Genomic DNA, 70,358 nt, shown 5'->3' with positions numbered 1-70,358 from the left:
GTTTTTTTTGTTTTTTTTTTTTCCTAAAGACTGATGGCATGTACACCACAGTAATGTTGTTTTACTTACGTGTGGTTACATCTGCAGGCTCAGAGTAGGAGAGACTGTTGCTGTGAGAGAAAAGATGAAATTAAATATTGTGTGCATTTAAATGTATATTTTTTCCACCAAGATCCATAGCATATAAGCTAGAGTCATGCTGTATTACTTAATATAGAATGAAATGGTGAAACTAAATATTATCTGCATTTTAACGGTATACTTGTTCTCTAAGACCTACAGCATTTCCTGTTTGTAGGAAATCAGGACTTAGATATAACAGTGATAGAGCCTATTTTTTCTGGGACACCTTGTAATTTAAGGGTTGTGGTTGGGTTTATTTTTCCCCATCCTTTAAATGCTGCCTGGTTCAGCCTCTCTCCCCAACCTTGCTTCTTCACTGACACAATGAGCTAGCAGTTGAATGATCTTGAATTTCATTAATTTACTTTAATCTTATCAGTGTAATCTGTTTTGAACAAACTCAAGCACTACTATTAGGTTTTATGGCATTGTGTCTGTATCTTACCTTCAGCCAGTGTGGAAAGGATTTCTGCCGCTGTGGTTGTCACATCTGCTTCAAGTGCAGCAGGCAACAAGTTGGGTTCTGAAGTGTTTGCAGAGGCTGTGAGGAAGAGAAAGAAATGTGGAAACAAGAGGGAAAGAGCCCTTTACTGTCTCTGGTGTAATTGGGATTTCTGATGTCCTGATCTCCTCTGTGGTGGTGGTGGAAAGGGAGGGAGGTTGAAAGGATGAGAAATTAAACGGCTGCAAGCAGCAATTAAAATCTTAAGAGTGATTTCAAGAGCTTGTGACTTGATTTAGGTCTCAGGTTTAATAAAAATACTGATCTAGTGGGTGGTGCCCCTGCCCATGGGAGAGGGTTGGATCCTGGTCATCTTTAGGGTCTCTTCCAACCCAAACCATTCCACGATTTCCAGTCTGCTAAATAACTGGAGAAGCTCACTCCCCAGCTGAGGGAAATTAGTGCAAATGCCAGTCTGTGGTCCTTAATGTTTCCAGAATTTGATTAATTTTATACACACAGAATTACAATGATCTGGACAGTTTTTCTTTGCAAATTTGTAAGGGTGTTCTTTAAAACTACAACTCAGAGGTATTAATCAGGAAGTGCATGTATCCCTGCCTGACAGACTGATGTTTTTCAAGTGAAGGTGTTGTAAGAGGATTGCTCCTTCACAAAAGAGAAACTAAGGACAACTATATTGTCTGCTATGAATATTTACAGATTTCCATGGCCACATCTTAATTTAGCTGAAAACCCCAAATTAACAGAGTGTTTGCTTTAAAAAGCACGTGTGAAATGGCTGTCCTTACCTTCATCAGCTGTGGCTGGGGTCTCAGGAACTAATGTGGTCATTTCCTCCGTGACAGTGGTGGGTGCAGAAGACACATCTGGGACTAGATGGGGAAATACAAAACAGAGAGAGATTGGCAGCAATTAGGAGTGAACATGTGAATGAAAGTCTTGATGAAGGTAAATAAATTTGGGCTTTGTGGGACAATGAGTCATTGCCCAGCCTTTTATTTTTGATGGCAAAAAAATTACTTTCACCTCATTTAATATTTATCAACAAAGGTGTTTTTGTTTTTCCTGACTGCATTGCTTCACTCCTAGAGGTGCAACAATCATTTGGAAAGGTGCAAAGGTGCCCTTGTGAGGGACAATAAGACATGAGATTTGTCTAGTGCTTTGGGAGTGTCTTCCAGCCCCCAAGTGTGCCTCACCTTCCCTGAGGGTTAGCGTGGTCTCTGGAGCAGCAGGAGTCTCAGTCTGTGCTGGGGCTGAGCTGGGAGCTGGGGAGGAACCTCCAGAGACATTGCAGGGATTTGGCTTTCATGGGAAAGAAAGATCCCTGCACTTTAACTTTTGGTCATGTGGCTCAGAACAGCATCTTCCAGTAGTTATTGTAAGTGAATTTGGGACACTTGTGCTCCTCCTGCCTGCTTTAAACAAATCCCACCTGTTGCTCAAAATTTCGACCCATGACAATTTGAAAATTGTTTTTTAACCTTGCCTTTGCCAGCAGAAGTCAGGGGTTCTGTGAAGTTGTCACAGTTGCTGCTTTGTTAAAACCTTAAGAATAAATGCTTTTGGGAACCAGCTTTTCATTTCCGTGTTACATATAATAAAACATATAATCATGATTCTGTGATTCTATGTGGTAGAAAACGCCTGCTCTCCTGTGACTGTGGATTATGAAGGGCATAATTAACTCCTAGAAATCCCAAGAAACATTGGTAGTATCTGTACTTTAAGGTTTCCAGGGTGTTATGATTATTTCAGCAAAAATTTGGAATCAGAAACTTAGACCTGGAGTTTAATGACTTGCCTCATGTTTTCATTAATTATTAGTAGGTAAGTGACAAATACAGTTTGTATTAGCAATGCAAAGAAATAATGAAAATATAAAGAAATAATGTTGCAGTGGGTGAATAAATAGTAGTTTGGAGCAATAACTTGTAATTCAGAGCATGCCTTTGTAGAAAACTGCCAAGGAGCTGTAACATGATTTTCTGAGTTAAAAATTAGACTCTGAGCACTGGGGAGACTCTTTACAGAGCTAATTTTGGGATTCCTGTCCCAAAAGCTCAGCCTTACCTGTTGGTGCAACCGTGGATTGTGTTGCATCTGTGAACAGCAAAAAAAGCAAGAATTTACTTTATTGGGCAGTTATTTATATTATATATTTATGAATTATTTTTGTTTCCACTCATACATGCCTGGTTCACGACTAGATGGCCACTATTTTCTCCTTACTCTTTGCCTTTGTTGTCTTGGGGGTTGGCTGTAAGGTGTTGACTAAAGTGGTCCTGAACAACCTGCTTTTCACTGTTTTCATACCCAGGGCTTGCTGTCCCATCTTGTTATTTTGTGCAAAGCATCCTTTTGCTCCTCAATCACTCAGACTCAAACAGAAGAAGCACCCCACCTCCACTTTTCAGCCCTGGCCTGATTTCCAAGCTCTACCCTGATATTTCTTGCATTTATGTTGAACAGCATAGTCCAAGGAGGTTTTTTTTCTTATTATTCATTATTATTTTTATCTTTACCTGAGCAGATGACACCAACATCCTCACTGGGTCCACAGTTGTGCTTGCCCCAGCCGGCATGCCGGCAGTCCCAAAGGTGGGATTCAGTTCCTCTACACTGCACATCATCCAACTGGATAACTTTTCCACTGAGGCCAAAGTAAGACAGTCCCAGGACAGAGACAGCTTGGCCACAGTGAAGTTGTCTGCACACAACGTTGGCACTGTTCATATTGAAATAATCATCACAGACTGTGCCCCATTTTCCATCATGATAAACTTCAACCCTCCCGGCGCATCGGTGCCCTCCAGATTCCAGTCTCAGCTGTGGTTGTGGTGGAACTAAAGCAAAAGTTGACAGGTAAATCTCAATTTGTTAATTTATAGCTAAACTTCTGATGTGTAAATCTGCATCCCCATGATCTACCCTGGTGGGGTATGGCTGGCTGTGCTGCTGAGGCACAGCTCACCCAGAGCTGGCTCAGGGAACTCTGCACATGTGCCAGGTGTGTTCACACTCAGGAGCACATCTCTTACCATTTTGCTCCAATTTTTCTTTAATCCACTCGGCAAATTTGTTCCATATTGATTTTAGGTCTGTATCTGCCTGGTTCCACCAAGCTCCACTTGCTGTGGCAGAGAAGGAAACTTATTAGCCCTGAAGTAACACATCATACTCTTGTTTTGTAAATATTTTTTTTTAAATAATTCAATACAGCCAGTCCTTAATCTCTCTGTGAAATTACCTCTTTTTGTAAGGGATTGGCAAGATTTTTTTTCATGGTGCCTATGGTGATAAATAAAGGTCAAATTATCTCATTCAAGATTATAAGTTTGAAGGAACATGCCATGCAGAGCATATTTCCACCTGGGTCTGGCAGACTGCTCTGTGTTTCTTTCCCCCTCTTTCTCTACATTTTAAAAAAGACAGCATAGAATAATTTTAATTAAAACTAGAATATTAGATAAAGAATATTTAGAAAACAGCTTCCACAAACTATTTTCCTCACGGAAAAGAAACAAAGGAATATTCTTCAGCCTTCTTCATAGGTTATATTTTGAAAAACAGTATATTAATATAATATTACATATATTATATGTATTGTATTATGTATTTTGAAATTCATACATTTTGAAATGCATACATTTTGAAATACATGTATTTTGAAACACAGCCTATGGATTTGGACTGAATCTTTGAAGCAGAAGACAAACCGTCAATTCTACGGTACAAAACTCATCAGCAATATTTGAGGAGAATCTTTGCCACCACTTCCCAGCAAGCCAGCCTGCATTAGTAAACAATTCTGTAACATTTCAGAAATAATTCAGTAACATTTCTGTGAAATCAAAAATATTTTCAAGGCTGTACCTGGTTCAGTCAGGAGCGTGGTGCTCAGCAGAAGCAGCCAGGTGAGACGCACGTGCAGGTCCATGGTTGTTGGGGGTGGTCTGCCCTAGCCCAGCACAGCTGCACAATTTATACCCAGTGGGTTCTGGTCTGCATCAAAGGCGGGTGCTGTGCAACCTGATCCCTCTCCCTGAGCTTCCAGATCGATGCCAAGGAAGTGATTTAGTGAGGATTTTCCTTTCACAGGGTACATCCAGACATCCGGATGGGGACATCCAGCGCAGGGAGCTGTTCTGGACTGGCCACCAAGATCTTCCCAAACACTCCCCGGGCACCTTTGTGGCCCTCTGTTGATGGTGTGGCTGTTCCAGGAAGCAGTGATTGATTTACTTTTGGAGATTAGGCTGTTTGGTAAGGATTCTCATGCCACCCATTAAGAGATTTTCCAATTTACAACCATATTAACGAGATTAATTGGTGTGAGGATTGTGCCAAAAGATTAGCATCCTAAAAGTGTCAGGCAAGCCCCAAACAAATTTTCTTTTTTTTTTTTTTTGCCAAAATTACTCATGTAAGAAGCAGTTTTTCCTATTTTTCTGACTTCTCTTCAGCATGGGAGAAGGTCCCTCCAGCCTGTTTCAGGTCTGCAGTTCTCTGTCTGACATGCAGCCCCCAGAGCAAGAAAGGAGCTTCCAGTCTTCTCCCTGGCATGAGGTGATGGTGTCACCACCATGGCCTCTGATGTCCTAAAGGATGCCTCCAGCTCTGCCTCATTTTGTCCTGTCAGGGAGAAGGGACTCAGCTACAGAGAGTAGAAAAACAAAGCTGAATTTTCTTTCCTGAATTAAAAATGAACATATTTTTTTTCTTTTCATGAATGCTTTTCTCATTTTCATGGCACAGTACAGCTCTGTTTGGAGCCCTGATATAGGGATAGAAGGTGACATGGAAGGAACATGGCTGAATGCAAAAAATCTTTAGTTAGTAAGAATCATCAAGATTTTCTTTTCCAGCATTCCTGATTCTCCTTTACGAAACAGGTAAGGACCCAAGGAGGTCATGCAGAGGGTAAATCCTGCGTGACAAGAACCAGCAGTGATGACAGTAGGGCTGACCTCTGTGGTCTTGGAAGGACAAAGCTGTTCCCCAGAACATCTTAAAGTAATCTATCAAAATCTGCTCCAAGGAAACAAACAGGGTGTGTAGTGAAACAGCTTTGGGCTGCAGAGGTTCAGCGTAAATCTTCCTTCACAGAGAGAAGTTTTGCTGCGCTGGCAGATCTCCCCCTCCCTGGAAATAACTTTATTTACAGTTATAATTTCTCTCAGTATCTGGGCCTAAAGGGGCTAAAAGCAGAGGAAAAATGAGGAGCTTTTCTGGTGGCTGCTGCCACTGGAGGGCAGCGGGGCCCCATCCTTGGGAAGAGAGCACGGGGCTGGAAAAGATGCTCCGACACCACAGAGCTGCTGTGGCATCCATAAAGACACTCCACCTGAGCAAATCCCTTTAAAAGTACGCATATTTGTAAGGAATTCCACTAAAGTGTTTTTGAAGTAATAGAATAGGGCTGAATGCCCTTCTCCTCTGTGTGTATTTATTTGTATTTCTCATTCCCCGGGGAAAAAGAAAAATCACTGATGTGTGTGAACTCACAGCTTTTTCCCATGCTACAGCAATGTATTTGTCATTTCTTTCAGCATCATTCTGCACTCCTGAAAAGTTTTCTTACGTGGTAAATCCTGGCTTTTGCTGAACCCACTGTATTCCCAACAATCTGGGGCAGGCCATGTCCAGTGTCTTACCACAGTGAAGTGTTCCCAGTGCCAAACTCAATTCTGTACCAGCCCCTTCCCCAGTTCTGTTCCCTTCCCTGGACACATTCCAGACCCTCAATGTCTTTGTTATCCCAAAGGTGATCCCAAGGTCTGAGGTGCCTTAGCAGTGCTGGCACAGGGGCTAGCCACTGCCCTGGTCCTGCTGGCCACACGAGTGCTGGAACAGGCCATGTTTTCTCTCTGACAGCCTTTCCACCAAAGTCCAATAAGTTCTGAAGTGAGAGGTGTTTTTCAGGAATGATTATAGAAAAGGCAAATCCCAGCTGAAGTAAATCACATCCTCAATAACATAGCCTGCAAAGTGATTGCCTGTATTTATGGTGAATTTATAGTAAAGTGAAAACTTTAGGTACGAAGCCACTGTGTTTGGACAAAACTGAGTATTGAGTGCTGGCTCCAGCTGCCCAGTCCCAGAGGAGAATTCCCTTGGGATAAGGATGTCACATCAGCCTCTGGAAGCCTCAGTGAGGGAAAATCTTTGTCAGGGGTGAAGGCTGTGCTGAAGTCGAGGGGTGCCAGCGACCTTGGCCCCACACATGGCAGGAGAGGTCATTCCATCCTGTTACCCACGAAGGCTCTCTGCCAACACACCCTGCTTGTCTTGGCACCTGCTGCATTCCTGCAGCTTTTCCTGCTTTCCACTGCCCTGTGGACAATGGTTTTAATGGAGAGCTTGCCTCAGCTTCCAGCAAATCCCTTTGACCTCAGCAGTGCCCGGGGCAGGGTCACATCGGTGCTGGTGACCTTCTCCAGCACCCGGGGAACATTTGTCATCACAAACACGGGAGTGGCCTTGGGGTGCCAGGGACTGAGCTGTCACTACTGTTTCCTTTTAAATTAATTTCAATTTTTAAAGTTTAATTATTAAATCAATGCAGTGAGGGACATGAAGTGTGCAGTGCAGCTCACTGCCCGTGCAGAGAGGAAGAAAGACTGTAGGCTGCCAAAGTTAAAGTGATTTATTCCCAGCTGAGTAGTGGTTATGAAATTAGTCATAATTAAATAAATTACCTGTGCTAGACAAATGAGGGTGGGTATTTATTGATATATTTACAATGAAGTATTTAAATTAATAGAGCAAAATCAAGGCTCAACTCCTTGAGACAAGGGTGACCAAGACATGAGGTTAATCAAGCCAAAGCAGCACAGTGTCACCATGACTTCCTTATAACTACATTTTCTTTTTTCCTTGCATTTTAATAGCACTCAAGGGCCTTTGAGTTTCATTAGGAAGTACAAAAAATTCTCTTAGGTTTTTTTTTCTTGTGTGAGTTATATCCAGATAACAGATAACATTGAAAATGCTGTTTTATGCAGCACCTTTCCTTTTTTAAGACTTGAAACCTTTAACAACCTGATCCAGTGAAGAGGTTCTTCACACTCAAAAAGTCACATCCTTTCAGTCCTGTGGCAAATCAGATTTATAGTTACATTTTATCTATTAAGTCTGCTTAAATATTAAAAATCTATGGTCAGCCTCATGAAAACTCATGTAAATCAGAATTACAACTTTCACTGTGGTCAAAATACACTGTATTTTAAATTTTTCCTCATGCATAAACTACTGAAGAAACTAAATAAGGTGCAAATCAGTAATAACTTAAAGAGCAAGTTTTTTATGGTAGGGAATTTTTTTTCAAGATAGAAATGGTTGAATAAATATGAAATTGAAAATGCCAGGTATTTCAGTTCTCCTAGAAACTGTCAGAGGAGGAAATAGACAAAATATACATTTTAGCAATTACAGTTTCTGTAGAATTAACTGTATTTTTCAAAGAGATTCTTCCCTCAGAGGGTGATTGGACACTGGAACAGCTCCTCTGGTTACAGCACAAAACCTTCCAGGGGTCAAGAAGTGCCTGGGCAACATTGTAAGTCAGGTGCTTTAATTGTAGGTAGCCCTTTTGAGGAGCAGGGTGCTGGATTCAGACATCATGGATTGTTCCCAAATCAAGATATTCTATCTATTCTATTTGTCACCTTTTTTTTTTTAAACCTGTTATGTTTCACAAAGCGTCCAACAACCGGATAATTAATTAAGAGCTGACTGTCCTTGCCAACAACTTGAAAAATCAGTGGAGAATGAGACTCTGAACTTTTTTTACCATCGGGCAGACATTTATAAAAGTTATCAAGGTTAAATTTGGGTAAGGACCAAGAAGGGCCAGAAGGTCACGGCATCACCTTCAGAGGGATGTGACACAGCTCTGCTTTCTGCCCCTAAGCTGCAAAGGAGTTGTGACTCTGAACCTTTGCATTTGGTTTATCCTGGTTATCTTGCTCAAATAAATGATCCTCAGGTGCTCAATAAAAGCTTTGTCAAGGTGAGATATGTGGGATTAGGACTTGAAGTTCAGGAAAAGTCTCCTGTGTGAAAGTTTGTTGGTTCTGTGAGGGCAGAATGTGCCTCGGGACTGATTTTGTTGCTCCTCCCAAGCCTTGGTAGAGAGCAAATAGAGTTGGTTAAAGGAGGTTACAGGTGACTAAGAAAGTGTGGTAGCTATGTAACAGGATGGACTCTGAGTGACACTGCTTAAAATGCTCTAAAAGATTTCGAATCTTAGTTGGATGGAAGCTTGCCATGTCAAATATGAGTTAAAAAATCAAGAAAAAAGAGGGAAACACTGCATAGGACAGAGATTTGGTGACAATGTGGGTATTAAGAGAGGCATTTCTGTGGAGAAATGTGTTTTATAGTTCAGAGGAGCACTTTTGCATTTGACAAAATTAAAAATTCACTGTGGCTCCTCTTGAGCAAGCAAAGGTATTGTACACAAGCAAATGGCACTGGCATCACAGTGGCTGTCACCCCTCTCTCCACACCACCCCTTGTGAGAACACTCCCACAGGTATTTCTCATTCCCCCTGCACTGCACATCATCCATGACAATTTTTCTTGGGCTGTGAGCAAAAATCACATCTCCTGAAGGTGATGCAGCATGTCCACAAACTTGCTGGCTGCGGACAGCTGCTGTATCACTTTAACCCCAAAAATCACCACTAATGCTCCCCCAGGCTCTTTTGCAGAATATTTCAGCCTGCCCTTAGCACTGGTTCCACCCACTCACCACCCTCACAGAGATTTATTTGAAAGACAAAAGAGAATTTCCCTGCACCTGGATGTTTCATGGAAGGACAGAATCAGAGATTTATGCAAGTTGGTTTATGCTGCTTGAAGCAGGCTCTTCTGGGTCGTGTCTGTAAGAGCATTGAATACCTCCAGTGTTCTGCTCTGTACAAATTCGGTTCTGAAACATCAGAGCATGATATTAAATGCAATTACACAAATGTAAGAAGTTTGCCTCTTCCTTCAGAGCCTGTGCCAGCTGTGAATGAAAAAAATCAGTCACTTCTAGGTGGAGTTTGAGTCACTGCAGTTACAACTACACCTAGCAAGGAAATGGGGTATTGCACGTGGTGCTGAAGACATTGTTGAAACAATAAGAAGCAGATTAATACACCCTGTTCCAGGACTACTACACAGGTCTACAACAGAAGTCAGACCAGTCTTGAAACGCTTTTTTTTATGATGATAGGGAAAAACATGAATTTTTAAAGTGTTGATAGTAAAAAGGTTGTATAAATCAAACAATGTGGTCACTAAAATTAAAATCCAAGGCAAACCAAAGTAAAACCAAAGGATTTGGTTTGATAGGGCTTGATACTACAGAGGAAATGTTGTGGAAGGCAAGAAACTGAGAGAGCAGCAATAGCCAATGTAATTTCATAGAGTGGAGATACTTTTAACTTCTAAAATGTTTCAGTAAATTTTTTTGCAGGAGTTCCTTTCTAGCTTCATTTTTTGAGTGCCTTAATAATTGTTGGAAGCCCCTCTCTTTTGTGGGAGCAGTGGTTAACCCCTCCCCTTGGACAGCCCATGGCAGCCACTGGCCCAAGAGGAGCCAGGGAGAAAACATTACCTGGGCAGTGGACTGCCTTATCAGCAGTAAACAAAATGCTATTTTTTTCCTGTTTTTTTCCCAAAATGCAAAGGGACCCATCAAGACTGTCCAAATTCTAGCTTGTGTTTCAAACAGTTAATTTCCAGCTTGATTTCTGTCACCCCAGCTGTGACACTGCTGCCTTTGGGCAGCACCTCCTGTGAGGCCGGATGAATCCTCGCGGTGCTGGCAGGGAGCAGCCCTCTTGTCTTCCCCAACAATGCATTCCTCGGCTAAATCCAGTCAACTTCTGGAACAAAGAGGGCTTGTCTCAGGCTGGCAAGCTCAGATCAAGTGTTTACTCTGCTTGCTCAGTGCTGCTCTCACACCACCGCTGCCCGGGACCTCCAAGGGAAACTGAAGCAGCAGGTTCTGCAGCTGGGGATACACTTTTGGATTTCTGAGCCTGAATTGGGGATATCAACATCCAGAATTTGGGATAGAAGGTTTGGCTTTGCCAAACAGAGTCATGGAATCGCTGAGGTTGGAAAAGACACACCTTTGCACGGAGGCACAGAGCCCTCACACGAACACAACTTGATTTTCATATCTCGTGCAACAAAGTCCTGCTTGAATCCAGGCTTAGCAATAGAAGGTGGTAATCAATGCCAAATTCTTCCAAAACATCTCAGCATCAGCAGTCAGTCACTGGGAGGAAATAGAGAATCTACCTCTCTGAAGTGGTGATGAGAAAAATACAGGGAAAAAAAAGTGACAGTCATTGAGACTTGGCAGGCTCTTTCGAACAGCAGCAGTGCAATTAATGTCTACATTACACCCTGTGACTAATCCACTTATTTCAGGAAAAAAAAAAAAGAGGGAAAATTTGGTTGGATGAGTACCAGGTGATTCAGGGCAAAAGAGGTGCTCCAAGTTTTATTCTAGGAAATGGAAACAACTCTCACTCCACACAGCCAGGTCACTGACGAGTTTCCTCAGTCAGGAGAGGTTTCATTAAAATGGACTTCTTGTGTCCTGAGTCTGAGAGAGAAGATCTAATATTCACAAGCTGCTGTGTGAATTTTAGTGTCTCCTTAGGTTTTGCCATCTAGATAAAAACAGCCAAAAAAATTAAAAATACCATAGGGAGATTCTAGTGCAATCTTGTTTGGAAAGCTTGGTTGTGACTTGGTGAGTCTGATTGAGTTAACTAAGAAAATAAAATAATCAGTGGAGTCAAATGATCTCTAGAGTATATTCCTTTAGTTATACAATTGGAATTTGGTGCAAGCAGTGGGGCTTGGGCATTAAAGGACTCCTGAGGCAGAACTGGGAGCAGAAGGTTGTGCTCAGCTGCTGAATTCAGCCTGATGTCAATGGATTCTGTGGGATTCCATGGGGAAGCATGGGGAGAAATTAAAGAAAACCAGAAAAATTGTGTTTCTTACCCATACCCTGCAAACCTTAATTAGCTTTTTGAAATCTCAATCTACATGAGGATTTGTTATTAATGACTGAAAAATTGAATCTGCTTGCTGGCTATGAGATGCAGAAACAAAACCATGTTTATTTATACCCAGTTATAAATATTTTTGTGGTGGGTTCCTGGGAAGGAGGACTACAGAGCTGAATGATCTGCTTCATCCTCCAAAATTAGAATAGAAGGATGAACAGGACAGGAAATCCAGCATGCAAACAAGCAAACAAGGACTTTGTTTCTGAGCTTTGCTTCAACCCCAGTTCTGGCCAAGTAGGTGGCTTGGTAGCACTGGGAGCAGCATGAAGTCAGGAACCCACAGATCTCATGTAATTATTTAATAAAAAATACGCATGTATTTTAAATCAAATTGCTTTTGATCCCTTCTCTTACCATTAAAGAAACCTTGATGAGAGTTTCTCAGGGATGTGCAGTTTTGTCAGAGTTCTGAGCACTTTCAGCTCTTTGCTCATTCCCTTCTCCCAGTGGGATGGGGGAGAGAGTTGGGGAAAAAATAAAATAAAATAAAATAAAATAAAATAAAATAAAATAAAATAAAATAATAAAATGTCTTGAGCCCCCCAGCCTCCTCACTGGCAGGGCAGCACGAGGAGCTGACAAATCCTTGACTGAGTGTGAGAATTGCTCAGAACCATCAGTGTGTTCTCAACAATATCCTCATCCTAAATCCAAACAGGGCACTGTACCAGCTGCTAGGAAGAAAATTAACTAGCCCAGCCAGAAGCAGTGCAGGGTCTGATTCAGTCATTGGGTTGACACTTCTAAGGGATTTTCTCATGGTGCTGCAAGCAAAATCTTTCTTTATTATTGGTGCTGAGATGATGAGTTGAGTCCTTCACGTGCTCCTGGTTCTTGACACCCTTGTGTTTGCAGGCTCCAGCCTTCACTGGGAGACTGGCATAACTGATCCCCTACAAACCAAACAAAAAACCAAAACAAAAGGCAGAATAAACAATTTTAGCTTACATTTTGGCTTTAATTCTTTGTATTTTTTAACTAGGACATGAAAGGCAAGAAATCCCAGGTCTTGCTTTTCATGTTTTCATGCATCAGTGATAAATGTTTATGTGGCAATTGGCTGTTTGCATTTCCAGCATATTTCAGTCTGATTTATAAATGTGCACAAGACATTCTTAGAGGCTGGGTAAGTCCTGAGAAGCCAAACTCCTCACAACTGCAAAGCACTCAACCACAGAGGGAAAAAAATAATTAAATAGTTTTGTGATCAGCAACCAAAAGTAATAAAAATTGAACAAAACTCTTCCTTCTGGAAAGCAGACATGAAATATCTTTTGCCTCTTGGCTGACATTTGGGTGAGAGATGAAAAGTCTCCTGGCTGAGACTCAATCTCTTGGATGACATTTGTGTTTTAGCCTGGTTTAGAATGTATGTTATGGGAAGGCTAAAAATTGATATAACAAACCTTTAGAATTGATATACAAGCCTTTAAGTTTCAGCCTTAAAGACTGCAAACAAAACATCTTTAACAGCTCAGCATATTTTGAATTTGGATTTTTTCAATCTAGAGAAGTTAAAACTTAATGGAAAAGATATTAATCAATGCTCAAAATAATTAGAATATTGTATAACCACAAATCCAGTTCCTGTAGTAAGATCAATTTTTACATTTCCTTTTCAGAGATGATCCATTCTCAGCAAATGAAATCTTCCTTCCTTTCAATAAACCTTGAAATATTTCTTGATGCCTCACTCACATTTTCACTCCAGCTCACAAAATTATGAGGCATTAGATAAATGGTTTTAGAATGATGTGAGAGGAGAATTAAAGAGGAGAAAAATGATAAAATAATTGTGCTAAACAACTTGTGGCATGAAAGTTGAAATTGTTTCTTAATCCTGTAAGAGATGTTAGGATTACAAAGCTGTTCTAAGGCATTGTAGAAGAATTTATTGTAGATTGCAGGATTGCAGATTTATTGTAGATAAAGAAATCACAGCTTCCCACAAATGGCACATGTGAGACTGTCATCAGTGAAGCATTTTGGTGGCTCATAATGTGTAAGGTTTGCCCTGCATTCATGCAGTGAGTGATGCTGACCTTTGCTCTGGCATTATCCCATGAGAAAGCAGCTCCTTCAGTGCCAGCCTTGCAGGAAAACCATCAAGAACAGAAACAACAACTGCCAGGAGGGTGACAGCACCAACCACCAGTGTGAGGGAATTGTCAGCAGCAGGGGGAAGATATGGAAATATTTATAATTATAATATTTATAATAGTACATTTACTATAATTACATATTTAATATAATTTATATAATATAATAGTTATAATTTTATTTTATAATATATTGAAATAATTTTTAGATTAAGATACCTAGAAGTCCCCTGTGTAGTGTTTCAGAAGCAGGGGCTCAGACCATCACTTGGAATTTTTAATCAAACCGACCACACTCTTCAAGACAGTAAAACATTTGTATTTTAAGCACAGAGACATTAATTTGAGAGACAGAATAGATTTATTGCTTTGTGAATATTCCTTCCTTTGATTATAAACTACACTGCTCACAGAACAGATTAATTTTAGCTTGGAAATCTCTGCATTTTATAAATAAGCACAGACCCATCATTGTTTCAATGAGAAATATAGCACTAAAAGCAATACTCAGAGGAATTAGAATATGGTATAGCCACAATTCTGGTTGCTGGAAGAGCCCAGCCCTATGAGTGAAAGGTTTTGGGGTTTGATCTCAGCTTATTGAAGGTCAAGGCACAAAGAGCTCCAGTGTTAAAGGATGGCTCCCAGATCAAAGTCAGAAATAAGCAAACTCACAGATTCATTGCTTTCAACTATTTGGACAGGCTTCATATTAGCAGGGATGACAACTCGGCTGAGTAAACTTCATAAGCAGAAAACAACTGAGAGAATTAAATATTTCTTAAGAGAGCTGGGAGTTTGCTCCCAGCTGGCTGTCACGGAATCAGGGGATCATTTAGGTCAGAAAAGACCTTTGAGGTTATCGAGTCCTACCATTAAACTAGCACAGATAAGTCCACCAATAAACCATATCCCCAAGTGCCTTCAAATCCACAATCAGACTGGAGCTAATTAGCACAATTCAAGGAGTCATAGCACTAAAAAGGGGGTTACAGGGAACTCTCCTTTGGGACAGCCAGGGAAGTTACACTTTTTAAAAATGCTAGTGAAAGCAGAAGCTTGCAAGCTGTGGATCTCTTCCTTTTTATAGCAAAGTTGGCAAAAGCAGATTTCAGTGAGAGGCGACAGAGCTGTGGCTTTTCTTGAATCCCGTTGGTCACCCTAGAGCAAATGTGAGAGAAATTTATTCGTCTTTCCCGGTGTTCCCACTCAGAGCATCCCCTCCTCGGAGCTGAAGGGGCCCAACCACCACATCCACTTTTTCCTCAGCAGAGCTGGTGTCTCTCTTGGCCCTGGAGCTGCAGCCCCGGTAGCAGTGGGAGGAGTAGTCCCCGAGCCTGCAGACCAGCATCTGGCACTTCAGGAACACCGACGGGTGCCGGCTCATGAACTCGAAGGCGTTAAACTTGAACCGAGCAAAGTGGCTGGAAGGGGAGTAGTACGTGGCATAGGAAGAATCTCTAGGACACCTAGAAAGGAGCAAAAGAAGGGAATTAGTCTTCACGGATGTGCACAAGTGCATTCCTGCAAAACTAAAATTCAAATGATTCGATTCATTATGATGAATTCCTGAAAAATTTGGATTAAAACTGAATTATATCATAGTCGGGTACTAGGAAAGCAGTGGGATAAAAAAGTAACCTTCATAGCATAGCATAGTATGGACTTTAAAAATAAGTACTGTGAAGCAGCTGGAGGGTTGGCAACTTTTCTTCTTTTTCCAAAAGAAGGACACTTTAAGTGACGAAGAGGGAATAACAGACTGTTATTAATGTCGGTGTTATACAAGGCACAAAAAATTAGTCTAATGCTTGACCTGGTTTTACTTAAATATTTAACTCCCAGGATGAAAATTCCTACTGCCAGTTTTCACTGGGCCATCTACTTTTCTCCCACTACTTCAAATTTTGTTCACAGAACAAAGATGGAGTAAGTGAAACGAAAGTAAGGTCTAAATATAATTTCTTATTTCTAAACTAATACTGCAGAAATAAAAAAATCAAAGACTACTTTTCACCATCTGTTGATGGCAAGTTCTAACCCCATTCCAACTGGAAAATAAATTTGGACAACAGGTGTGCTTCCAGCTTTGAAGAAAGCTCTTACCCATTCCTGACTAAGTAATAGGCCAGCGTGTTAAAATCGCGAGGGTCAGGTGATGCCACACACGTGTCCACAACCACCTTCAGGTTTGGGTCTGAGCTGTGAAGACAGGCTTGGAGGTAGAGGTTTTGGTTGAGGTCGATGTAGTAGGGAGAGCCGCGCACTTGGCGCCGGAACGCTGGGGAATCGTAGAAGGTGATGTTCATGTTGTATCTTCCAAACTGGTACTCGTCCACATCCACCGTGTCCTCAGCAGCATACACCACCTGCTGCCAGCTCTTCCTCAGCATTTTGCAGCTGACATGCAAGTTGATGTTCTTTTTCCTCTTGATTACATACCCGGAAGATGCGACCCTGATGGTGTTGGAGTAGTTGATTGTGTCGTTGTTCTCCTGTTTAAGGATGCAATTTAAAGATCAGGAACCGCGCTTTTGTCACGTTCCATCTAAGTCTTGCCAAGCTTAGATATGCAGTTGAGTGCCCAAACCAGGGAGTGTACCTCTTGCACTGTCCCACAGCCGCTGTAGGGGATGTTGAATACAACCTCCTGTGAGGTGACTGTCGGTCTGCAGCGGTTGTCGTTCAGCGTGACCCTCTGTGCTGAGTAGCCCTGGGACTGGAGGTAGTCTCTGCTGACCACTATGTGCATGTAGTCTGGCAAGCACTGAATGGCTGGTAGAACAGGAAGGTACAATATATGTGTGACTTTAGGAATTTGGTAATGATTAGAGGCAGTTTTTTTTCTGAATTTAGAAGTCAGGCAGTTCCCACCCTAACCCACTCTATTTCACGCATTCAATTTCCACAACAATCTTTACATTTACACAGATATTTATTCTGCAAAGAAAAGCAATAAATAGGCTTGTCTGTTGAGAAACACTGGCCAGGAACTTACTGGTGTTGTGACCTGCTGGAATGGAGGAGTAGTGAGCCTGAAACCCTCTGAAGGAGTATCTGGAATCACTGTGGAAGCGAACACTCATCATGTTTGAAGAGGACACGTATGTGGGAAAGGAACCAGAACAGAATCTCCCAAGAAGAGGGGAAGAGTGGAGAGGTCCATCATAGACTTCAATGTAGTCCTGCTGGCACGTTCCGCTTTGCATCCTGGTATAAAAATATCAGCACTTTGTCAAATCCATTTCAGAAACTCTGATTTCACTGCCTAACATGTGATAAAGTCTTTCAGCTTTTAAAGTTCTCTCAGCACAAATTTAATTTGGCTTTTATGCAGCTTTAGCAGAAAATTGTGAGTAAAAAATGCAACATCAATCCAGATTTTGACCTAGTCTTCCAACTGTGGACATTATTGGAAGTATCTTTAAAATTGGGAAGGTTGGTTGTTTCAGATAAGATCTCAAACTCCTCAAGTAAGTTTTGACTCATATTTGCCCAGGGAATCAATGTTTTACTTACACAATATCTCTAAATGTGAGCGTTACACGGAAATTGTTCTCCACTTGTATTTCCCACACGCAGTCAGCATTGTTTGGATAATTTCCAGGATAGTTGGGACTCTCCAGCACCCCAGAGGAATCTGAGACTGAGCCACCACAAAAATAAAGTGCTGCAGAAAGAAATGGGAAAGAATTTACTTACAGTAATCTCTGCAAAAGTGTACTTGAGCTGTATGTGCCTCATCCACAGCTATGAAAAGCAGGTTCCCTGCTGACTGCAGGTGGTAAACTATAGGACCTGAATCAAAACTAATATTTGTTTTTGCTTTAGGTTTGCTTTCATGTTGTATTTGGAATTCCCTCAGGGGTGGATTTCCATCCATGGTGTCAGACTACCCTCTTCAGGCTGCGCTGGTAACACCTGGATGATTTCTGTCCCTTTTAGAGTTGAGGTCAATTCTGGGAGGTGTCATGACAGTTGAAATGGAAACACCTTCCTCAACAGACAGCCTCTCACCAGTTACTCTGCTGCTTCTCTTTATTCCCCTAAGGTCTTTGGAGGTTGGAATTTTTCTAGAAAACTGCAATTTTCTGGTCTCAGAGTGAAATAAGCATTTCAAATATAGCTGCAAAAAAGCTTTAGTGTTCCTGCCAGCATGAATGACATAATTTTTGTCACAGGTAATTCTAAAAGCATCTTTGTAGGAAGGTGGGCACAACTTTTGAATAGAAATGCTGCAAGATGCGACATCTAAAGATGAAAATCCATTTTGTATTCTGCTTGAAAAAGATCACTCACACTTGCAGCAATACTGTCATAGAGACAAAAGACAAATTTACAGAAATGTGCAACAGGGAGACAGACAGACCACAAATTAGCAAGGTGAGAAGAGCCACAGCAGAGCATTACCTGGTGGAGGTGTTGAGGTGGCCACTGGAGCTGTGGGTGTGAAGGAAGAAGAGAGACATGTGAGAAATGCAGTTTATGAGAAAGGAGCTGGGGCCTGGACATGGCCTCACCTTGAGTGATAAAATGGGGATCACAGGGAGGCAGGGAGGTAGAAACAGCAAGTGAGGAACAGAGGGCCATGAGTTCCACAGGAGACCAAGTTGCCTCCACTACAAATGATCATATTCTCATTTCTTCTGATCAGGTGCCAAGCCCCAGAGTATGTCTAGGAAACAGCTCTGGTATGACCCATGCAGGAATTGAAGGGGTGAAGGCAGATTGATCCCTGGGCATGATGCTCCTGGTTGCAGTGAGAGGCAGTCCCTCTGCAAAGAGCTCCATTAAACAAGAGGAATTCCCAGACTCAAAGCTGCAGAATTCCCAGACTCAAAGCACAGCTGCCCCATTTGCCAGCTCTTCCCCATGCTCTCTTTGCATCCTCACTTTAGTTTTGGGTGGTCTAACTGGAGGGCCCAGGGCTGGGAGAATCCCTGCAGGACAATGAGCTCTGGTGAGGGATATCAGGAGCAGAGGGGAGATCGCAGCCATTCCTGCCGCCTGACAGCCGCATGCTGGGCCCTGGCACATGGAACAAGGCAGGGATTGGGGTCTCTCCAAGTCAAAATCCACAGTCCTCCCCACCTCCCCTACTGTTTTGGCGATTTGGTCACAGTGGCCATGGTCTGTAGTGGTGCAGACTACAAAGAGTAGGAGAGGACAGTGGCTGAGGAAAGACTCTGACAATGGAGATGGCACATGTGCCCTGTCTAGGCAGTTGCTTGCAAGTCAAAATCCACAGTCCTCCCCACCTCCCCTACTGTTTTGGTGATTTGGTCACAGTGGCCATAGTCTGTGGTGATGCAGACTCCAAAGAGTAGGAGAGGACAGCGGCTGAGGAACGACTGACTATGGAGATGGCACATGTGCCCTGTCCAGGCAGCTGCTTATGCCCACATGGGCCACTGCAACAGGGCTGCTGCAAGGCCAGACATGCGGCTGGGGGGCTGGAATTACCTGTGGAGTATGGCCTGGATGTGGTGGGTGCTGGAGCTGTGGATGCAAGGAAGAATTTGGTGTCAATGACAAAGGTTCCAAACAGATCAGCACAAGTCATGTAGATGAGTGGAGTGCATTTTCTAGGTGCCCCTGTCCTGTGATTCCTACAACATCCTGCAGAGTCCTTTCACTCATCTCAAATCACCGTCCTGACTGCTGTTTCACAGAGGACCCTCATGCACACAGAGACCTCTCCTGAATGTCAAAATACTTAAGTCAGCAGCTTTGTTTCCTCCACCCCCATCCCCAGTGCCAGAGCATGTCTAGGAAATAGTTCTGGTACTACCCATGCAGGACATGACGCAATTAAGGCAGAATGAATTTTTTTCTCCTGGTTCCAGTGGGAGGTAATCCCTCTGCAGAGTTTCATTAAACTATGAACAGCTACAAAGTTCAAGACTCAAAGCACAGCTGCCCCATTTGCCAGCTCTTCCCCATGCTCTCTTTGCATCCTCACTTTAGTTTTGGGTGGTCTGACTGGAGAGGCCCAGGGCTGGGAGACTCCCTGCAGGGCAACCAATTCTGGCAAGGACTATGAGTAGGAGAGGGTAGGGCAGTGAGTGAGAGAGGACAGGGTTACCTGGTGTGCTGCTCATTGCTGTGGTAGCTGTTGTGGTTGTGGTGGTCAGCAGTGCTGGGCTGGACTCCTCGGCTGTGGCAGGGGCTGGTGCTGTGGTGGTCATTTCCAGAGGGGTGGATGTCTCTGTAAGTTGGGAAGGTGATGAGTTCAATGGCAATGGCCATGAACAGCAGAGATGGAGGCCTAATGCCAGGAGAGTGGGTGGAGCTCTTTCCTTCCTTTCCCCCATCCTGGCACCAGCCGGCCCTCTCCCCAGTCCTGCCCCATCCTTGCTAAAGAACAATCCCTCAATCCACAGCTTTGCCCCATCAGTGGATGCCAGCAGTAGGAATTGTGGAGATCCGGCTGTTCCCTGTCTGTGCAAGAATGGGGATTTTGGATGGCATGGTCTTGTTTCCCAGGCAGCAGAAGACCCCAGTCCTCACCTCTGCCCTGGCCTGACCCAAAACCCTGTTAGAATGACATGTAAAAGAGCCAGAGTGCTCTGCTGGGCACGCACCTGCACAGATGACACTGGCATCCTCCACGTGCCTGCAGTTGTGCACGCCCCAGCCGTTGTGCCGGCACATCTGGAGGGAGGGCTCGTCCCCGCGGCACTGCACGTCGTCCAGGAAGATGCGGCCGGAGCCCGGGCCAAAGCGAGCATTTTGCGGGGCATCCACAGGCTGGCCACAGCCCAGCTGGTGGCACACCACCTGGGCATCCCGCAGGTCCCACTGGTCGTCACACACCGTGCCCCACGAGCTGCCGTCGTACAGCTCCACGCGGCCCTCGCAGCCGTTCCTGCCGCCCGACAGCCGCACGCTGGGCCCTGGCACACGGAAAAAGACAACAACATCAGGTTTCCTCCAGCTCTGCACCCATTCCCCCAAACTTCCCTACTGCTTGGCAGGTTTTGCTACAGTGATCATGTACTGGATTAGTGTAGACCCAAAAGGATTAGGGGGCTTTGTAACCGAGGATAGGCTCTAGGCATACAGACAGCAGTCTAGCCCTGCCCAGGGACCTATTGGTGTCCTGTTGGAGCTGCCTGGTTGCAGAAGTCATGGATTCGCTTAGCCATTTCCAGCAAAACTCTTTGCAACCTTTGGGAGCAAACCAACACCGAGGGGGACCCTTTAAGCCCCCTGGAGTTGTCATGGGCCAAGGGGATCAGCAGCCTTGGACTGAGCAGAATCAGCACTGTTGGACTCCCCTTTTCTTATCTTGTGCCTGGCTGGGCCTCACTTTGAAACTGGGTATAAGATGGGTGAGCAGGACCTACCTGTTGTGAGTGGCCATTGAGTAGGAGTGGTTGGATTGGCAGCTGAAAGAAGAAGAGGGAGTTAACAAAAACGTAATAAGGCTTGTGGCAATGTATGGACTTGAGTGTGAACATGGTCATGAACATGGACATGAAAGTTCAGGCTGTAGTACTAAAGAGTGAAGAGAGCTTGGGTCCTGCCTTTCCCCCCATCCATATATGAGCCAGACCTGTCCCCAGTCCAGCCAATCCTCACCAAAGAACAATTCCACCCTCCGGCTCTTTACCCCCTCATATAGCCTCTAAAGCAGGAAGTGTGGAAAACCCAGTGTGCCCTCTCTGTGTAAAAATGCACAGGATTCAGCCCCTGGTGGCAGAAGACCCCTGGTGACAGCCTCTGCCCCGGCCTTACCGAGGGAACTCAGCTTGGCTGTTCCCAGAAAACCCAGAACACACTTGGAGTGACATGCAAAAGGCCATGCACCTGCACAGATGACACTGGCATCCTCCACGTGCCTGCAGTTGTGCACGCCCCAGCCGTTGTGCCGGCACATCTGGAGGGAGGGCTCGTCCCCGCGGCACTGCACGTCGTCCAGGAAGATGCGGCCGGAGCCCGGGCCAAAGCGAGCATTTTGCGGGGCATCCACAGGCTGGCCACAGCCCAGCTGGTGGCACACCACCTGGGCATCCCGCAGGTCCCACTGGTCGTCACACACCGTGCCCCACGAGCTGCCGTCGTACAGCTCCACGCGGCCCTCGCAGCCGTTCCTGCCGCCCGACAGCCGCACGCTGGGCCCTGGCACATGGATTAAGGCACAATGTCAGGTTTCCAACACCCCAGAATCCACGGCCCACACCTCCCCTAATGTTTTGGAGATTTGGAGACTGACTTTGATTTTGAGGTGGTGCAAACCTAAAGAGACCAAGAAAGGGGAGTGAGAGAGCAAAGACCCCAGGCGCATGGAAGGCTGATGAGCAAGGATCTGCTGGGAAATCCCATGAGAAAAGCTGGGGGATCCTGGGAGCTGCTGGGGGCATTTGCCAAAAAGCCATTTTTACACACTATGATCATGTGATCTCCCCCCATACCACTCATACATCTTGCAGGCATTTGAGGCCATGGACCCTGGCAGGGTATCCACAAGGAACTGGCCACCTCTGCTTGATGGCTGAACAGGAACAGCCATGACCTGGCATCAGGACAGATATTTATGTTTTGGGCTAGGCTGGCAAGCACATGGGCTTGAGAGAAGGGATTGCCCCCGTCCTCTTGGTACTTGCTTCCCCACAGCCAGGAGCCATGGAGCGTCTGGCAGACCAGGGCTTGGACTCAGCACCACTGCAGCTGCCGTTCTGCTGAGGCTCAGATCCTCCCTGGCAGAAGCCCTCAAATGACAAGACTCTTTGCTAAGGCAGAAGGGACCAGCAGCATTGCAGTTAGCAGGCTCAGCCCAGCAGGCTCCTTCTCTTCTCCTCTTGTGCCAGGGTGGGGCTCACTATAAAATTGGAGATATGCTGGATGGGAAGGAATTACCTGTTGTGTACGGCCATTGAGCAGGAGGGGTTGGATTGGCAGCTGCAAGGAAAAAGAGGAAGCGTATGAAAGAGTCCTAAAGGCAGCAAACTTGTGGCAGAAGATGGACATGGACATGGACATGGACATGGACATGGACATGGACATAGACATGGCATGAATGTGGACATGGCATGGACGTGGACATGGACTTGGAAATGCTAGGCTCAAGGAATAAAGGGATGAAAGGGCATGGAACTCCTGCCATTGACCTATCCAGACACCAGCCTGACACGTCCCGGGTACAGCCCATGCCGTGATCCCACCAACCTACTCTTTGCCACCACATGGAGCACCTACACCTGTGAGACTGGAGAGCCTGTTCTGATCTCTCTGTGCAAAAATGGGGATTGTGCATGACACACATTTCAGCACCAGACAGCAGAAAACCCCAGGCTGTCCTCTCTTCCTTGACACTTTGCATGGCTGCTTCCCATGAAGGACACCAGAACCCATCTGGTGTGAGCTGCTGGAGAGCTGATGGGCTCTGCTGGGCACGCACCTGCACAGATGACACTGGCATCCTCCACGTGCCTGCAGTTGTGCACGCCCCAGCCGTTGTGCCGGCACATCTGGAGGGAGGGCTCATCCCCTCGGCACTGCACGTCGTCCAGGAAGATGCGGCCGGAGCCCAGGCCAAAGTGTGCAGTGTCCAGCGCAGCCAGGGGCTGGCCACAGCCCAGCTGATGACACACCACCTGGGCATCCTGCAGATCCCACTGGTCGTCACACACCGTGCCCCACGAGCTGCCGTCGTACAGCTCCACGCGGCCCTCGCAGCCGTTCCTGCCGCCCGACAGCCGCACGCTGGGCCCTGGCACACGGAAAAAAGCACAAGGACAAGCTCACGCCAGCCCAGCACTCTGCTCTGCCCACATGGGCCACTGCAACAGGGCTGCTGCATGCGGCTGGGGAGCTGAAATTACCTGTGGAGTATGGCCTGGATGTGGTGGGTGCTGGAGCTGTGGATGCAAGGAAGAATTTGGTGTCAATGACAAAGGTTCCAAACAGATCAGCACAAGTCATGTAGATGAGTGGAGTGCATTTTCTAGGTGCCCCTGTCCTGTGTTCCTACAACATCCTGCAGAGCTCTTTGACTCATCTCAAATCACCATCCTGACTCTGCTGTTTCGCACACTGAACAGTGAGTGAGAGTGGTCAAGGTTACCTGGTGGACTCCCTTCCCCTCTTGCAGTCCATGCTGAAGTGGTCGTCTCTTCTGAAGTGGTTGTCTCTGCTGAGGTGGTTGTCTCTGCTGAGGTGGTTGTCTCTACTGAGGTGGGTAGCTCTTCTGAGGTGGGTGGCCCTTCTGAGGTGGGTGTGACTGCTGAGGTTGTGGTCATCTCTGCTAAGGTGGTTGTCTCTACTGAGGTGGTTGTCGTCTCTCCTGAGGTGGTTGTGTCTGCTGAGGTGGTCATCTCTGCTATGAGGGCTGTTTCCTCTATCTTCTGCTCTATCATGGGCATCCCTGCTAGGGAGGTAATTCTTACAGCAGCCATAGCATTTGGTATGATAGGCAAGGATGTATGATTAATGGTGGTAGAGAGGGTGAAACTCTATCTAGTCATTTCCCATAGAGACACCAGCTCAAAGTGCCCTGAATCGTTCCCCAGCCTCCCAGCTCTGTCCCCCCTCTGTCCTGCTCCTTGCCACCTCTCTGAAACCCTATTCCTGCAGGCCAGGAGAGTCTGCTGTGCTCTCTTTGTGCAAACAGGGCTTTTTCTTGGCACATGTTCAGCTCACCAAGCAACAGAAAGCACCAAGGTTGCTGCTTTGCCCCACATCTTCCAAGAGAGGTCAGCACGTCTACTTCCAAGGGAGGGCACCAAAATCCACCAACGGGACATGTGTCAGGGGTTAGGGTCACTCAGGAAAGAGGTCAGGAGCATTAAGGAGACCAATGAGTGAGAGATGACAGGGTTACCTGGTGTGCTCTCCTCTTCTCTCATAGCTGTCTCTGAGGTGCTCAACAATGGTGAGGTTATCATCCTTGTGAATGTGGTCGTCTCCGGTGAGGTGGTCATCTCTGCTGAGGTGGACATCACTGCTGAGCTGGACATCACTGCTGAGCTGGACATCACTGCTGAGCTGGACATCTCTGGTGTGGCACTGGATCCCGCTGTGGTGGTCATCTCTGCTGAGGTGGACATCTCTGGTGTGCTGGTGGGTAGTGCTGCGCTGGTCGGAGATGTTGGGCTGGGCATTCCTGCTAAAGAGGTCATTAGTGCAATGTCAGTGGACATGGGAATGGGCATGAAAAGCAGAGCTGGACAAATAATGGGAGAAGGGAGCACAGAAATCTCTCCTGTCATTTTGGGAGTGTCCCTGCAGTGCAGTCAGGCCTGGGAAGGAAGACCAGGGGCACTAAAGACAACAGTGAGTGACAGTGGGCAGGGTTACCTGTTGTGCTTTCCTCCACTGTGGTGTCCAATCTCACTGTGGTGATCATGTCAGGCAGTGAGTGCAACAGCGGTAGGGCAGAGGTCTCTGGTAGAGCAGACATCTCTTCTGGGGAGGTCTTTCGCCATGAGTTGGGTGTGACCTCTAGGGTTGTCATTGGCACTGTGGTGGCCATCTCCCCAGGGAACATTGTCTCCTCTGTGAAGACTGTTGATGCTGACATTGATGTCTCTCCTGGAGACGTCATTGGTTCTATGGGTGTTGTCCCTTCTGTGGATGTTGTCTCCAGCGCTGAATATGTTGTATATGTTGATGTTGGCTCTGCTTGTTTTGAATCAGACTCTTCTGTGAAAAAAAAAGAAGAAAACCACCCCACACATGAGCACTGTGCAATGGATATGTCTGTGTAGTAGCTACAAGCACAAATCCTCAAGGATGAAGTGAAATCAAGAGCAATTACTCTGATGGGATATTCCTTCTTATCTGGGGTCAATGGAGAGACTAGAGGTGGGTAACGGACAATTTAAAATTTATCTTGGAAGTGGTATTTCCAAATGGTAAGCAGGGTAAGGTTCAGGGGTGACATCTACTCCCAGCCCCAGGACTCCACTACCCAGGCACAGCCTGAGACTCCACAGGCTCCTAGGGAGGGGGGAGCTGTGGGGCTGCTGGCAGCAGCAGGGCTTGGACCTGTCCCCATTGTGAATGCCCTTCTGCAGAGGATCAGGACATCCCCAGGAGCAGTTTGGGCAGTGGTCTTGGGATGATGCTTGGTGCAAGGGCAGGAGTGGGCCAGGCTGAATCATCTGTTGGATACATCCAGCTCGTAGAAGGCACTGGAGCTATGAATGCAGGCAAGAAATAAATGGCATTTTAAAAGGCTCTGAACACACCACACATAGATTAATACAGGTCTGGTAGCAATTTTTATTCTTTTCTTCTAAGTGAAAAACACTGGTGTAGTTAGCACTTCTTTCCAGCATGGATTCAGCTCTCCAGGCTCTTACTCCCTAAGGAAACATGGAAAACTGCAATACAGATACAAAACACCTGAATAGTCTGATGTCATCAGCCATGTCTCAGTTCATGATGATCAGTTGTTAATACATGCGAAAATAAGATATAAACAACTCACATTCTCCTAAAAATAATATGAAAGTAAAATGAACACAGCAAAGTGAAAGAGTAGTCCAAATGAATGGATATTTGCAAAGGAAAAAGGCATTAAGGAAGGAAGACTTGAAAAATGTGGAAACAATCCAAAGTGAATTGTGAGCTATGACAATCTGAGCTGTGATTGTGAAATTATTGTTGCCCATAACAAATCCATTAAGAATTCACCTAACCCCCTTCCTCCCTGATAAACTTTGCCTATCAGATACAGCTTTGCTTCTAATTTTGAACTGTTTCCTTATTGCCACTGCCAGGTGATTAGATGGAATAATTGTCCTGCATATCAGCAATGCATATCTGATCCTTGGGGTTTTTAATTGCTTTGCATGGATGAGCAAGCACAGTTTTTACATAATGAGAAAAACACGAGTTTTGCAGGATCAGTGGAGTGAAAGAACAAGACTAGGGGGAGGAAAAAATGTGGGAGTACCTGAACAGACAGCAGAAGCATCTTCATAGTGGGCACAGTTGTGGATCCTCCACCCAGTGTGATTGCAGCGCAGCAAGGACACCTCATTTCCACTGCACCTCACGTTGTCCAGCACGATGTCCCCTGAGCCTTGCCCAAAGTAGGCACTTCCTAGAGCTGCAATGGCCCTGCCACACCCCAGCTGCCTGCACACAACCTGGGCGTCCGCGAGGTCCCAGAAGTCATCACAAACTGTCCCCGACTGTCCTCGGTAGTAGATCTCAACACGACCTTCACATCGGTGCCTTCCGTTCACCAGATGGACGTAGGGAGCTTTGGGAGAGAGGGCATGGGCACAAAATGGTCAGGGAAATAGGCTGGAAGGGACTGGAAGGAGCATCTATTCTGCCTTCTTCCCCTATTGTCCCTAGAAGGTGTTGCCCAGCCCATTATTAAGTGCTTGTGAGGACAGAGGTGATTTGTTCCTTTTTTATTCCTCTCTTCCAGTTCTCAAAATCAGCCACCTGTGTTTTATGCAAGATCCCTGCAGCAAAGTTAGGCAGCAGGCTAAGCACAAGTGGTTTAAGCAATAAAAGAAATTTTTGGGATAAATTTGAGGACCAAGAGTCCACACGTCACCAAATCCAATAGCTTATAAGAGTAACTTTAGTGGAAGAATTCCACCAAATGTTCTTCAGAATAGATGGTGGTCTCAACAGAATTATAAAGATTTTAATAGGAGTTCAGTGGCTTTGTTTCTTATGTACCAGTAAAATGTTATGACATTTTGAAATAAAGAAATAACCTATCCTGTATACAGCTGATTACTGCATTCATTCAGGTAAAGCCCATCTGCTTTTCAGTTTTTTATGTCTTGTTTAGACATTGTGGTGTGACCAGCATGAAAATCCTGATTTTAGAGATCCATTTTTGATGAATAAGTTTATTAAAGGCTTTACTGTCAAGTGTAAGCAAGCAAATAAATGTTGTAACTTTGGATTTGCAGTATTTACACTCTGGAAATCAAAAGTGCAGCTGTACTTGTTATATTTTACATTGCTGCCAAGTATATATTTACCTTATTATTAAACACTAAGTCATCCAAAGCAAAACAAATTTCTAAAGTTAACACCTCCAGGATTTCTTCACTGCTCCTAATTCTTTGCTATTGATCCAGAAGTACAGTCAAGATGGTGACCAAACTAAATTTGCCTTGATTTGTATGATTTTCAAAGGGCAAAGCTATAAAAGTGCCCCTTGACTTATATCTGACTTGTTCCTTCAAATATTCACTTGAACACACATTTTTGAACCCTACTCACAGGGTTTTTGAGAAATGAAACAGCAAACCTGGCAAAAAGTCAGAGTGGGATTAGGAAATGAAAGCCAACCTAAGCCAGTTTTATTTGCTTTCATTCAAGGTCTGCCACCACTGTGAGAGCATAACCATCAACTGGGGATGAAATTGGATAGGATGAATCCTTCCTCACACTTCAAAGGTATCAAAAAGACAAAAGCCTGTGATTATACAAATACAGCAAGTACTCTGCTCTGGCACACAGAGGCAGAGAAGAACCAGAGCAGCCAGTGAGATGAGTTATCACCAGAAAAGCAGGAGACAGATGGAGAGAATTGATGAGGTGAATGGTGGCAATATAAATTATCATCACGAAGCTTAAATAACTCATTAGAAAAGTCATCAGCAATTATTCTAAGATATACACAGAACTATTAATTCAAAGTCACCCAAACCACTCAGGAGACAGAAAGTAATCATGGAAGGAAAAATTCTGTGATCATAAAAAAAGCTGAACTAAAAGTATTTAATCTCTCATAATTTTTAGATGTCCATCATTTAACCACAGTTCTAGAGTGTGAAAACCTAACTTCATGTTATATTTTGTTAAATTGTACATTATACCAGAAGAACCAAATAATACAAGCACTATTAAATATATAGCATATGTATGCACTCATATACTCTGGAATCAAATACGCAGGGAAAATAAGTAAAGAAAATAAGAATAAAATAAGTAAATAAATAATATTTCCATGATTTTTAGATTAGATTTCTAGAACTGGAAGAATACCTCATTCATTACATACTCACAGACACAACTCTTGCAATGATACAAGGCACTAAGTTGAGTAGGACCCTGTGGCAGCAAAATGAACTCCACAAAATGGTTCAAATAATTTTTATCATCCACTCTGATGATTAGTTCACAATTTTAGTAGAACAAAACTCTGCTCTATCCCTTAATTTCCAGTGTTTTGCCCAAACCAATACCAGTCTGAATTTAATTTCTGCTCTTGGAATCAACAGAGAGGAGTCCAAACAGTCTTTATAATTTTTTTTTATGTGCTCTGGAACAAGTCTAAGTCTTTTACCTGTTTTGGCCTCCAGAAGTGCTGGACCCAACAAGAGAAGCCATGTCAAAATCATGGTGGTACCCATCTCACCAGGTGTTGTTGGTGAAGAGGACCTCACAATATATAGTCTCTATTTCTGAAGGGGAGTGGCGCTCCAGGTCACTTTTTCTTCAGCAGAACAATAAAACAACCACAGCCTTCTAATCTGAAACAAACATGTGTTTGATTTGTTATTTAATATTTTGTAACTTCCTGGGTTTTGCAAAAAGACAATATCCCAAGAGTAACATTTTCCATTGCCTGGAAGGAACTATTTATGCTACCATAGGTTTCACAATCATCTTATTGTACCAAAAAAAAAAGAGAGCTCCTGTCCAAAGATACCTTTCAATCCTGGCTGATGCATCTCAGCATTTTTCTTTCACGAGGAGGTTCCTGGTCAGGTATTGGGTTGGTAGTGGAATCTTGAAACTTAAATGGGTTTCTTCCAGCAAAATAGCAAGAGACCCTTGCCAGCTAATGTGGCAGGTCCTCTTGGGGAGCCATAAATGTCCTAAAGCTTCAGCAGGCTTTAAATAAAATAAGATCAGACCTGGTGGCCCTGTTTACAAACCAATTATTTTGGGGCACATTTAAGTACAAGCCAAAATTCCAGTCAAAATTCACTGACAGACAGATTGCAAGGAAATGTCAGAGAATCAGGGTCAACTGATAACTTTTTGTGCAAACACTGTGGAAAAAATCAGTGGATTTCATGCATAGTGAAGGAAATTACGTAGATTGAAACTAATTTTGTTCTAAAATTTCATTTGATCCTTTGAACCAAAAATTGGGAAAAATAGTCCTGATTTCTTCAGATTAAGAAAACATCTTAATATATTCCTTGTTTAATTTTACATAGTGACAATAACAGCTGTATCATTCTTTGAAGAATGTATCCAAGGTTTTTCCACAATATGAAATAATGCTCAATTCTCATTCATCACTCTCTTGCCAGAGTGGCTACTTTCCTCTGTTTCTGTGTTTCTTACAATTTAACAAGAAACTCTGATGATCATCTGAAGAGTCAGAACATTGTTCTCCACCTCATCCCCACCTCCACAGCCATCATGTCTTGCATGGAATCATCACCAGTTAAAACTGTTGCCACATATGAATTTATTGCCTCCAGGGACAGCCATCATGCAGGAAGACCAAAGCCTGGGGGGAAAAGAGAATGATCTAAAACATCTTTCCACAAAGGCCAATATCATTGGAATGGAAGAAGGAAGTGAAAAATACAAGAGGCCAGAGAAAACTTTGGAAGCCTTGAAAGTGAACATTCAGAATGGTAAATATGTTTCTTCTTTATCCAAACAACCATATTTGCACATGAATGAGGATATGTACACAACACAACACCTGGTATTCACTATTCATATTCTGGTTTTGACACCCTGACAAGAATGAAAAATCCAGTTTCTTTGACTGGCCAATCAAACACTGCAATCAGTGAAGCAAGAGTGAGTGATGGATCGCAGTTCTTCTCCAAACCCTTGTAATAACTGAAAAAGGGTGAGGAGGAAGGGGAACACAAAAGGGATTCCCAGCTGGTTCAAGTGCAAAAAAAGGTCTTAAACTGCCCAGGTAAAAGATGAAGAATGATTGTTTGATTGACTGATTAGTTCTTCATTACCTTCTTCAAAAATAAATTACACATTTCAAAAATCTATTTATTTCTAGAGATCTTTATTATCAGACAATCTGCGCACAATGGAAATAGATAAATATTTTGTTTTAATTAAGCTTAGTGCAAATACCATACAGTATTTCACCCTTCCCACTGCCTAGATAAATCTCTTGCAGTAACACATTTGTGTTCTCAAGGTCTTCTTCTGGCAGGTTGAGGTATTTCCCAGCACATCACTCTGAATGAAGCTACACTAAGCCGTGAAAATACCCTTTCTTCTGCTGAAAATTGTGAGGGCACTTTGCAAAAATACAGGGTTTTTAAAGGTTTTTAAAAAATGGAACCAGTGAAAGGACAAACAAGATTAATCAGCTTTCACCCATGATTATGGGAAAGTATCTACACTGGAATAAGGATATCCACAGCCTTCTCCACAAGGAATTGTAGTCTGGATCCAGGCAGGAGGGTTTGTGGTAGAGAGATCACTCACAAGGCATGTGACCCTTTCCTCCACATCAGACCCAGTTTTCTTTAATTCTGCATTTCTATAATGCTTGTGGATCAATGGAGATAGAAAGAAATGAGGAGGAGTCTGAGACATCTACCACCTAAACAGTTTGGCAACAATTTCTGCAGCAATATTTAATATGGAAACCATATATTTAATATGGAACTTGGCAATTCTATCTTGTATTTTTATCCAGCCTTGGTATTTCTCCATCTGGGAGCCCTGGCCCAGACAGGCTATGGGAAAACTCAGCTCTGAACAGCACAGGGGTGCTGAGGATTGGAGACACCAGGATCTAGGCCTGCAGTCTTTCTGCTTGTCTGCTGAAAATAATGCTGAGAGAATAGGAGAAGTGGGAAAAAGTGCCATCAAGCTGTATCTTGCAAGATAGTGTGGTAGCAACACCACAGCAGCAGGAAGAAGGAGAATACAGCAGGTCTGGGAAGGGAGAGGGGAAGGTCCTGTTCTACAGAGTTAGGAAAGCCCAGCTCCAGGGGAGTCCTTGCTGTGCTGAGCAGATGGCTGGATTCCTCTGAGCCTGGACAAGAGAACAGGTGAAGGCAGATCAGCCTTCTGAGGTGCTCTGCCTTCCAAAGGTGGCTGCAGGCACAGGGGGGAGGAGAGCCCTAAATCCTTGTTCCTCCAGTGTGGAAAAACCTTCTCACTTTGTGTGTGCAGTGCCAGCCCCTACCTGTGTGATCTTTTCTTGACATCATGGAGAGGTGATGACAACCCTGCCTGGGACCAGGAGGAGAGGGCAGCTCGAAGGAACAAATGGTGCAGGCTGTGGGGCTGGTTCCTGTCAGAACTGCCCTCATCCTCCTTGTCAGGTCAGGATGTCACCCAAGAGCACAGCTCACCTTCCTCACACGTCACCACTTTGGCTCACCTTGCACATCTGACACTGCTCAGTTCCAAATGAACTTGCCTCTTTCACAGCTGGCTGGAAAACAGGAACGTCTCAAGAAGGGAATTTCTCAATCAATACCAGTGACCTTTCCACCTGCATTACGTAGCTTCTTCCAATGCAATTCTTCCTTTTTTATTGTTTTTTATTTTGTTTTCGCATGGGGATAGGAGAGAGGTCACACTTCCTTATGGGAACTTACCTACATTCTCTCCTTCCCACCCATTCCAGGTGTAGAAATGTGTGAGAGCAAGAGCAGGAATCATTGCTTGGCAAAGTCACTTTGTCAGAAGCCACATTCTCCAACCTGGCATTGTGTTAGCCATGAGTTCACACATACAAGCAGGATGTTTGCAAGCACACAAAAAAAAGTATTGCTCAAAACCCCATTTTCTTTCCTGTTGTTTTTAATTACACATTTATGTAACGGGATTATATTCATCCTCCATACAAAATCATATAAATGGCCTACATTTACTCAGGGAAATATGGATTTGGGAAGAACTAATCTCCCAAAGTCAGGAATGCTGTACAGCAATAACTCTTCATGTGCAGCCTCTGAGCATAATTATTGAGATTTTTTACTGCCTCTGGCTCATTATTGAGATTTTTTTACTGCAAAGAAGCATTTTTCTTGTACTACTTCCCAGTGTGTCTATGGTGCTACACAGATGTTTCATCTGTATATCAACAAGGGACAAATAAATCAGTTCTTGTTTCTCAAGTCACCTATTTCAGTCTTCTCAGACAGACACTCAATGAGGAGTTCAACAGAAAAGCTCTGAAACATCCAGCACTGAAGATGATTATTTGGATGCTGGGATGAAAGAAACAATCTTTCTTTACACCCTAAGTTTTAAAATCAGGTTGCTTTATAAATTCAGTTCATGGTAACATCAGGTGTGACCTTGATTCTTCAAACGTGGTCTGGATGGTGGAATAGCCAAGTAAGAGCTGCCCTTCACACTGATTGCAAACCCAAATAACGAAGCAGGTGGCTGGTGAAAGTGTCCTTCCACCTCCATGCCTGGAGCTGCCTCTCACAGTTTCTGGTATGGGATGGCCTCCTGCAGTCTCCTCTTCCAGAGAAATGCTCCCGCTGTGAGAACAGCAGCTACCAGCACCACGGTGGTCACAGCCAGAGGAACGTGGGAGCTGCCAGCAGGCTCTGAGCTCAGAGTCCCCCCTTTTGCCTTTTGGATGTCAGAGGCCAGCCCTGTGCATAAAAGAGTCGGAGAGAAACTTACTGTTTTGGTTTTTTCCCTGAGCTAGTTAATTGCAAAGATAATTAGGCAAAGAGAATTTGAGTTAAAAAGCTCTAATCTGGATCTGATCAGAAAATTTCACATTATTTCACAAATTATTCTGTGGCCATGCAAAGATTGTGGCAAGAAATTAAAGAGAAACTGTGAGTCTGTAATGATCATACTCAATGACCTTAAGATGTTGCTTTCTGGTAGTGGAAACAGCAGCTACAGGACACTGAGAAACAGCATTTCCAAAAGGACCTAGAGATTGATTGTAAATAAATAACAGACATGCAAATTAGGCATGGAAATAATAGGAAATAATAGGAAAATTAATATAAATCAGATTAGTTACATCTCATCCTTCTTCCCATAGAACTTAATCAATTGCCACTTCATATGCGCAGAACAAAGAATGGATCTAAACTGTGATAGGAAAGAGCTTGTAAATCGAATACAGCTATTTTATATAAATAAAAAATAATAATCCTCCCTAAGAATTATATCCAAATTGTAAATAAACCAGCAAAAGCACATTTCAGAGCTGGATTTCGTGTCTGAACTGAAATGCAAACAGACAGCAACACACAGAGCCTTGCGTTATTAAAGATGTTTAAATTTACCAATGTTCCTGCTCTCAGCGTGAGCTTCCCGAAGCTGCACGGGTCCAACAACAACATTCACTTGCTCATGGGAAGAATCTACATTCCTCTTGAACCTGCTAACACAGCCTTGGTAGCAGCGGGAGGAGTAGTCGTGGTGCCTGCATACCAGCAGCTCGCAGCGCAGGAACACTGACGGGAATCGGTTGGCGAAGGAGAAGGCGTTAAACCCAAACCGAGCGACATCGCCGCGCGGCGAGGGGAAGAGAGCGTAGCTGGGATCACTAGCACACCTGGAAGGACATGAAATCAACAGATTAGCCATTAACTCACAGCTTCTCATGAGCAGGAGCACTATTACACCCTCTCTTTGCAATAAGGTCAAATATAAAACCAGGAAGTGAAAGAGAAATCAAAGGCTTTAAAAAAATAAGTGCTTTTAGAAAGAAGAGAAATCACTAAATGTGCACAGCACAGAAATTCCATAGCTTAACAAGTTGTGTGTAAACATGAATAGTTGAAAAATGGCTAGTGGTTCTGCTGGTTTCTGTGTTTCAGATGAGAGCCTGTTATGCATTTTCAAACAGGATTAACTGTTTGAAAGAGGCCCTTGAAAGTTGTTGTAGAAAGAGAAAGTTCTCCTTTCTTCTCTGGAAGCATAAAACTAATTTTAATACACTTCTCTTTAGTGCTTTGCTATAAAATTAGGCTAAGTGGTTTGGGTTTCTAGAATAGGAGAGAAGGCTGACGAATTTCTTTTCTTTTTGAGTAGACAGTTTTGTACCCCAGTTATGATGCTGTGAAACTCATGATGTACAGAAATGTAGAGCTGTGGACATCCCTCCTTTTCTTACATCTATTTCAGAAACAAAGTCAGACCTTAATTTCCTCACTGCCTCCTTGGGTGAAATCTCAGTGCTTGACGGCAACTTCTGAATGACATTTGGTTGTCGTTCTGAATTTTACTCAGGCTTTGCCAAAAAGTTGTTCTCAGAAGAACATTTGCCGCGAGAATTACAACCAATGTACACTGGTCCTAAATCACCTCATTTCACAAATTAAGTGCTTTTAGAACAACACATAGGAATGTTTTTAAAGTAATTTTGTACAAAGTTCTTACCCACTTTTGGTCAATTCATAGACTAGTGTTCTAAAATCACTAGAATTAGGCGATGCCACACAGGTGTCCACAAACACGGTCAGATTTTGGTCAGAGCTGTGAAGAGAAGCTTGGAGGAACAAATTCTGATTCATGTCAACGTAGTATGGGAAGTCATGGACTGCCCATTGGAATGATGAGGAGTTGTAGAACATCAGGCTCACGTCGTATCTGCCATACTGGGTTTTGTTGACATCTATGACATCATCAGCAATGTACATGACCTGAACCCAGGTGTTCTGCAGCATTTTGCAGCTGATGTGCAAGTGAAGGTCCTTTTGCCTCTTGATGACTTTGCCAGGAGCAGGCACTTTTATCACGTTGGAGTAGGTGATTGTTTCATTGTTGCCCTGTTTGACACATTAAATGAGTGTTAAATTACCACATTAATTACCGTGTTCATTGCAAATACTGTGAGGATTGCAAACTTCTGTATGTGCTGGGTCCTGGCAGTCAGGAGGGACCTGTCACACTGAAAAATCCCAACCAACCAGGATGGGATTGCTCACTTAACTGTCCCCTCTATTTTTGTTCTCTAGTACATCATTCTGAAATAGGTACAGGGAAGGATATAAGTACCCTGGGAAGGATAAGTAAAAATATTTAATCAAATTCAGCCACCAGAAACACATGCTCCTTTTCTGTGTTTTGCATGCCTTAGCCTACAGCATCCTTTGCAATCTATGACAATTTTCCAAATGTCTATGCAATTCCCATGCCCAGAGCTCTCCCCAATGTCTTGACACCAACCTGTCTATGTGTACCACAGCTGCTGTAGGAAATGTTGAATATAACCTCAGTTGAAGTAATTTGTGGTCTACACTGAGGGTCTGCCAGGCTGATGCTCTCCACTGAGTATCCCTGGGACTGGAGATAGTGTCTGTCTACCACTGCATACATGTAGGTTGGCAAGCACAGAAGGGCTAGGGGAAAAAAATATCAATTATTAGTGATTTTGGGTACTTGATAATGCTTTCGTATTGCAAGTCCAACAAATGCAATCACTGCTACCATTTAGAGAAGAGAATTCATAAGCCAAAGCACTTTTTTTTACACTTGAGACTTAGATACGGGTAAATAATAGGACAATACTGGAACAGGTCATCCAAAGTATTAGCTTTCAATATTTCCTCCTTTGAATATTTCTAGACACACAGCCAGACCCGTTCTTAATGATCTGACCTGGTGTTGGCAGTAGCTCTGTTTTGGATAGTTGGTCTAGAAAACCTCCAAAAGTCCCTTCTAACCAACATTTCTATGACTCTGTGAAAGTTTGTCCAGAAAGGTACAAAAATATATATGAATTATGATGTGGTACAAAGAATATGAGTTTAGAAAATAACATAGAAAATATCTGAAGGCAAATACATTTAATATTTTTAAAGGAGAAAAAGTAGTTCTTTTCTGAAAGTGAGCAGTCAATAATCAGTCACAAAGTCCAAATAGGAATATCATCTACATGGGATTCCTTCAACGATATTAACAAATGCTTATTTAGTAAAAAAAACCCCAGTGTATAAAAGCTTCTGAGCAAAGAAAATTTTACCAAGAGAGCATAATTATGAATAGAATGGAAATTTACTGGTGTTCTGGTCTGCTGGAAAGGATTGATACTGAGCCCTAAAACTTCCACTGGAATATCTGGAGTCGCTGTAAAACCTCACAGACATGAAGTTTGAAGATGAGGTGTATGTGAGATGAGAGCTAGAACAAATTCTTCCAAGTAGAGGAGAAGATTTGGGTGGCCCATCATAGATCTCAATATAGCCATTCTGGCATCCACCTTGCAACCTGAGGAAGAAATGAGAATATATTAAAAAATGCATTAGCTGAACTTTGGGGTTTAAATGCTGAACAAACAATATAACAGGATTCTGCACTGACAGATTTCCCATGTATATTTAGCATTCACTTATAGGATCGGAAATGTGCCCAGGAACTGAGGATGCAGTTGAGATTTGGAATTGTTTTATTGCCCAAACAGAAAGTGGTTTACTTACTGAATGTTATCAAACGTGAGTGCAATGAGGAAATTGTTTGTTACATGTATTTGCCACAAACAATCTGCTTTATCTGAAGGATTCAAAGAAGGACTCTGAAATGTTCCAGAGGTCTTAAAAAGTATATCACCACAAATAATTTTTTGACCTGAAAAAGGAAAGGAAAAAAAAAAAAGAAACTGAGGGATAGAAGTGATTAATTTAGATTTCCTTCAGATCAAAACAAAAATATGTTCTATATACAGAAACCATGGCAACACAAGTTTAAATCTCAAAAGAAACACAATGATTGTGCTCCTCTCAGTTAGCTACAAGAGTGATGAACTCTTCAGAGAATTATGACCCATGCCTGCAGTTATTAACTCTGTGGGCTTCAGGCATATGGGTATGAAATAAAGAAAAAATGGTGGCCTAAATACCATAAAATCAGAGAATGAACAAAAGGAAATCTCCCGTGTAATCAACATACTCTGCAATCCACCCCCAGCCATAGAATCACTCAAACACAAAGGAATAATGAATAGTACATAAAGAATTAAAACCAGAAAGGATTTTTCCCAGTTTATTATACTACGCAAATGAAACAGTTCACACCTGCAAAACAGTAATTATGACACTTCAAGAGTAATGGATTGGAGAAATGGGAAAAAAACAAGTAAAATACAAACCTGGAGGATTTGTAACAGAGGCTGTGCTTGTGGCAGCTATATGAGACAAGGAAAAGGAAGCAGGTGAAGTGCTGGAGGATGAGGGAGCATGGCAAGGTTTTCTACCAACCCTGGGGATGTTGGTGCCACCCTGACACTGGGCAATGGACAGCCTGAGGGTGTCAGCAGAATGCTCTCCCATGGCGCATCAACCAAACACAAAATCCTGCACTCATCCCAAATGTACATTTCAAGTCCAGTCAGAGCAGACCACAAGCAGGAATCTCCCCTCGAGAGGGCCTTGACAATGCTCTATGAATTTTAGGGTCCCATGATTCTTGGTTTCAATTGCACTCTGCTGTGATTTTGCCAGCCTCTGCTCTGGGGAAGAGCCTCTAGCACAAAGGCATTTTCTCTTGTCAGGGCCTTGGCAGTGCTCTTGTCAGGGCCAGACTACGAATTTCAGGCCACCAGGTCTCCCAGTCTCAGCTGTGTTAAACTGCTTTTCCTGGGTTCTCCTCTCTCAGGGAGAAGACTAAACACAAACCTCTGCCCCACTAACTATTCAGTCAAGAGATGTCACCAGAAAAGAAATTCAGACTCACCTGGAGGAGTGGCCAACTTGAACTTGGGTGGATCTTTGGCTGTGGCATCTGTAGGGAAGAAAGAAGAAGTAGCAAGTGAGCTCCTGGTGGATGAAGGAGCACGGCCAGGTTAGTCCCAAGACTGGGATCTGGTGCCACCGTGTAACATGGGAGATGGAGAACTTGAGGGTGTCAGCAAGTGGTCTTTCATTGTGGGATCAACCAAAAACATAATCCAACATTCATTTCCAGCACACACCAAATTCCAGCCAACAAAATCCACAAGCATGTGCCTTCCCTTGTCAGGGCCTTGGCAGTGCTCTATGAATTTCAAGCTACCACGACTTCCAGTCTCAGCTGCATTCTGCTGTGCTTTTCCCTGGTTCTCCTCTGCCTTGGAGAAGACTAAACCCCAAACTCTGAGGCACTAAATGTTTCTGCAGAAAGCAGTAGCCAGAAAACACAGGAGAAACTCAGACTCACCTGGCAGAGCAGAGACAGTGAGGCTGGTTGTGGCATTGGTGGCATCTGCAGGGGAGGAAAGGAAAGAAGCAAGTTGGACCTGTTGGATGAAGTAGGATGGCCAGGTTTCTCTCAGTTCTGGGCATGGTGCTGCCATCCTGTCACATGGGAGATGGAGAGCTTGGGGGTGTCAGCAGGGTGGTTTTTCATGATGGGATCAACCAGAAACATAACCCTGCTCTCACTGACAGCACACACCAAATTCCAGCCAGCAAAGACCACAAGGAGACACCTTCCCCTGCTGGGACCTTGGCATAGGTCTATAAGTTTCAGGCCACCAGGAGAGCCACCCTTGGCGTCAGTTCTGATGTGCTTTTCCTGGGCTCTGCTGTCCCATGGAGAAAAGTGAACTCCAAACTCTGCAGGTATTACTGGTTCCTCAAAAGCACTGGCCCAAAATTTCAGAGACATTCAGACCCACCTGGGGGAAGGGAGGGCATTAACAGGGATGTATCAGTGATTGTGGCATATGTAGAGATGGAAGATGAAGCAGGTGAGTCCCTGGTGGATGAAGGATCATGATCAGGTTCCTCCCAGTGGTGAAGATGTTGGTCCAGCCCTGTCAAATTGGAGATGGAGAGCAATGTGTCAATCTCAAGGCTGATCTTTTGTGGAAGGAGTAAGGAAACCAAGAATTTTTGGACCTGTGTTCAAAACACTTTTTCCCTATAAAATGAGTCCCAATTTTTTTGGTTGCCCTGAGATGTTGTGGATTTCCCTTCACTGGCCACTTTCCAGGTCAGACATGGTTCTGAGCATCTGTTTTAAACTGTCTCTGCTTCTTTTTGGACATTTAAGCCAAAAGATTATTAAAATTGCCTTGTAACCCAAACCATTCTGTAGTTCTGTGACGCCATGAGTCTATTACTTTCGGATTTTTGTTGCACATGGCTGCTTTCAGTGACTTAATTTACAATACATATGATAAACAAATTCATATCAGGTATGCTTTCCCTACAGAGCTGCATCTTCTGGGATGCAGGGAAAAGCTCTGGTCTTTGTAAAATAAGACATAATTGGTAATGTCATATTCTACAAGGGCGTGGTAGCCTCACAAAATTATCTTTTCAATTAATAAAAGGATGCAAACAGAGACAACCGAAGGCAAATCTGCCAATTAGCAAATCTGTTTTTTATACATGCATGTTTGGATTAATGTTTGGCCAGACTAAAGAGAATAATTTGGATTTTTGACTAATATTTTAATTTTTTAGTCGCAATTCTTAATGTGTGTTTGCTAGGAATAGACAGAATTTGCTGGGAGGTCAATAAACCAAGCATTAAAGTCTTACTGATAACCTAATAAAGTGAGATACTCAAAGTTTACAGGAAGAGGTGCCTGGGCATAATACAGAATATGTTTGGAACTCCCTTAAATCTGTGCTTCTAATTTGAAATACCACAGCACTTTCAGTTGTTTATATACACAGGTTTATCTGTAAAATTAAATGAGTAATAAAAATCCCCAAAACAAGAACAAAGAAAACTTGCATAAATGTATTCATTATTTTAATGCAAAAAGAAATTGGTGACCTACTCAGTCAGGGTCAGTGATCTGATACAGCATTATACAAGTGCTGTGTCTTTCTCAAGCCTTTTTTCTCTGAGCAGCACACACAAAATACTTGGTTATTCCCAGATATATAGAAAGTGACTTTATGCAGTGAGACAGATATCAGACACATTTGGTTTATGTTTATTTGTTCTATGATTTTATTGTTTTAAATGTCTCTTATTCAGATTTCCATGGATTAGTTTTCATTTCTCTTTTTCTGTTTTTATAATTCAAGCATTTTGAACTGTCTTTTGAAAAGCAGTGGGCAAAATTAGCAATGCACACTCTATCACCAATATTCCCATGGATGTAACGGGTGTTTTTTTCTTATTTATAGCTGCAAAAAGCAGTGAACAAAGAGGTGTCTAAGTCACAAGAAATTCCTAGCAGGAACATAAGACTTCAGACATCTTCTGTGAAAGAGGAGTGAGAGTCATACCTTTTTATTAATTTGTTGTGGTTTTGGCGTTGTAGCTTTTTTTAAAATACTGATAGTGTTTAGAGATTTTACTCCACCTACCTGAAAGTCCCAAGTTAGTAAAATGCACACACCTGGGATTCCTGACAGCCTACAACACAGCAACTGTGTCTTTCTGTTGCACTCCCATTAAATTATAAAAAGCTAAATAAGTTTTGGGTGGTTCTGTGTGCATTTGCTAGGTGAAATCAGACGTACTATAAAGCTGATATGCATTACAGCCAAAGAAATTATAATCCCTCATAATTCCATATTGAAAGCCATTGATTTATAAGAGCAAGGTCTCTCAGTCTTTCTTGTCAGATTTCTTTTAAAATTTGGTTCAAATTCAGCTGCAAGACACTACTGCAAAAAGTTATAATTTCATCACACTAAATTCACTTAAACAAAAACAATACTTAATTGTGATATCAATTGGTTCGTATTTTTAATAAGACAGCCTGATGTTATCTAATTTCAATCTGTCTTCAAATTTTCTTTCCATGGGTTGATTAAACTGGCCTGTGAGTGCCATGTATAGACCCAGAGTAGCAAAGTAAGACACCCTTTTTCCTACCTTTTTGGGAAGACTCTTTTTTGTGTGGATTAGGTGAGATGACATCCAGGAGCGCTGCATTTAGGAGGAATAACCACAGCAAGTCCCTGGTGGCACCCATCTTGTCAAGAGATCCCAGTAAAAGGGAGCATTAGATTTTATACTCTGGTCTAGTAAAAACTGGGGCTCCCAAGGTCAGCCTGGCCCGTGCTGTGTCTGATTTATTATGCAATATTTTTTATGATTACCTGATCTTTACAGAAGGATTACATAGGAGTGGTAAAGTTTCCATTTCCTAGATAATTTGTGTTGCTAGGAAGGAAAGTAACTCTATGCCAGCCAAAACCAAGATATTCCTTTATTATAAATTTAACCGTATGTGCTGGCCCAGAGTTACCTTTGGAACTAGACTGGTGAATATATGTGTTTCTTTGCCTCAACATCTCAATTTTATTCATTTATTCTTAATAGGTAATTGCTTGATTACGCAGACTGTAAGGTACTGCAGTATGAAGCAGCAAATTCACAGCAGGTTTTCTGATAAATTCTTCAGCAGAGAGTCTTGGTCTCATAAATTATTATATTTTAGGTCTCTATTTGAAACTGTAGGTTTGTTTCCCTGCTGTTTGCACACACACACACACACACACACACACACACAAAACCATAATAAAATATCATAAATGGGATTAAGTCAGGAATCAAAAGTAAATTCCTGTTAATTTTTGTAACATACCCTAAGTGGACCTTGCCTGCAGGCCTCTGTTGAGCTTGCTCAACTTTACCAAGGTTTTCTCTCAATCTACACCTATGGTCCTCAGATGCATCTGCCAGCAGGACTCCCTTCAATCCCTTCAACCACACAGTTTATAAAAAAGAATAGAAGGATGAACTGAAATGAAAAGTCCTGTTGGAGCTCATTTCCTTGGTCTGTGTGAAGTCTTAATGGAGTTGTAGATGACCTGGGGGCATGACAGCCCACGGTCCTGTCTGCTGGGGCCATTTTATTGCATTTCTACTGGTTCTGCTCACCTGATGAGGAGAAAGAGAGGTCAGCTAGGAACAGGCCACTTGTTGGTCTAATATTCTTTTCATTACACCCCATCCAGGCTGTATCTCTCTGTTTATTTTGGCTACCAGACCAGCTACAACCAAACTGCAATAGTTTTGTTGGTGTGTTCCAACTCTCCCAAGCACAGCTTGGGTCTAGAACAAGGGGAATAAAGAGTGCTCTTCCTGTAAATGTTCACAGGGCTCAAATTGAGGAAAGAAAGACAAAAGGACAGAGTCCAGAAACAGAATCAGAAGCTGTTAAAGCTGTTACTGAGAAGAGCAAACAAACTGGAGGACAATGGTAAATACAACCGATTGTACTCACATGTTAATAAAGAAATGGAAGCCTGAACATTGCCATTCACAGCTCTGCTGCTCCTGACTGCCTGGCAAGAGCAAAAACAATACCATGTGCTCAGTGGAGTGATCACACACTGTCATTGGGAGGGGCTCATGGGGTCAATCCTGCTTGAGGATTCTTGGAAAAGGAGCCAGACTTGTCTCAGTGGTGCCTGGTGGCAGGTTGAGAAGCAATGGGCATGAACTGAAGTACAATAAACTCAACACAAGGAAAGAGGATTCCACTATGAAACTGGACAAACACACAAGGGTGCCCAGCAATTTTATAGCTTTCTCTGTTCTTCAAGCTACTCACACCAACTGGACAGTCCTGAGCAGCTTGTTTTCTTTGACCCTGCTTTGAGCAACGGGGTGGACTTGAGGGTCTCCAGATTGTCCTGGAGACACCTGCCTGGAGATAAATGAACAGAAAATTTATGGATTACATCCAGGAGTTTCAACAACAGAGAAGGACTAAATGCTAAATTTATCCACAGTAATTAAATCTGCAAGGTTCATGAACACATGAACATGTCAGGCTACTTCCTGGGTCTCACCAGGTTCAGCTTAGCATTTCTGGCACTTCCAGTAAGTGTTTTCCACTTATATGAGGGCCTATGCCTTAATAACAGGCACCTTTGATTTGTAGAGGCTAAAATTGCGATGTAATCTACAAAACATGCCTCAGATTATCTGTCTTATCTATTGCACCCACTGAGATCAGAGCAGCAGGAAGTTTTATGCAAAACAAAGTAATATAAAAGTCTGCAAAAAATGTGAATTATGAGACTGCATTCCTGCTAGCAGACCAGATATATATATACATATACATATATATACATATATATATATATATATATATATATCACATCAGGAATAAATTAAACTTTTGCCTTGACTCTTGACCACTGATTAGTGAATTAAAATTTGTCTTACTGTGGTAAAAAGCCTTGAAACACAGGAAACTTTAAGACATTTGTCTAAGAATATCAGTCTCAATTAGTGCATAACGTGTTTTTTCAGAGGTCAGTTGCTTGCTGGAGCAAGTGTTCAATAAATTATACTGTTATCATAGGATTAAAACCCAAATGTTTTCCATGCAATTTCAATCAAAAATGCAGTTTCAAACTGCTGAATTTTTCAATCACAGTTTTTAGTCATTTTTAGTGGCTCTTGGAGCTGTTAAACACGACAGAAGGCTCTGCTATGTTCATTGATCAATCATTTTATTTCAGTTTAACAAAGGAATAAGAAGAGTTACTTACAATAACACTCTGTGCTGGTTTTCTGTCATATGATTCTTGCCAGGATGGAGCTTGAACAAAATCAGTCTGTCTGTATCTGCCCAGGAATGCTGTGCAGGACTTCAGTTCCTGTATCTGTCCCTATTCATTTTGTGTTGTTCCAGATGGGCCATACTCTGCCAGGGGAGCACCCAGCACTCAGATATTTACTCTTAGTCTCCTTTGCTTTGTCCCCACAAAAGGAAAAATGTTCAGTTTTAAGCCTAAGAAGGTGGCAAAAATAAATATCAGATGTTTTATGAAAAGCCAAATGCAGGTGAAATCAATCTGTACATCACCCATGCCTGTGTCTGGTGTTTGGGTGGGGTCCTGGGTCTCCTGGCCTCAAAGCCCCTTGTGTGAACAGACCTGCCCTTCCCTTGTGACATGACACACGTGCATTTTTGTCACATAGTGAATGAGTGTCCCCAGCAGTAAGATCTGCCAGAAGGGTTTCTGGGAGAGAGTGCAAGAATAACCTTGGTGGATATTTCTTACTGGGTCATGTCTGCTCCTGCCTTGAGTGACCCTGCAGCTGAATTCTTTCTTACTGCATTATATCTGATCCTAAAACCTGCCTTTTGACCTCCACCCCTTTTTATACTCCCCTGTTCAAATCACCCTTATTTCTTTGAAGTGTTTTTAGCTGTAGTGTTCATTTAATGCCATTTTCCTTTCTGAGTTTTACGGAGAGAAAAACCACCTGATTTGGGGGAGTCTGGGGGAAGCGGCTCCTGAAGGAGGTGGTGTGAGCACAGAAAGCTCCTGAAGGAGATGGTGTGAGCACAGAAAGCTCCTGAAGGAGGTGGTGTGAGCACAGAAAGCTCCTGGAAGAGATGGTGTGAGCACAGAAAGCTCCTGGAAGAGGTGGTGTGAGCACAAAAAGCTCCTGGAAGAGATGGTGTGAGCACAGAAAGCTCCTGGAAGAGGTGGTGTGAGCACAGAAAGCTCCTGAAAGAGATGTTGTGAGCACAGAAAGCTCCTGGAAGAGATGGTGTGAGCACAGAAAGCAACTTGGCTCCACCACCTCCAACTCTCTTCAGCGTGACCGTCTGCTCCTGCCCTGACCTTGCCTTGAAGCCAACAGGACCAGCAGGAAGGAAATGATGCTGCCAGTTGCCAAAGGGAGTGGCTCAAGGAAAGTCAGCTCAAAAATGCCTAAATGCAGGAAAAGCCACTGTGCTCAAAAAAAGAGAATCCAGCAGAGGTGCTGTGCTGCTGCTGGGGGCTTTGTGGTAGACCTCTGAACCCAAGGGAAGTCTAGAGGAAAGTAAAATGCATTTCTGCCTGCATAAAAGATCTTTTCAAAGAAAGAAACTGAAAAGGAATCAGTCACTTAGCAGTTCTACAGTAATTACTTCTCATCACCACTCTGTTTATAAGGTCTTGCTCAACTTTTATGAGGCTTTAAAGCTGATACAAACTGATAAACATCAAAGTCCTTCTCCAGAAAGATAAAACTGACGTTATATACCATTTTTGTCTAAATGCTTTTACCTGTTCTTTTACCCTTTTGAGAATGTGTTTCTATGTCTGCCTTTAGCCTCGGCCTCATTATTTCCTCCTCACAACTTGACAAGAATTACGTATTTCTGAAGCCTTTTAATGACCCATGAGCATTGAAAATGTATTTGAAACTAATTCCTTGGCCACGATATTACATCTTTGTCAAGGGTTTCTGTTGATCCTATATACCTCCCAGAAATTATCAACATTAAAAATAAATTATCTTAAGGCAATATTCCTTCTATATTTTTTATAATTATAAAAAAAATATAGTTTTTATAATTCAGTGGATAAAAAGCTGAATTAAAATACTTTCAAATAATAATCTGTGTTTACTTGGAATGTTACTGGATTAAAAGAAAAAATGTTACTAAATTTATATAGTGTTTAAGGACATTCAAAAGCTGATACAGTAAGAATTCCTTTTTGTACATGACTGTGGTACCATGTCTCACTGCACTTGTGTTTCAAGTCTATTTACCAGCAGAGAAACACCTGTGGTCCTAAGGGAAAGAAAAACCACATTCAATTTAATAATAATAATTCATAATATAGTAATTAATAATGTTTGTTATCCTAAATAAGCCAACTGCACTAAAGGTCTTGATTCCCAAACATGTAAGCCCACATTTCTAGCCAAGAGTGGTTTTGATCATTTCCCCACTCAGCCCAGTTTGTGCAAAGTCTTCCCAGAAATTCCCTGGACAGCAGATGCCTACGTGTGCTGCTCCATGCTTTGTCTCTTCTAGGAATTTTTTTTTCAAAGATAAAAACCCAGAAAAAAACCCAAAGAGCCATAATGAAAAAGGCAGGATTGCTGGTTTTGTATTTTTTTGATCGAGGACCCAGTAATTGATACTTTTTGTATAAAATATGTGTGCCTTGATTGCCATTTAAAGTAAACTAGATTTTTGTTTCTATCTGTCACAAATCTTTAAACTTATTAATACTTTTTACATTCTTCCTTGTACTAATCAAAGATGTAAAAGCATCAAGCAGTTTATCTTAGGAATGTGCAGCTCTAGTAATTAAAATCTGCACCAAAGAAAAAATTACCAATGAGCAAAATAAATCTCTTCCTATCTGCAGTCCAGTACTCAGTGCAATAATTTAGTTTTCTGAGCTGCATGTTTTATTTTCTCTGAATCACACAGGTAGCAAGATAGAAAACAAAGTGTAGTATGTGCCATTTCCTTTCACATTTTCCTTTTTTCCCACCTAACTGGGCAGATAATTTTTGCCAGTGTGCTTTTTATGGTGTGAGGGATGCTCCACATGTGACCATGTGAGGCAGCAGTATTTACTGAATGAGTGGGCAATGACAACTGTAAATACATCTCACCTTACTCCCACATTACAGGGCATTCTATAACGATTCATAGACAGGGAAGAGAAGTTAGTTAATTTTGCCACAGTAAATGAAACCAGTTTTACACATATATTGCTGTACTAAATATTGCATGATGGCAGATAAGCATTGACATTTAACTGTGAGCCAAGAGAAACCATTAAAATAAAATATTTGAATTAGCAAATGTTTAAATAAGTTATGTGCATAACTTTTCTACTGTGACTAGTCTCCCAAATTCTTTATAAACCCCTGGGGCAGTTAAGTGTTTGCCTTTAACCTCTGAGTGATCAGGCCTCCAACACACTTCTTGAAACCCATCCTGAAGATATTTGCTGAACTACTCACTGCTCGAGTGAGGCTCTCAGTTTATAAATTTCACAATGATGGTTCATATTGAGGGCAAACACACCTCAGCCCCCACACTGGAAAACTCCCCAAAACCAAGCCAGACTGTGCCCCACCCTCCTGCACAGTGCACAGCCTGCACAGCCAGGGCACGGCCACGCAGGTTTTGTTCTTTACCATTCAAGGGCAGAGATGAGGTCTGCTCAGTGGGCTCCACGCTGTGTTTGCTGTTATATAAATAACCAAGAATGTGTGTAAAGAGCAGAGCCCAGAATTTGGCTGCACCATCGTTCATGGGCAGGCACTGGCTGCCCAAGGGCTCACAGCCTGCTGGAATGAGCTGGCAAGAATTGCTTGCCTAAGCCAGGCACTTCAGCAAGCATCTCTTTGTTAGAGAAGATGAATTCTGTATTGGTCTATTTATCTAAATACAATGGAAAGAACAAAAGGGGAAAAGGTGGTGGACACATCTCAAAATGAGAGGATATAAAATATATTTTTATGGCTTTCATTGATATTCAGGTATATTAGACTGACTTCAAGCTCAACAAATATGGTCCCAGAGCAGATCAGATCCACAGAAATGTTCAAAGTACTCTGAAAAGATTCTGCATTGTGTTTGCAAGTTAGAATTTCATACATCTCATCTCTTGCTATCCTATCCTCATCCCTGACCTATATGCTTTTCTTGAGGATTTCACTGTGCTGCAGAGCTGGCTTTGGTGTTCCCTGGTCCTTGTGAACACAACAACACAATGAATCTACACTGTCCTTCATAAGGACGGGTGAGTCATCCCTTCAAAAAGAAAAAGACAATAGCCATTGACTTGTTCCATTGTTCTCTTTGTAGCTGCCACCCTACAGTGTAGCAAGATTGGTGTCATTTTGAACCAAGAACTTGAGATAAAAATAACAATAATGTGGGCTTTTACTGAAGTGACCAGCAGCCTTGAAAGAGAAATAAATGCTAGTAGAAGCCTTTTCAAATAAGATTTGGTGGAGCATTTCAGGGAAGCATAGTTAAAAAAAGAAAATTTGAGAGTAGATGCCATTTATTAATAATCATCATTTCCATTTACTAAGAGCACTTTAATGACTACACCATTTAATTCCTAAACTTAAGATTTTATATAGAACTGGAGAAGACTTGTTATACATAGCCAGGGAATGGTGAGGAGGACTTCAGGTTTTAATGCAAATGTGACAGGGCAAATATCTCTTTGGGGACATTGATATATTTTTTTTTATTCACCAGTATTTAATAGAGGGGGAAAACATAGAGACATGTGGGGTTTTGCTGAAATTTTGTAGGTTGTGGTTGCATGATAACAGAAGGTCATAATAAGCCATTAGCTACTCCACTGACTTAAGTCACAAATATTAAACCCTTGTGTGTCATTAAACTTCCATCCTCAGTCCATGTTATCTTCCAGCCTTCTTCCCCTTCAGGAGCATTCCACTGAAAAATTTCCTCTGGCTGTGGTGCAATTATTTTATCACTGTGGCACACAATAAGTGAAAGGCACTGAAGTCTGATCTAAGCTTTTTTCCCTTGGGAAGTTTGGGAGCCATTTCCAGCTCCCACCCCTTATGTGGTCCAGCTTTCCCCAGCTCCTTGCCCTTCTCTGGACATGCTCCAGCACCTCAATGACATTTTGCAGTGAAGGGCCCAAAATTGAACCCAGGATCTGAGGTGCCACAGCAGCGCTGGTTCCCTGTACATGGCACTCAGGGTTAGGTGTTACAGGCAGAGGGCGTTATGCTGTGCTCATCTCACACAGATCTGGCTGTATTTTTCACTGGCAGAACCAAGATATCCATCTTGAGAAGATGGATTTTATAGTTCATGTGCTGTGATTAAATAAGAGAGCCTAATATTGCAGGGTGGCAACCAATCTGAGGGTTGTTAAACTTTCCCTGGTCTTTTGGCTTCCTTCAGTGTTGAGTTAGATCAAGCCCACCTCTTTTCATGAAGTAAGCCTCCACCAAGGAAAGCCAGTCAGGCTTGGATTTTAATCTTGAATCATCAGTGAAATTACTCAGCACAAGGAAATTGCTCAATCCACCAAATTACTCGGACACTGTGACCAGGTGTTTAGCAAGGTTTACATAACCTGGTATGGAATCGCTTTCTTCATTTTCTGCTCCAAGAGAAACCCATCCAGAGTGAGAGCAGTGACTGAGGGGAGCCCTCATTATGGTCTGCAGCTTCCTCCTGAGGGCAAGTGAGGGACAGCACCAACCTCTGGTGGCCAGTGGCAGGGCTCAGGGGCATGGCCTGAAGTTGTGTCACGGGGGTTTAATTGGATTTAGGGAAAGGTTCTTCCCCAGAGGGTGCTGGCACTGCCCAGGCTCCCCAGCAAATGGGCACAGCCCTGAGGCTACCAGAGCTCCAGGAGTTTGGACAACATTCCCAGGGATTCCCAGGGTGGGATTGTTGGGGTGTCTGTGCAGGGCCAGGAGCTGGACTCAGTGATCCCTGTGGGACCTTCCAACTCAGGACATTCTGTGATTCCATGAACTGCCAGGGGCTGGCAGCAAAAATTAAATTATGCACAGGAAACATCAGATGGAACAGCAGCTGAATTCACGTTTTCCTGCATGACAAATGAATTCAGCTCTGGGAGAGATGAAAAAACCTGGTCATGCTTTACCCCTCATCGTGTTATGTCATGTCCCAAAACATTAAAAAATGCTGGAAAATATTATTCTAGATTAACAGATTTCTTGCACTCTAATACATCCAGACTCAGGTGTGTATTAATAAAACTTGTTTATAGAACCTAAACTGCAATTTCAACATTCCTGTTTTGCCATTAAGAAAGCAAACAATGAACAAAAAGCTTAAAGATCACAAATTTCACTCCCCATAGAACTGCTGAGGTAGCATTTGTGTCATATGGGGATGACTGACAGGAAGTGGGATTAACAAGCATGAGTCAGTAAGCACATTCCTAATATTTATTCTAGAGCTTCTGGCAACCTAGCAGCATGGTTTCTTCCAGAATTCAATTGGCATTTAAAGATGCTGCCCATCAAAGGAGACAGCTTTACTCAGACCCACTCTCAGAGCCAGGTTCCCAAAGCTGTATTGGGCCAGCAACAACAATCACACTTTCTAGGTCAGAGCTTGCCTCTCTCTTGGACCTTTGAAGACAGCCTTGGTAGCACCTGGAGGAATAGTCATAGGCCCTGCACACCACCAGCTCACACTGCAGGTAAACCTCTGGATTGCTCTGAATGAACTGGAAGGCATTGAATTTAAACCGGAGGATGTGTCTGTAGGGCGAGTAATAAGTAGCATAGGTGGGATCTTTGACACACCTAAAAAGGAACAAAAAAAACCCCCCTCATGAATACACACTGCAGTCAGTCATTTACATGCAATAAACACAAAATGAGAAGCGATTTTTGGGCATAATGAAAGCAGTTCAGAAAGCTGCAAGGTGGAAAACCAAAATGCTTTTCTTTGGCAGAATTGAACCACATTGCCTTTCCTCAGCTTGTCCCGTGTCTGATACTTGGTGTTTGTATGGTTCTGTGAAGGTAAATTAACCTTACCTGACGTTATTATTATCATAATAGTTGCATACATGAGGTATGCAACTATTATGATAATAATGATAATGAGAATGATGATGATAATAATAATCCACCATGAGCTGGCCACAGCCATTTAGTCTACTTGTTATTTTAAGCTGTGGGGTGTGTGTGTGAGTGCTATATTTTGGGTCAGGCCACCCCATTTTTCCCAATAAACCCTGAATGCTCGTGTCTAATAATTAATTAGAAGTTGTCATTATTGTCTGCTATATTCACACTATTCCATTAAATTTAAAAAAAAATAATAAGAGATACAGGAGTTTGAAGGCAGTTGTATCTCTAATTGTAATTCATAAGAACTCACCCATTCTTGATTATAGGATAGGATTTTGTTGTAAAATTGTGGCGAGTGGGAGATGCCACACAAGTGTCCAGAAACAGCACCAGCGATGGGTCAGAGCTGTGCAGGGAGGCTTCCAGGAACAAATTCTGGTTGATGCCAACACGGTAGGGTGAGTCATACACTGGCCTTGAGAAGCTTGAAGAGTCATAAAATGTGAGGTTTACATCGTATCTCTCATACTGAGTTTCGTTGACTTCAAAGTTGTCGTCCGCGACGTACATCGTTTTTGCCCATGTGTTCTGGAGCATCTTGCAGTTGACATGCAAGAGAAGATTTCTGTTTCTTGTGATTAATGTACCAGAAGAGGACCCTCTAATAACGTTGGAATAGCTGATTGTGTTGTTGTTTCCCTGTTTGGCACATAAAATGCAAAATTAATCCATATAGTCAGGTGCCCTATTCTACATTCTGAACTTTGCTTACAGCAGTGTGCACTGTAAAAACATTATTTCCCAGAAATTCTGATGTGGAAAAGTCTGAATCTAGTAATTTTTGTTCACAAGATAAAAATCTTAATTTTCATGTGATATTCAGTGCCCACAATTTTTACCTAGGAAACTACTCACAATAAATGCAGACATAACAGAATTAAATACAACCTGTTTAACATTAAGTACATGAAGGTTCAGGTCCAGCACATTATTTAAGCTGAAATCTGGCTACGAGATTATTAGTCATGTTTAGTCAAAACTTTGAAACCTTTATAGCTATCACACTCAGCCTGGGACCTTGAAAATGCCAAGTATTTGTATGCTTCCACAGCTTATTCCTTTGGAGATGGATAACGGGCTGCAAGGGAATGCTTTGTTAGCAGAAGCAGGAAATGCAAGTGGAAATATCCTTCAGGAGAGAGGGAGACAACCCATAATCACCAGGAGACTCCCAATCCCTGCAGAGCCCAGGTAGCTTTCAATTTGTGCTGGTTTTCAAAGCAAATTCTCCTGTTTGAATTTTTATATCCTCCCACTTTTGCCCACTTTGCTGAAACGCTCAGTCCTACCTCTCTGACAGTGCCACAGCGAGTGTATGGAATGTCGAATGACACAGAATTTGATGTGATGTTGGGCGTGCAAAAGGGGTCGTTCAGGGTGAGGTTCCAAGCAGAGTAGCCGTGGGACTGAAGGAAGTATCTGCTCACAACCACGTGCATGTAGTCTGGCAAACACAGCAGTGCTAGTGGATGGCAAACAAAATGTGTTACAAGCTCATGGCAGTGACCAAAAAAGGTAAATAGTGGGTTAAATAAACACTGTATTTTGCAGAAGCAGCTGACATGGCAGAAGGAGCTCAGAATCCAAACCATGGACTTCAATCTCCACGAAAACACTACAGATCTGATTTAAATTTTACAGACCTAATTTAGAACACTAACAAGATTAACAATCAATGAACTGGAAAATAATTGAAAAGCATGTTTCTGCTTTAAAGATGAACTTACTGGTGCTGCCATCAGCTGGAGTGGAATGATAGTTGGCCTGAAACCCCCTGTATGTGTGTCGGGAGTTGCTGTGGAAGCGGACGCTCAGCAGGTTTGAGGACGATGTGTACGTGGGGTAATAACCAGAACAAATCTTCCCAAGGAGAGGAGAGGTGTTCAGGGGCCCATCATAGATTTCCACGTAGTCAGAGAGGCATCTGCCCCCTTCCATCCTAGGAAGCAATGTAACTATTTAGTTTTATTCTTTGTTTTTATGTTCTTTGGTTTTTATTTGCTTGTTGGTTTGGGTTTTTAGTCAGGTTATTCTCTTTAAAGCAGAAGAATACATTTGATTGATATGACTGTCAAATCTTCGGAACAGAAGCTACAGCTTCCAATTTCTTCTCAGTAGATGTCAGCCATGTTTTTGACTAAATAAGCAAAAATTAACACATTTTCCCTCTCCAGACATACTAAAAGCTTTGATAAAAATCCTTGAAATCAAGTTGGCTTTTGCTTAGTAAGTCCAAGTTGTCAGTCCCACACATTCACCTTCCCAAGTAATAAATTCTTACTTACTGAATATCTGTAAATGCAAGTGTGACACGGAAGTTGTTTTTTACTTGTATTTCCCACACACAGTTGGCATTGTTTGGATAATTTCTGGGGTAAAATGGACTCTGTAAGGTACCAGATGAAGAGGAGAGCAAGCCACCACAAGAAGAATATTCTGCAGAAAAAAGTACAAGAAAAATATATGTATGCACCTCTAGGGTTGCGTTTGGAGTATGTCTGTGTGAAGTTTATGTCTAAACATAGAGATGGTGACTTCTGTCAGCTTCAGTAGCCTCTGCAATAGGTTCATATACATCTGAATGCAGGTTAGAAGATGCTAACCATGCTGAATAGATTTTATGATGCTGATCTGCAGTGCCTGCACTAGCAGGACACAAATATTTTCCACAGCACTGGACAGTATTGAGTCTGGAATTATGGAGATAAGATGTTCATTGAAAGAGGAACCCCCTATTACAATTGCTAACGACCAAAGGGAGGAGGAAAAAAAATCAAATAATTTCTTTTCAAAAAAAAAAGAATGCTAATAAATATCCAATTCATAAACTTACCCAGGTCCTCCAAACCTACCTGTGGGTGGTGACAGAGTAGAAGTACTGGGAGCTGTAGGGAGAGAGCAGCAGGTGATAAAAAATACAAAATACACTCAGTGTTTTGCCTAAGAGAAACAGCCCTCGGGGGGTCCACCCTCCCCAGAAGGGCTCCTGAAGGGACACTGCAACCCCAGAGCCACAATCACTGCCTGGACACTGCAGGACCCTGTGTGGCTCCAAGCCCTCCACCCACCAGCCCAGGGTGCAGCTGGTGCTCTGCGTGTGCAACAGCAGGGCCTTGATCTCCTTTGTTAAAGGCCAGCAGGTGGGATGGAGTGGACCCTCAGCATGATTGCTGGTGACATCAAACTGGGAGGAGGGGATGGCCAAGCAGACGGTGCTGCTGCTGTTCAGAGGGAGCCTGGCACTGCAGGCAGAGCAGCAGCCAGCCTTGCTGCCCCACAGCTCCTCAGCTGCCAAAAGGAGTTCTCTGCACTGTGGCTGAGCACATCAGCTCCCTTTATGTTGGAAAAACAGTAAGTAGCCTTTGGGCTCTGCAGCAATGAGTGTGTCAGGGCTGAGCAACTCCTCTGCCTACAGAATAGAACAGGAAAATTTATGATAGCTCAGCGGCAGCACTGGGGGAGATGGAGAGAGTCGCATTCCTGCCCACCAGGCAAAGAAACAGTGTCTGGCAGCAGCTTCATGGCCATCTTATTCCGAAAAACACCCTTGAGCCAGGATCCCTCTGAGTGGGGCCAGAGGGTCTGGATGCCCACAAGGTGTTGAGAGCCACCAGCAGCTCTTTGTGACTGCGATTGAGCTCCTGCCCTGGTGAGGAGTAAAGGACAGCTCTAGCCTTACCCACAGTGGTGCCAAAGGCAAGAAACGAGGAGTAGTAGGCGTGGAAGCCTCTCCTGGTGACGCTGCCGTCGCTGCGGAACACGACGGTGAGCTGGCTGCCCGAGGAGTTGAAGACGCTGTGGTCATTCCGGCACACGAGGCCGAGCCGCCCGCTCTGGGGGGACCCCCCGTCGTACACCTCGATGGCATCGTAGGGACAGCTGCTGCCCTCCAGCCTGCCGGGGGAAGATGTGACCTCAGCCCTCTTCACAGAGAGCAGCAGGCACAATTCCCAAGGATTTTTCCTGGGGAAGGCAGCGAGAACCTCAGAGAGGAAGAGAAAGCAATTTGTGTCGCTATTCACTGCTCCTGTTTTTGCACATGCGGAATGTGTTATGGAGATTGTTTACTGAAAGTGATTTGGTTAATTGGACACGGGTGAAAGTGGTTTTGAGTGGTTAGCCAGTCACTCAAAGCTGTGTCCTGGCTGTCTCAGACAGTCATGGGTTTTTCTTTATTATAGTATCTCTTCAGTATAGTTATAATATACTATTAGAGTAATATAATATAGTTTTAATAAAGCAATTGTTTGTCACAGTGATATTTTCTCAAAAATCCCTTCACGGGGATTTCTTCTCCTGGGAAGTTGAGAAGCCTCAGAGAAAAATGCAAATAATAATTATCTGATTCTCTTCTCCTGTGTTTGCTGCTTTGGAATGTGGCAGGTGCATGTTGGATTGGTTCCATGTGAATTGTTTTAACTTAATGACCAATCAAAGGCAGCGGTGAGTGACTCTCTGAAGACTAACGGGTTTTTATTATTCATTCTTTTATAGCCTTCTGATATACCCTTTTCTCCATAGTTTCATATAGTTTTAGTATATAACATAACATAATATAACATAATATACTATATATTAGCTTTCTAAGAATATGGAGTCAGATTCATCTCTTCCCTCATCCTGGAGACCTCACAACCACAACAGTTGTCCAGCATTCTGAATCATGGAGTCAGAGCACATTATTCCTGGCTGGGGGATCACCTGTTTCTACTATGAGAGGCGGATCTGTCTGACCAGAGCTGCAGGTCCCAGCAGCCCAGCCCCATTCCCACCTTGCCCCAGTGCTCAGGCAGAGGCTGCCAAGGCCCCACAGTGGGGATGAAGCCACCCCAGAGCCCAGCAGGACTCACTCCACGTCCGTAAACTGGAGCTGGATCCTGCGGGCCGGGTCCCGCAGCCGGATGCGCCACACGCAGTAGGAGTTGTCAGGGTAGGGGTTGGGGTATCCCGGGCTCTGGATGGTGCCAGACAATCCCTGAAGTAAGCCACCACAGGAGAAGTTCCCTGAGGAAAAGAGCAGAGCCCGGGCATGGGCAGAGATCTTATCCCATCACCAGAATCCGTCAGAGAAGGGCATGGCCCTGCCAAGGAGGAGACTCTGCCACAGCCCCAGAGACCCCCCCTGCCAGGCACCCCAAAATGTCACCCCTGCATCCCCCCAGCCCAGATCATACAGTAACCCAATCCATGGGGTTGGCTGTCCAGTGGGACACCTGGGGAAGGAGATAATCAGACCCCTCAACTCCTCTGGACCTAAATGTGGTCAGTGGCAGAAGGGAAGTTGAGCTGGAGGCACCTGATGCTGCAGGGAGAAATCAGCAGGGTTCACTCCCAGCATTTTGCCTAAGAGATACAACCTGCTGGGAGTCAACCCTCTCCAGAAGCCAGGCTCTTTCCAGTGGTGCCCCACAAGAGACCACGGACACAAACTGGAACACAGGGGATTCCTCTGCACATCAGGAGACACTTTTTCTCTGCAAGGGTGACTGAGCACAGACACAGGCTGTCCACAGAGGTGGCAAATAGCCAAAAGCCCTCTGGATATGGTCTTGGGAAGCCAGCTCTGGCTGATCCTGCTTTTAGCCAGGATGTAGGACCAGATGTACTCCAGAGATCCCTTCCTACCTCCTCATCCTGTGGTTCTGTGATGAATAGTGGGGGGCAGAAGCTAGTCCAGCCCCACAGCTCCTCTGGACATACCTGTTGCATTCCACGGCGTGGTGGGCATCATTCTGGAGACAGCTGGTGCTGCAAGGAGAGAGCAGCAGCTGAGCAAGCAGTGTTTTGCCTAAGAGGATCATCCTGCTGGGAGTCCCCCCTCTCCAACAGGAAAGGAACCCCGCTGAACCCCAATGAAAGCCAAAGCCCACAGTCAGCACTGCAATGTGGCAGGACTGAGATGGCTGCAGTGCCAACTCTGCCAGCATTTGCTCAAGGGCATCCCCACTGCAGCACCAAGAAAACCAGTGCCAACCCTCTCCCACAGAAGTGGCTGCTCAATCCCAAATTATCCCAAGCAATCCCACATCTCCCTGAATGTTAGGGACATAAGCCAGGGTCTGTAAGTGCAGCCTACACAGAGCATCCCAGAGAAAGAAAACCCCATGGAAAACCCATATATGAACAGAAATCTCTGGTTACCTGTTGCTGGAGTCACTGTTATTCCCGAGTCTGGAAGGAGAAAATCAGAGGATTTGATTCACTAGAACTGCTTGGCTCCCCTTGGACCATGTATTTAATTTCATGCAAAGTTATGGAGGGATTCACAAGGAGGATGGCCTGACTATAAAACATCCTTCTCCTCACACCCTGCTTTGTGCAGGAGTGATGCCCAAACCCCAGATTTCCCAGGTACAGTCTGCAAACCTGAGATTGATGCTCCCTCTGAAACACCCCCCTCTGAAACACCCACGTGGACTCATGACCTGCTGCTGCCATGCTGAGCACAGAGCAAGGGCTGGGCAGCCTTCATCCCACCTCAATCTGGACGGATTTTCTTCAGGAAAATGGCACCAAAAGACAGACACCCACCTGAGCATACGACAGAAGCAATTCCATGGTAACAGGCATTGTGTTGGTATTTGTAGGGGCAGTGCCACAGGAAGTTCTCGCTGCCAGTACAGTTCACCTCAGTAAACACATATGAGTTCAAGTTGCCCGGAGGGAAGGGGTGCATGATTGCGAGAGGGAAGCCACAGCCCAGCTGCCTGCACACCACCTGGGCGTCCTGCATGTCCCACAGGTAGCCACACACCTTCTCCCAGCCTCCAAAGTAGTAGATCTCCACATTGCCTGCACACCAGTTGGGCCCACCGCTCAGCCTCAGGTGGATCTCTGAGAGACACAAACCTCTTGGTCAAGCCAGTGGTGCGCTGGGTCCAGGGAATGACATCCCACACCCTCTCTGGGCATGGCTGCATCCACCTGCAGCACAGCCCAGGGCTGGAAACCCCTGCTCAGCTCCCACACTGTGGGATGGAGAGGTTGGGGCAGCAGGGGCAGGCACATTGCATTCCTGTGCCCAGGGCTGTGACAAGAACCATGGCAGACAGACTCACCATCAGCTATGATTGGAACTGTGGAGAACAAGCAGAGAAAAAAAAAACACACAGAGAAAAAAAACACACAGAGAGCAAGAGAATTAGAACAAATTCTTTGGGTTTTGTGAGTGCTTTATACCCTTCCTCTAGCGAGTCAAGATCCCACTGAAGGGCACAAGTGACAGAAAATCTTTTTCATTCTAGCAAGCAGGAGCATGCTGGAGGGCAAAGCCGTCCCCAAATTCCTACATCCCAGATAATTTACTTTTCATGTACATCCCCATCTTAAAGAAAATATGAGCTTTTTAATCATACTAATTCCTTCTCAACAATAAATGCTGTGACAAAACCATAAATGTATCACTATTATAAAGTAACAATCTGATAAATTCTACTTACAAGTCGTGGGGGCAGTAGTTGTTGGGGGACGTGTTGTTTCTAGAGAAGAAAAAAATAAGATAGCATATGTGAAGGTCAACAAGGCAAATTTAACATGAAACTTCCTCAAACCCTGTTTCAGTCCCTAGCAATTTGCAGCCAACAAACTTGAGATCCAGGAGATTTCTGACTATTTCAGTCAATCTCAGCAGTGTTTTCTTCCACGAACCATCAACACTCTTTGTGAGCCCACCAGAACCTGCAACTGGCCCAGAGAGTGCCTTGAAGTGGGACCAGTTTTGGACATATCCTCAAGTCAGACTGGAGATAAGGGGAAACCTTTTCCTGGAAAGAACTGGCTGCCCAGGGCACTGGTGGAGTCACCATCCTTTGGAGGGATGTAAAAGACATGTAGATGTGGCACATGTAGACATGTAAATGTGTGGGGCTCTGGGTTAATGGTTGAACTGATGATCTTAAAGGTCTTTTTCAGCAGGAACAGTTTTTTGATTCTCTCTGGGGTTTCACCTGACCTGATCAGGAGGTGACAGCTCTGCTACTGATATGAGAATAGGCTGTGAAAAACTGCCTCTTTCTCCAAGCCAAGAAACAAAAAGCTCAACAGAAATGAAGATGACATAAAATACCTGGGGAGGTGCTCAGAACAAGGCCAGTGACAAGGGAGGCTGCGCATCTCATTATTTTCATCGAGCACAGCATGTTAAAAAGGGGGTCTGCCAAAGCTTGCTGTCCCAGGTTCTGCTGACATTGCCACCACATCTAAGCTACCTCTCATTCCCTTCCACCCCCAGCACCACTGATTCCATCAATGTCACACAGCTGGCTTCACCAACTGGGTCAAAGAAGGTTTTCCCTGCTAGGGCTGATGGAAAACCTCCAGGTGGCACTAAGAGATCAGAGGTGTCCCGCAGGACAGGGCTCTGGCACGCCGAGAAAGGTGATCTCTTTCCCGGTGTTTTTGGATGGGGTGACAGCACCAAACCTATAATCAGAATTAATGACGGCATTTCATGTGAGTCCTGCTCTGTCCCTGTGCAGGTCTCTGAAAAGCAGTCTACAAACATGAATTCAGCCAAAATTTGTGCTATAAACCTGTATTCAGCCAAAATTTGTACTACAAACCTATATCCAGCCAAAATGTGTACTACAAACCTGTGTTCAGCCAAAATTTTGTCTGTTTAAGCTGTGGATGACTTTGCTGTGGGATTTCAGAGACACTCAATAACTGCTGCATTTATTCAGCCCACACTTTTAATCTGGCTTTATTACCCTAAGCTTTTAACCCAAGCAGTGATTTAATGAAGCTCTTCATTGCAGCAATGACTCTCATCCTTTCTGTGAGAGGAGTAACAAATATTCAATTATATGCTGTGTTTTCAGTGCACGTATGTGCTGCCATGTGGATTCTGCATGGGTGCATTCAGCATCTGGGACCACAGCCTGAAGGACACTGACTACCCTGGTGTGTTGGCTACCACTGGACTAGAAGAGTTTTCATCAGCCTGAGAGAGGATATTTAGCAGGGCCAACTCTATAAAACAATGCACATTTTTATATAACTTTAAAGTTATCTGTTAGAGGCATTTTTGTTGGAGAATCTGCTAGTGTTAACATAAGAAACAAAACCAAGAAAAAAAATGTTGAAGGAACCTTCCTCCATCCAAGATAATTTACATCCCCATCCCCACCCTAAAGAAAATGTGGGCTTTTTAATCATACTAATTCCTTCCCAACAATAAATGCTGTGACAAAACCATAACTGTATCACTATTATATAAAGTAACCATCTGATAAATTCTACTTACGAGTCGTGTAGTCAGTAGTTGTTGTGGGAACTATTGTTACTAGAGAAGAAAAAAATAAGATAGCATATGTGAAGGTCAACAAGGCAAATTTAACATGAAACTTCCTCAAACCCTGTTTCAGTCCCTAGCAATTTGCAGCCAACAAACTTGAGATCCAGGAGATTTCTGATTATTTTAGTCAATCTCAGCAGTGTTTTCTTCCATGAACCATCAACAATCTTTGTGAACCCACCAAAACCTGCAGCTGGCCCAGAGAGTGCCTTGAAGTGAGACCAGTTTTCTCAGCCCCCTGAGCTGGAAGACAAGGACAGGGAGCAGAATGAATCCCCCATAATCCAGGGGGAAACCTATACACCACCTGGATTTTCACAGGTCTGTGGGGCTGGATGGCTTTTTACACCTGAAAGAGGAAGGGGTGGAAAGACAGCAGCTGTGGCAACACTTTTTGATGTTTTTTTCATCCCTGCATGCTGCTTAAAAGCAGCAGCAGTTACTTAAAAAAAAAGGTTTTGTCTCTTCAGGCACCAGGCTGACACCCTGCTCAGTCAGGGAGTTCTCACCTGGAAAGGGGGAAACTGGTTTTGGAATACAAAAATACAAAAAGCCTATTACACCCTGTTTGAAATATCCCACTCCCATCAGACACACCAATATTTGGTGTATTGGTCCCCAAAGGGGTGGAAGTGGCTGGGCAGATCATTGACTCTGCAACCAAATTAAATTACCATCCTAACAGGAATTAGCCTCTGGGAAATTAGACTAACAAAAATTACAGTAATTTCCATTATAATCTAATCAAACACAAACCCCACAGTTTGTACACCTCACCTTCTTTAAAATAAACATGTATTTATTCCAGAAAATACTTATTAGCCTTTAAATCCATTATCCCAATATAAAGGATAGGAAAATGTTATTACTGGCTTTGCAGTATATTAATTTTAATTTCCTTTACTAGGCTCTTTACAAAAAATGATGGGTAAAAAAACTAAATTCATTAAGCATTTTTGATAACATTGATTTGCTCAGCTCATAGGTTTGACCTGCTCATGGTTTTCAAAAGAGCTGAGCCATGCTGGTAAATTTATTTTTACCACTAAATCCCAATGTTAGCCCAAGGTGAAATAAAGCTGCAAAGGTGATTGGAAGTGAGGCTCTTTACCTGCATCCACCTGAATGTGAAGAATTACCATCACCATCCAAGACAAGATCCTGGTGGCAGCCATCTCCTTGGAGCTCCCAGAACAGGAGGACACCAGAATTTATAGGCAGAGTCCCCAGAGGGTGCAGCTCAGCAGCCCAATCTCTGGTTTCTGTAGCTCAATACCACATTCCCCTCTGCTGTCACTTCCCCAACTTCCATTGCCACATGTTTGATTTGTAAAACAATATTTACAGCTTCCTGGTTCTACAGCAGGACAGCACCTGGCATCTGATCCAGGGAAAGCAGAGACCAAAAGTGGTTGCAGTGGCTGCTGTTTTTCCATCCCATCCCTCCTTGGCTGTGGAGTTCTCTTGCTGTCACTTATGTAAAGTGCCCCTTTCTTGGGTTTGAGCTGTACCTGAGCCAAAGCTGCTCTTCAGGCTGCTGCAAAATGTGCTTTTCTTTTTGTGACTGGACACGTGGAAGGGTGGGACTGCAGTGGGAAGCAGCCCAAGGGCTAAAGGAAACCCTTTGTACCCTGTCCTGGTAGATGTCACAAAAGCCTGCAGCAAAGTGAGTACATTCTTCTTTTTCTGTTCTCCCCCTGTTCATCCCTCAGCGTGCTCTATCCTCACCAGGGCAGCAAGAGTCAGGATGTTTAAGCTTTGCAAGTTCATCAAAAGTAATTTTTTGACTTTTGACACAAACCAAACCCAAACTTCAGTGGTCTTATTTAAACTTTTTAAACTGCACAAAACCTTCCCGGAGACCAAGGGCTCTGAGTCTGGGGGTAGGGGCAAATATAGAAAATAAGTGAAAATTCATCCCAAATTCTCTATTTCTGAAGCTCTTAAGAGCTTGGCAGAACTCTTGGCACAGTTTTCCCCCTGAGATTTACAACAGATTTAAGGTAATAGAAAAGTAAGGGCATCCAATGGAACTCACAATGGATTTTTATGAAAATAAAGTATCTCAGGTCATGATGAAGTTTCAGTGAGTCCAAGTGCTCATCAAGGATCCCACATTTGCACAGCAAATTTGGCAATGTTTGAACACTATTAAAACCTCAGAATCACAGAGCTACTTAGCCTGGAAGAGCCCCTGGTCCAAGCCTCAGTTCAAAGCAGGGTTATATTCAAAGCTCAATCAATCTTTTAAACGTCTCAGGATCTTAGTAAATTGTGTAACTCAGAATTCTGCATTTTCTTTTCTAGAGAGAACGTGCAGAAACTTCTAGTAGATAAAAATTTGACATCCTGCTTGTTCCTGCTGTTAGTTTTGGATTTATTACTGATTGGCAAACAAATTACCTCTCAGAAAACCAGGGACAGGTTTCTTGTGCCTCCTGAACCATGCAATGCAACGGTCCTGGACAGCAAATGACCAAAGTCAACCTCACACAGCACAGGAGAGCCAAAGGAAGATCAAAAGGAGAAAGGAGGCACAAACTCCACTGTGAGAATGGGGGGAGAAATGAAAGGATTAGTTTGTTAGATATGCAAACAGGTTGTTGACTCTGTAAACACAGGGAGACTTTTATTCTCATGGCTTTGCAAGGCAGGTGGAGGAAGTGGTCTTTTGGAGGGCCTGGAGGAGGTGAGGGTTGTGGCTTGGTAAACAGTGGGGCAACTGTTGCAGACCTGGAGAGAGGAGAGAAAACTACAACCAGACTAAAACCATTCAAAAATCAATTTTTGTGTTACTATTGAGCACAAAAGGAGAACGTGTGAGATAACCCCACACTCGGGGTGATTGGTGCACACAGATCCCAGTGGCAATCACCACTGCATGGCCATCCCACTCCAGGAGTCGCATTCTCTGTGTGGAGCCCAGCTTCTCAGTGCCCCAGATAAAAAGGAAGCGTGGTGGATTGCCTTTGGCTGGCTGCAAGACACCCACCCAGCACCTCTCTCATTCCTCCTCCTCAACAGGGCAGGAGGAGAGCATAGGGTGAAGAAGTTCATGGCTTGAGATGAGAATGGGGAAATCACTTATTGTCACATGGAAAACAGATTCAGCCTATAGAAAAATAACTTGATTGCCAGTTAAAATAGACTTGTATGGAGAGAAACACATATAACTTAAACAACACCTTCCCCTCTCCCTCTTCTGCCAGGCTGAAGGTCACCTCATTCCCCTGCTGTACCTTCCCCTCTCTGAGTGGCACAGGGGCCGTGGTCAGTCCGTGGCAGTTTGTCTCTGCTGCTCTGTCCTCCTCACTCTTTTCTCTTGCTCATTTGTAGGTACTTCCCCTGTGCTACAGTCCTTCAGCATAAACCAGCAGGTTATCCTTCAGGATAATCCAGCATCAGCTATCCATGGCCACAGCTCCTTCAGGAAATGTCCTCCTGCTCCAGCACAGGGGCCTCTGTGGATTGTGGGGACATCTCAGCTCTGGCACAAGGAGAACCTCCTCCTCCTCCATCTCCTCTAACTTTGGTGTTCACAGGGCTGTTCCTCACATTTTCTACCCCAAATCCTAATTTCCTGCATGGCATTTCATACTTTCTTAAATACAGTTTAAAAATTAAATACAACTCAGCCATGCCCTGAGGTGGGACAGCTGCAGAGCTGGCTGGAGCACACCAAAGCACCAGAGTTGCTGGGTCAGTAGTCAAGACATCAGCTGGCACCTCTTGAGCCACCCCCTCCATTTAATTTCATTTGCTTCATTTGCAGTGGTCACTACCCTGACGTTGCAGAAAAAAATTCACAGAATTCACAGAATTTACAGAATCACAGAATGGCTGGGTTGGAAGAGACCTTCAAGATCATCAAGTCCAACCCAGCCCCAGCACCTCAACTAAACCCTGGCCCCCAGTGCCACATCCAGGTTTTGTTAAACACACCCAGGGATGGTGACTGCACCACTTCCCCGGGCAGCCATTCCAGAACTTTATCACCCTTTCTGTGAGCAAAAGAGCCAGCAGCAAAATGGTGCCCTAGTACTGACCTGGATTTTTACACCAAATGACCTTTCTTCCCACCAGGTGGGATGGCTGATGGAGTGGGGCATTTTCTTGACTCTTGGCTCATTTAACCAGAGCTGGAACTTGACGAGAATGTGTGGAAACATTAATTTCAGTTTGGATCCATGCTTCCTTTAAAAGTCAACTATGTGATGAGATGCTTGTCCTTTGCATAGGAGAAAGGATGCAAGTTGTTCACACTTTTTAATTGATTGTTATAAGCAGTCAGCTCCCACCAACTCCTTCAAATTCAATTGATACCATAATTCTACTGTAGCATCAGTGATGCTTCTCCCCTACAACAGGGCATGGCAAGGGCCAGAAAGCAGGTACCAATCACTCATCCCAAGCTGAAATAGCCCCCATGGCACGCAGTTCCCTGCTCCCTGTCCACTCTCCCCATATGTTCACTTTCCTTGCACCTGTGTGCTAAGCTTTGTTTGCACAAGTGACACCAAAGCAAATTGTAAGACAGGAATGGTTTCATTGAATCAGGAAATCAAGATTTATGATTGAGCTATGTTTGCTTGGGATGGGGAAGATTAAATGATTTAATCTGACACTGGACACAGCCTTGCTGCTTGGCCGTGGGAACACCTGATTTTATTTTTTTTTCCCTCCTGATAGGCCTCCTGGCATCCCTCTGCTGCACTTGGTTCCATTTCTCACTGGTCATTAAGTCACAAATGTATTCCTTAAGTACAGTGGTGCATCTAGCAAGGAGAGAAAACAGGGTCAAACTGACTTTTCCTGTAGAATGCTTGCTGGCACTGCTCTGTCCCTGTCATCTCCAGCTGCTTGGCTCAGCCCTGCGGCCTCCTACTGACCCTCTAGAGATTCCCTCTGCACCCCTTCAGTTCTCCTGCTGTTCTCCTTGTTATCCAGCTGTGCCTGTGTTCACCATGGATGTCTGAGAGCCCTTGCACAGCTGGAACAGAACCAATGAAAGGTCTTGTTTGCCAGGCACCAGCAGAGAAGACACCCCTGCAGACAGGCACAGGGACACTGAGCTCCTTGCGGGGTCTCCTCCCTTCATTCCTCTTGTGCCCTGTCTCTCCTGGCTTGCTGTTCCCTCTGCTCCCCTCGTGTCTCCCTCAGCCCCAAGAGGAAATGCATTTGGATCCACACCAGCAGCTCACAGGAGGGCAGAGAGGGTTTGTCCAAACAACTCGTGCCTGGTGAGTTACGGGTGAGAGCATCCCGTAAAGCAGGTGGGGACTGGTATCCATGAGAGCCAAGAGCTGTATAAGGAAGTCATTTTATTGTTCTCATGATACTTAGGATCTACGACATTCCAGAGCAGTAACCATACTCCAGCCAGGAGGAGAGTTGAGAAATAGGGAGAAGAAAGACTCATCACAAATTCAGGCTGGATTCAGCAACGAATTGCATTTGACCAAAATACTAAAGTGTATAAAATTTCAGTTCTGGACCTGTCATAGCAAGATGTTTCAAGTAAAGTCATGGAAAATGGAACCACTCTATTACTTAAAGCTTGAAGAGCCTGAGACACAACTCCTTTGAGCCAGTGAAAGATTGCAGCTGAAACATTTATTAGGCAACCAGTTCTGCTATTTTTGAGTTGCTCTCCCATGTTTGGAAGAGATGTCAAACTGTTGAGGAAATTGGGATTATTTAGGAAAAGCACCAGGAAGATGGAAGGACACTTGTGCCTTGTCTCATTTTGTGCTGTTGTTGGTTGCACCTCATCTGCTTCCAACACTCCTCCCTCTCCCAGACCTTCACTGGCTCCAACCCACCCCAATTAATGAACACCAACCTCTTGGAATGCAACAAGATTTGTTTACCTAATAAGAGATAAGAGAAATCTTTGACCTTACAGCCAGTGGACATCGTGCAGAACAGGAACTCCTTGATCCCTGTTTGCTTTCTGGTAGCAAATACCCCAATATTTTACACACCATGTCACAGCACAACATATTCCTTTGTATGAATATAAAGTCACCACTCCTTAAACCAACACGTTCAGGCCTGCAGCTGTGAAGATTGATAAAGGGGCAACGGCAATGGAAAAATCAATAAAAATTATAATTTTCGAGAATATCCTTGTCATTAGGATGTCTTAATACCCAAGATCTACATAAACAGCTGCGGCAACAGAGACAATAATGAGACCTAGAGCAGGGACTAGGACTGAGCTTTCCACACTTTCAAACAACCTTTAAAATTGCAGAGAGGTGCTCCTTACCCTGCAATTCTGGCACCACAGAGGTAGAGGCAGAGACCTCTCCCACCCTGGGCACCTGGAAAGCAAGTGTTTAGGTTGGTTTTCTGGGATGAGATTGATGGATTTGACCTCGGGCATTTCTTTGCTGAACAGAATAACTCTTAAGCCATTTTAAGATGGGAACCACCCCTGCACGGAGAGAAAATATCTTCTGCTTTCCTCTCTTAGGTACCCTCACCTGGCACTCACTGATATCTGCCACCATTTCTGACCTTTTTGACAGTTGCTAAATGTCCCAGTCTCAATAATTAAATTTAAATACCTCCAGGGTTTGTGGCAGCTGATGCCAGCAAGAGATAAGGGAAGGGCAGTTCAGCTTCCATCCATCCCAGATCTCCCCTGGATCTTGCCTCATGTTTGTTGAACAAATTTGATCTGTTACCCAACAAACAGCAGAAACTGAAAAATGCACTGCTGTGATTTTTCCTGAGGAGAAGGGTGAGTCTAAAAGATTTTATTGTTTGCTGAACCAGGAAAGGAAAATAACTAGTGGAACGATCCATTAAACCACAGTCCCATGAAATTTCACTGAAGAGTAAAAACATTACCATAAACTTAAGGATAACCAGAAGCACTTGACAGCTATCACAGCTTGAAAATTTATATTTACTAGTTACTAAGAGTTCCAGACCCAAAGTGGGTGCTCATGCTCACAACCTGTCATGAGTTCCTTTACCCCCAAAATGCTAAAACATTTTGTTTTGTCATTAAATAAAGTTTAACGCTGCTATCAAACAAATATTGACAATCTTTCCACGTAGTCACCCCCTGCATAAAGAAACAGTGCTATGTATTATTAACACATACTTTTGCCTATACAGTTTGGCCAGCTTCCTAAACAATCTATCCCACCTTGTTTTGAACTTAGAACAATGGTTTTATTAATTCAGCTGGGCTGATTGCTACTGGTTATAAACCTTGCAGTGCTGCCTCCTATTCCCAATATGGCCTGTAATTGCATCAAACACTTCTGCCACCCTGACAAAATAAATAAGACCACAGCCAGATTAAAAAATTTCAAAGCCAAGGGCACTTGTATTAAAAAGGAGAGATTTTATGGTTGTATCCATAAAATCGTTTAAAAGACAAAAAGGAAAGCACAAAATTATCCTTCATGAGGGGAACAGCTGCTTGACCAGCACAGACTCAGGACTGAGTTCTGCAGTTGCATTTGAAGGCAAAACTGACTTCCAGCACCAAATGCCAGAGATTCAAAGATTCAGACATTTAAGGCTGTATCCTGGGAGCCTCCCACTCAGAGATCCAAGCAGGACCAGGCACGAGCCCCAGCTGCAGCCTGGCACTGATGCTGCCAGGGGAGGCAGCCCCAGCTCTCCCCTCCTGCACTGCCCTTCCACAGGAGGTTTGGGATCACATCAAGGCTCTTTGCCTTAGGTTTCTGTGCCATTTCCCATTCCTTGTTCTTCAGAGCCACTGCCCAGTGTCTGGAAATCATTTTCTGTGGCCATTGTTGTAAATAGAACAATTCTACTTCTTTGCTGAAGCAGATTCTCCTGGAAGCACAATTTCCCTGCTGTGGCTGAGGTTTGGCAAGGATCTGATCCAGAAACAGAAAATGCCCTAAAGCAGATCCCAAACAGATTGCAAGACTGCAAGAATTACAACCTCCACTTTATAAAATACATACAGGCAGCTCATCACAATAATGAAGTGCCAGGCAAAACTTGGAGGCAAAATCCTCTCAGAAAACGATATTTCCTATCAACAGCCAGCCCTGCCACCTTCCTCAGTGCACCAGCCATCTGTTCAATCCTTACTTCACTTTCAATGACACCTGAAACAACAGGGCACCTTTTCCACATTCCCATTCAGGATCTCTCACAGAATGGCTCAAACAACAGAAAAAGGAAAAATTCCTTTCATAATAAATGCAAGCTCAGCGCTGACTGTCCGTCTTGTTGGCTTTCTGAGCAGTGCCTACTTCCATAGGTGAACCTAAATACACTTCTCTTGGACATGTGGTCACCTTAGAAATACTCTATTAACCCTTCTGAGTCTCTGTGGGCCAGGAGAAATGCAGGCAAAGTAAACAGACTTAAGGGAATGAATTGCCACAGATCAGATTTAATGTAGGCCACCTGAAACCCAGAGGCTAACCTCATCTGAAAGGCTGCATTTTTATTCAAAACATTAATAATTTTGTTAAGTGCAAATGTTTGGTAGGCTGCTGTAATTTTTCTCCTGTAATGAGTGCAAGTTTCAGCTTTTAGTAATAACAACATCATTAATGTAATGTAATTTGTGTATGTCATTTTGGATCAAGGGGTTTGCACAGGCAATTGTCATATTTTAATGTAATGAATAATGGTTGATTCTAACCAGCAGGATTTACAATTACATAATAGGTGGTTAATAGAATGTTACAGTCACAAGAAAGTTATATTAAATTTATGCAAAGGTTTGCCTGTGGTAACACCTGGATATGATGACACCTGGATTGGGGTAGATGAAATAATCAACCCTTTAAATTTTGGGAATAAAGCTTCTCCCACTTCTCTTTAAGCAAGTCTGAAGCACTTCAGTGACAAAGATGAGAAAGTACCTGATATCATATTCAATATTCAGGCTGCAGTTTCAAACCCTCCCATACTGAAAGCAGAGCTAAAAAATGAATATAATCCTGTATAACATCACTCCATGCTAGTTACAGATAGATTAAGTGCTGTATCTTCTGAGTGTCTTTACTCTCTCCATATGCTGCAAGTGATGCCCTGTGGCCAGACTGGACACCTCTAAAAGGATCTGGACCAGCTGAAAAGATGCTCCCAGTAAGGGGGACCAGGATAGAAAATGTGACCTGAGATAGAAAGAGAATAAAACAATCCCTGAGGACAATTGTCCTCGGTCTTCAGAGGTGCTGTGCCAAGAGTGGAGCTGCAGCATCCAGTATTTGTGTAAGGAGGCAAATGACACTGTGAACATCTGTGGGCTGGGATTTGCTCTTATTGTTTCTTTTTGTCCTGGGCAGAGCCAGTGTTGAGCAGAGACCTTTGGCTTTTAATTGAAAAGGAAGAAAAATACTGCTCTGTTCTCCAGGCAATAAAGCCAGCCCTTTGCAGGAGTGAAAAGGTTTGCATCTTTCAGTGCTCACAGGAGCTCACTGCACAGGCTGGAACTGATCCCAGTGGAGCTTTTCCTTTTGCACAGCCCTACCTTCTCTGTGAAAATTCTTCTTCATTTAACAAACAAACATTAAAACCCTTTAGCTGAGGATAAATGAAAGCCAAATTATTGGACTGCAAAACAAACCCAAGATGTGTGTCATAGCTCCAGTCTATCATTATCCTTTACATAGCTGTTTATGCAAATGCAACATTTTCATGGCTGTAAACCCTTCTCTGTTACATGAATAAAATATTGATCTCCCACTAACCACACTGGTGAAATGAAGCATTCTTTTGCCAACTCCTCTTCAAAAGGAAGGTTTCCTTTCAGGATCCCGACCTCCAAGTCAAATGTTGATTGAGATGTGAGGAAATGTACACTTATTCCTCTGTTAATTACACTTGGGTTTTATTACAGTTTGTTTTGTACCAGGGAGTGGCAGCTAAAGCTCCTTTTCTGTTATATTTGCCTGTTTCTGGTTGATTTGCAGGTTGGTGGGTTGGTTTCTTTTTCTTACAAGTGCAAAGAACTTTCAAACAGTCACAGCATGCTGAAACATTCTGATTTTCCAAATCAGACAGTTGACTCTCCTTCCCTGCCAGACACACGAACTTACCGGAGATGAGATGCAGACAAAATCTACTTTTTC

At 43.5% G+C, this 70,358-nt stretch overlaps 4 protein-coding genes across 4 annotated transcripts in view; all 4 read right to left on the bottom strand.

Annotated features, from left to right (window-relative positions):
• LOC121341751 (CUB and zona pellucida-like domain-containing protein 1) overlaps positions 1-4,529 on the bottom strand; it is a 22,400-nt gene extending 17,871 nt beyond the window's left edge. The window contains exons 1-6 of the mRNA XM_041415556.1: positions 4,466-4,529; positions 3,631-3,723; positions 3,115-3,435; positions 2,663-2,692; positions 1,378-1,461; positions 569-664 (exon numbers count right to left, since the gene is read on the bottom strand). Of these exons, the coding sequence (XP_041271490.1) occupies positions 569-664; positions 1,378-1,461; positions 2,663-2,692; positions 3,115-3,435; positions 3,631-3,723; positions 4,466-4,529 (688 nt within the window). The remainder of the gene's footprint in view (positions 1-568; positions 665-1,377; positions 1,462-2,662; positions 2,693-3,114; positions 3,436-3,630; positions 3,724-4,465) is intronic.
• A 9,972-nt stretch (positions 4,530-14,501) lies between these two features.
• Positions 14,502-29,116, bottom strand: LOC121341750 (deleted in malignant brain tumors 1 protein-like). Its single transcript, XM_041415555.1, has 18 exons — positions 29,050-29,116; positions 26,680-26,991; positions 25,077-25,421; positions 24,601-24,885; positions 23,845-24,144; positions 23,603-23,638; positions 23,179-23,490; positions 22,638-22,679; positions 21,588-21,899; positions 21,125-21,166; positions 20,360-20,671; positions 19,861-19,983; positions 18,186-18,215; positions 17,295-17,445; positions 16,763-16,985; positions 16,378-16,542; positions 15,882-16,270; positions 14,502-15,244 (listed from the first exon to the last, which is right to left on the bottom strand). The coding sequence occupies exons 1-18, from the start codon at positions 29,114-29,116 to the stop codon at positions 14,959-14,961; spliced, it is 3,732 nt and encodes a 1,243-aa protein (XP_041271489.1). The 3' UTR covers positions 14,502-14,958.
• A 4,039-nt stretch (positions 29,117-33,155) lies between these two features.
• Positions 33,156-55,497, bottom strand: LOC121341749 (deleted in malignant brain tumors 1 protein-like). Its single transcript, XM_041415554.1, has 9 exons — positions 55,486-55,497; positions 54,658-54,901; positions 53,831-53,863; positions 53,264-53,414; positions 52,706-52,917; positions 35,874-36,046; positions 35,085-35,473; positions 33,986-34,257; positions 33,156-33,331 (listed from the first exon to the last, which is right to left on the bottom strand). Exons 1-9 carry the CDS (start codon positions 55,495-55,497, stop codon positions 33,156-33,158), a joined length of 1,662 nt encoding a protein of 553 aa, XP_041271488.1.
• Positions 55,498-55,824: 327 nt separating this feature from the next.
• On the bottom strand, positions 55,825-61,448 carry LOC121341747 (deleted in malignant brain tumors 1 protein-like). Its single transcript, XM_041415552.1, has 8 exons — positions 61,385-61,448; positions 60,223-60,261; positions 58,418-58,456; positions 58,037-58,054; positions 57,510-57,812; positions 57,120-57,149; positions 56,679-56,726; positions 55,825-55,982 (listed from the first exon to the last, which is right to left on the bottom strand). Exons 1-8 carry the CDS (start codon positions 61,446-61,448, stop codon positions 55,825-55,827), a joined length of 699 nt encoding a protein of 232 aa, XP_041271486.1.
• Positions 61,449-70,358: the final 8,910 nt, after the last annotated feature.

This window comes from Onychostruthus taczanowskii, unplaced genomic scaffold, assembly GCF_017590055.1.
Source record: "Onychostruthus taczanowskii isolate IOZ18803 unplaced genomic scaffold, ASM1759005v1 scaffold5, whole genome shotgun sequence".
Classification (NCBI taxonomy): domain Eukaryota; kingdom Metazoa; phylum Chordata; class Aves; order Passeriformes; family Passeridae; genus Onychostruthus; species Onychostruthus taczanowskii.
The sequence above is the reverse complement of the archived record's forward strand: the minus strand, read 5'-3'. Positions and strand labels throughout refer to the sequence as shown.

Bases quoted from the DNA above. Each gene is read 5' to 3' on its own strand.
- LOC121341750 (XM_041415555.1), bottom strand. From the start codon at position 29,116: ATGGGTACCACCATGATTTTGACATGGCTTCTCTTGTTGGGTCCAGCA. The intron at 21,167-21,587 runs GTGCATGGCCTT...TTCTTCTTTCAG, and splicing joins TGCCAGTGTCATCTGTGCAG to CTGCCAATCCAACCACTCCT. The intron at 18,216-19,860 runs GTAACCCTGTCC...TCACACCCACAG, and splicing joins AGCAATGAGCAGCACACCAG to CTCCAGTGGCCACCTCAACA.
- LOC121341747 (XM_041415552.1), bottom strand. From the start codon at position 61,448: ATGGCTGCCACCAGGATCTTGTCTTGGATGGTGATGGTAATTCTTCAC. The intron at 60,262-61,384 runs GTAAAGAGCCTC...TTTCTTCTCTAG, and splicing joins TCACATTCAGGTGGATGCAG to TAACAATAGTTCCCACAACA. The intron at 57,150-57,509 runs GTGGGTGTCTGT...TTCTCCTTCCAG, and splicing joins TGCTTCTGTCGTATGCTCAG to ACTCGGGAATAACAGTGACT.
- LOC121341749 (XM_041415554.1), bottom strand. The intron at 53,864-54,657 runs GTAAGGCTAGAG...CTCTCCCTACAG, and splicing joins TGCCTTTGGCACCACTGTGG to CTCCCAGTACTTCTACTCTG. The intron at 33,332-33,985 runs GTAAATTTAAAC...TTTTATGCACAG, and splicing joins CGCTGAGAGCAGGAACATTG to GGCTGGCCTCTGACATCCAA.